This window comes from Nelumbo lutea, chromosome 1 (genome assembly GCF_056320005.1).
Source record: "Nelumbo lutea isolate HS-2025 chromosome 1, American lotus-T2T, whole genome shotgun sequence".
In the NCBI taxonomy this organism is placed as follows: domain Eukaryota; kingdom Viridiplantae; phylum Streptophyta; class Magnoliopsida; order Proteales; family Nelumbonaceae; genus Nelumbo; species Nelumbo lutea.
The window spans coordinates 203812678-203871946 of record NC_142684.1 but is presented as its reverse complement, the minus strand read 5'-3'; the positions used below and the strand labels follow the sequence as shown (position 1 = coordinate 203871946).

The window sequence follows — 59269 nt, the reverse complement described above, 5'->3', positions numbered from 1 at the left end:
ATAGTTTCTTATTGGAAAATGCAATCAATCATTCAATCTGAACGACCAGTTTGGTTGGGCCTGAAACTTGGCAGGCATTCCGGTGACAATTTTTATCAGACACAGCTCCAGAACCATAATTCTGAAAACAGTATTTCATTTAGCTTCTACTTGGATGTCTTTAGCAGCCAAGTACATTATAGACCTTTTACAGTTGAATTGTATGCCTACTCGCTCAAAATTAGGGCCAATTCACTGGGTCTTTTCATGCACAATATGAGACTTCTTGCTAATTCCTAGAGACTACGCAATTCCATCATCAAACAGAGCCACCTACTGCATCTTAAATCACAATCTCATTTAAATTGACAGTGGGTGACTTACACGGCCACTTTGGAAAGAATACAAATACAAATATGATTATATTGTATTGTTAACCTTATATTTGCACTGTCAGCTCTGCTTGGAGAGAGTACAAAACTACAAATACAAAGGTGTAGAGTGCAAAACCTTATATTTTATATAATTTTGTATGTATTTATATTATATATATTTGCACTGTATGTATTTGTATTTATGCTCTTTCCAAGGTACGTTTGGAAGGAGTTCAAATATTTTATGGCTTACACTTAATATAAATATATGCACAGTGCAAATACATGCAAAATACAAGATTTGAACTCTACGTATTTGTATTTGTACTCCTTTCAAACTGAGCCTTATGTATTTGGTTGCAATGTAAATAAATTTGCATCGATGCAAAATTATAGCAATGTAAATGATTTGAATATAAATTCTGACTAGACTTGTTCATGGGCCAGGTGGCCCGACCTATAGTTAAACCTAAATAAAAACCCCATGTGATGTCCATTTGAATAATTTTTTTGACTTAAGAAGGTTGTTGATTCACTTGTAGGCCCATTGTTCATTTAAATAGGGTAAAAAAACATCTGAATTAAAATAGATAACATCCATTTGAATAGGAAAAATTCGAATTTCTTTTATTAGGTCGGGCTTCAGGCTTGGACTCGGGCTTCGGGCTTTTTATTAGGATCGGCTCAGGCCCAAGTTGTAAGCCCGTTGGTTGGGTCGGGCTCAAGCTAACATTTTTCTGTTAATAAAGAATAAAAGCCCGTCCCGGCCCATGAACAAGTCTAATTCTGACCTATTTTTATTTTAAATTTTGCTTATTTGCAGTACAAATAGAGTAAATTAAAACATGAAGCAAAATAAAGTAAAACGCTAAAACCCAAAACAAAATTAAACAAAATTTTGCATTTTTTCATGTACACTCCCATGCATTTGTACTAGTGCAAATAAAATCGCACTGCAATCAAACACATTGAGTACAAGAAACCAATGATATTTTACTATCGCCTCCTTCCATAAGTTAAATCCAAAACAAAAGCCAAAATATCACCCCACTATTCACTTATAAACTCACTCAAGCCGTGGTTTAAAATATCAATCTATATTTTAACTTACAGGTACACCACACGAGTGAAATGGCTTAAACTCATTCTCACTTCACCCATATCCAGAGTATTGGCTGATACACAACACAATGTATCAAACCCAATCTTCAAGCTCATAATTTTCTATAACATAAAAATTGTTGGGCCAGTGAGGCAATGACCATATTGGCTTACAAATAATGAGACAACAAGCAAAGTAAGGTATGAGAGAGCGTGTAGTCAATAATAGAAATTTGAATTTCAATCTTCAAATATAGAAATTATTGAGAACTTGGACATATTAATGGAATGGTAATGAGTCAAGGCCATTCCACTCATGGCCCATGCCCCATGTATAGCTGATATATACAAGGCAGAAATATCCATAACCTTAAATCTCTGATCTTTTACAGAAAGCTTGATGAAATCATTGTAAATGTGTCGCCTGTGGTATCTTCAGGAAAGTTTCAAGTTCCATTTAAAGAAGAAAGTAAAACACAATTTCAGGTGGTCTCAAAGAGAGAGAGAGAGAGGACCAACCAATCATTTTCATAAAAACACAACATCACCAAATTGTCTTCAATGTCCCTCAGTAAATAAACCACCAACAACACAACACCTGTAACAAAAATACAAAATAAAGGCAAAGCAAAACCATGACCTACGGGCGTTCATGGGTTAAGGGTATGCTCATTTATCCTGAACTCGACCTTATGGGCTGACTAAAGCTTATCCAAACAAGGCTAGTTAGTCACTCAACCTGATCCATCACCATCCCCACCATCAAGCGCCATGTTGAAATCCGCTACTTGGAGTCATTTAGAGCCTGTTCGTTTCCTCTTAATTCTTATCTCTTAAGGCTATGTTTGGCTTGAAAGAAAAGGTAGGGAAATGAAGGAAAATGTAGGAAAACCTATACAAGGTTTGTAAAAGTTTCTATACCTTTCCCTTCTTTTCCCTACTTTTTCCTTCAAACCAAACACAACTTAAGAGGAATCTTTTAACTTTAAAAGAAAAATGGTTGTTCGTTTCCTCTTATCTCTTATCTCTTAAAGTGCAATCATACAACTTTTTGTTTTTCAATGATACCTCAAAAAAGACAAACAAAAACTCTCATATATAGGGTCAAAATGAATATTTGATAATTTTCAAAATTCAGAACAACATTCTCTGCATTCAGAGTTTAGAGACAAGAAAAGTTCACCAATACCAATATACCTCTTAATGTAATTATTGCACTTTTAGTTGTCAGACTTCAAAGCAAACGAATAGGCCCTTATTGTCCCAAAACAAAAACCATCGACTCAGGAAAAAAAAGGAAAAAATGAAAACAAACATGCACCCAAACAAGGTCAATACATGTTAAGTTACAAATTTCATCCCCAAATAAATTCCATAAAAAGAATAAGGAAATCATGTATCTAAGTTGAGGAAGTGAAGGGTAAAACCTGCAGCAGCCTTAATGAAATCATATCAACTTCTTAAGTAGAAGTAAATGCCAAAGATAAACCTTCAAAGGAGGTGAGAAATGAAAGTTAGCTGGGGCATGTGACAAATTTTGGCACCATGAAGCCCACATAATCACCAGTAAACTCCATCCATCCGCATCTCAGGGTGGGACATAAGACTCTAGCATCAATTGTGCAGGTGAAGGTGATTTTATCTCTACAATAAGATATGTGAACTTCCACTGCCTGTCAACCTTGTCTTTAAACATCTCACTGGAAACCTTGCCAGCTCCATGGGGCCCACGAATATAAAAGTTAACCTGTGTAGATTTGGTTCACATATAACTATAAAAAAGTGTTGCATCCAAAGGTTCTGAAATTTCAAGTAAGCAGTTACCTCAACATGCTCTATACCATCTTCATCAGTCCATGTCCTATTAGGAATCCGTTGCCGAGCAGACCGGTTTCTGCTTTCTGAACCATAGCCTGTAACAGGGGATCCAATCCTCACTCTAACCTGATAAAATACAGATTGAGACCATGTCAACAAGAAAACTGCACATCCAAAGGTAAAATATGACATCCAATGTGTAATCGCTCATATGTGTCTTAGGAGTTGAAGCCATGTTGTAAATTGCATAGCAATACAAGTATAGCACGCTAGGGTAGAAGGACAAAAGTTACAGCCTTGGCAATTCCGACACATCAAATTGCATAGCCAGCTAAACTAGACTTCTCTTCTCAAACCATTCACCACATCTCTTTCTGAAGACAAAGTAGAATAATTAAAAGTAACTAAACATCCAGTTTAGATGATCCGTTTTCTGAAAATGAAGTAGAGTAATTGATTGCTACTCCTCCCAGCCACGTTTGCTACCAACCTGTAGCATTTTGAGACTCTAATTGCATAAGAAAACATTTTACATATCATAAACACAATGCACAACATGCTAAAAGTACAGAGTACACGTATAGGTGTCACATTTGATAAGATAAAATACAGTCCTTCCATAACATTATATATGTACATGCTCAAATTCAACCATACATTGGTTGAGCCCTAAATGGTACTATCATTTACATTGACTTAGATTCAAAATTCAAGTTTTGTTAAAATCACTCCAGACTTATATTTTTGCAATTAAAACTAAATTAAAATCACAAGTGAAAAAAAATGACTTTAAGAAGAACTGCATGCCTTTCAACAAACATGGCTGTCATTCTGGACCCTTTCTAAAGCCTTCCCAAAAATCTTGTATCTACAATAGATCATGGATTTTATATTTGAATCAAATCAAAACCAAATTTTTTAACAAAGAAAATATAATAGCCAAGGGATCTTTTATCTTACTCTTTGGGCTCAAAAATAAGCTCTTTAAAAACGGCATATGCTGCAAGAGCAGCAACTTAAAGGCCTGCAAGTATGATAATACTGTATGAAGCACCCTCTGCAAAAGTCACTGGTTTTTCTGGGATATTGTATATAGGAGCATCAAAGGGATCTTCAACTGTCGATATGTCTTTTCTAGTTTTCTGGAGGAAGGGCATAAAAGGAAAAGACACTTTAATAAAGGTAAAAGGCCTACGGCTGCTTATAACATAATATAAGAGAATATGAAAATGCAACAGACTGTTAAGGTAATTCAATTGTCTTGATCCTCACATAAATCTTTTAGGTAAGGATGTTTATGTAATAGTTAAATCACAAGACAATTTTTTAAATTGTTGTGTGGAAATAACAAATGAAAAGTGAGTGAATTAAAGGCATGCATATGTTTTTGGTAAAGGAATTAATCACATGTATCATACTGAAATAAAATACAAAGGTCAAGATGTAGTCAATGTAGAAACTATAAAGTTATTTAGCTCCTGTTAAACTTCAAACCTCCTGTGAAGTTTGTCCTGAAGACTGTGAAGCTGTACTGGATGCAAAAGATCTGACATAGCAGCGAAGTTTGCAAGGCTGGCCATAGAATTTGGTAAGTCGATATGGGATATGTGAACTGATTATATGATCTCTGTTCAGCCACTCTCTGAATAAAACTGACAACCCTGCTAAACAGTCCATAAATCCTACAGTCAATTGTCTTTCAGGAAAATTTTCTCCAATAAAAACACAAAGGCTTAGCCCAAAATATCTATCAAAGTTATCTAGACCCACAAGCTAAGATAGACAATACAGGAAAAAAAAGAACAAATTTGATTTTTCTGGTCATCAGAACAATTTAACTCAGTCTTGAGCTCCTTGACTAAAGCAGTATGCAAGCAACAAGATGAGCCACATGCATGGCATTTGGGTATTCCTGCCTCTCCAAGAGTAACCCCATGCTCCATTTCTAAGTTTGACACTACAAACCTGTGTCCACTGCCAGCTCTCAGTATTCATCAAAGCAACATAAAAGTAATTTCTTCTTGTTATTCATGGTATGCTTGCTTATTCTATCACAACAGAAGTACTAATATGGCAACAACTACCATCAACACACATAAATCAAGTTCATTCATAAACATACCATGTCCAAATCTGACCAGTGATAGGAATACATGGTTAGGTCATACAAATAAAGAAGTATATTAAAATAAAAACTAGTCATGAATGTGAAAAGAACAAAGAAAAAGAAATGGGAAAAAAATAAACAAGGGGAAAAACCAATAAAAGTGTTTTAAAAGCACAAGGTGCAAAAAAAAAAGCGAAAGGCACAAGGCGAGGTGCACACCTTTTTGAAACAAGATGCATTTTTTTTAAGGGTAAATTTCTTAAACTACCCTTATGGTTTAGTTAATTGACTAAGTGTACCCTTACTGTTTGAAAATTGACTAACATTACCCTTATTGTTTCTGACAATTGACTAACTCTACCCTTATCATTAACATCCGTTAATATTCCGTTAAAATCCGTATGCACATGATATCACGTGACGTTTAAATTTTTTTAAAAACCAAAGCTACCCTTGTCTCCTTACCCTCGACCCGGCACACCCTTCATCCTCCGACCTCTCTCTCTTCCCTCTATCTTCCTCCCACAGTTTCCGTCAACACCAGATCACTAGAGAAAACTACACTGTATCCGCACCGTAGGACAAAGCCACAGTCTCAGACATTAAACATTGGCTTTCTCCCGTGTATTGAGATGTCGCATACTCGCAATCACTTTGAACATGGGATAAGAAAGACGAATCCCAGCAACCAAAGCCATCTCCACCACCAAAGCTTCCATTACAGAGTAGACCATCCTCTGCACAGCCACAACCTCAGAGCAAAAACTCTCCATCTCCATTGCACCAGAAAATTATTCTTACAAGTGCATGGAAATACATAGAGAGAAGAGAAATAAGAAAGTGAAACAAAACGCTAAGAACCAAAAAGAGAAATATATGAGAGGAGGGGTGAGAGAGAATGCTAAGAGAAGAAGGCAGAGAGAAGTCTAGGAGATTCCATGGGAGCAAGAGAGGAAGAGAGAGTAGGCGATAATATTACACGATGCGTAAAAACAAACAGTGGGGGTGCTCTGAGAAGTAGAGAACGAGTGAGGCGGCAGCGGCGGAAGTCCGATCTTTCTCTCTCTCTCTCTTCTTCCTCTGGGCGACAACGACGGCAACAACCGAAGTGGTATGAGCGAACTGAGGCGATGGCGGCGGCGGCGGCAACCCCTCTGAAGTCCGACTTCTCTCTCTTCTTCCTCTGGGCGACGGCTGCAGTAACTCAAAGTCCGGTCTTTCTCTCTTCTTCCTCTGGATGACGGCGGCGACAACCCCTCTGAAGACCGATCTCTCTTCTCTTCCTTCTTCCTATGGGCGACAACGACAACATTCGCCTCTAAACTCCAATCTCTCTCTCTTCTTCCTCTGGGCGTAAATACTTAACCCATACATAAAATATTGGTTTTGTAATTGTAATTATAGTTTCTTATCTTTTGAAAAGTTTATTATATTAAAAGATGAATTAACCATATTAGCACTACTTAAAAAAAATGCAAAAGGCGCACAATTACACTGAGGTGCACTCTTGGGATGAGGCGCAAGACGCACTAGGTGCAACAGGCATGCACCTTTTGAAAGGGGCTGTGCCTCGCCTAGGCATGCCTTCTAAATCACTGACTAGTAGTAACCAATTACATATAGTTATGATTCATAGAGCTAACAATCATTAAGAATGCCATCACTCTCATTTTTCAGTTATTACTGTCTAAAGCTTTTCCCTCACCACAAGTGCATGTTAAAACCCACTCACGTCAGAGGATCATCCAAGCAAAAAGACCCAATATCAGACCCACTTTTTACCTAGCTGCACATATACTACTTACTGAGCAATTTCAGACTAGGAAATTTGTTGACTCAAAAATGTTACCTAATGGATAGGTCTTAAAAAAAACAAGATACTTTTAGACCCTTTTCAAATTTAGTAGATTGAATCTTTAGGATTGTCCAATCAATGAAACTATTAATTAAATGAACTCCTACACTATTTACACCACAGCTACATCCAGGTGGGTCTTTTCACAGTCCTATGGACATCTTTATCCATGTGTCATTTAATGGAAATGCCACATTAATAACCAACATATCTCTGTGACATTGAATGCCAAGAAAAGTAACAAGTTCCAATCCATTTTGCAACCTTCAATCTTGTAAGGAAATCAAAGTTCTGACAGTCAATGACAAAAAGGAAAACCTATAATTAAAAAGCAGTTATTGCAACTAACCATCAGCTCCAGCCACATCCTGCAGAGAACCAAAAAGAAAGGATCATCAGCCTTCAGTCATTTCAGAAGAAAAGAAGCTGGGTCAATCAGTGGGTGGAGGAAGCAAATAATAACTGTTTTCTTTACCGTATGTATGTTGCCCATATCCACAGTACTTTTACTCACATAACCCAACTTCAGCACTACCTGCAATTGCATTATTATCATCAATTTTTCAAGTATAAAACTATGGATGCATAAATAGGAATTAGTCCACTCATGAATGCATATAACTTAAAACCACCTTCCAGAACTACATACTAAGTAATCCTAATCTAATACATAGTTGTCCTTATAGCAGCACATTTTAGCTTAGAGATTGTTTTTCCTCCAAACCCCCTTCCCCCCTCAAGGAGAAAAAAGGCTAACATGTAAAGGATAGGCACATTTTCCTACCAATGTAACTCATTCAATGCAAATTGCATAAAAGTCTTGAACCTTGCTTTGGCAATGGATTTTGTCTTTCCTGAAGTAAAAATGAAATCACATTGGTCCCAAAAAGAAGTCAACATGAACCATAAATCTTCAAATAAAAAAAAGAATACAATAAAAAGTGTTTTTGAGATGGATGTCATGTTGTACATCTGTATTGACTCTCGCTGGCCTCTTGATGGGCAAACAGCTAATGGCATGACCTCAAAATCATCTGACCCTAGGATGAACAGTTGAATTCAACATAAAAACTTTTGAATCAGATAATAAGCACATAAATTAACACTTCTATAAATATGGACCAATAGTTCAAGGTTGAACTACTGGGACATGTTACAATAGACAGGTTAACAGAGAACAAATAAAAGCAGCCTTCATCCATTTTTGGATGGTATTCATACAGAAAAACACATGAGAGAAAGAGAGAGAGAGAGAGAGATGCACACACAACATATAATCCATTTAAGTAGTATGTAAGGGGCTAAAGCTTTGATGACCTTGTCACATTCAATCTGGATAGCAGTAGAAATGGAATTGGAATAGGGAATGAAGTATTTGTCAATTAAGGCTTGCAGGGATCAGATTGTCCCTAAAATCTGATATAAGTGCCTTTGGGGCTTAGAGAAGATGATGAATCCACTGATGCATGGAGAGGGCTCATCTCAGCAGTGCTTACATTGCCAAGCAATCTTGACTACTCCTGTTGGTAAATGGTATTTGAAAGGAACCCAGCTAATGGTAAGATATGGCCTTTAGCACTAAGAATTGGAAAAACTTTGGCAGCCGTGAGTATTCAGATAAGATGGATTGCCGGAGAGATAAACTACATAGGACAAAGTTGCCATAGTCAGGGGCAGAGATGCCTTTTCTGTACAGTCAAAACTCCACACCTGAGTAAAACTTTTTTGCAGTGAAATGTGGTTTGTCCATTGTGTTGTGTATTTGTGTACATCCTCTCATATACATTAACCTTTTTCTTACATATGATACAATTTTGCTACCTTATCCTAGGAAAAAGAAAAGGAGATAAACCCTCTTGTGTTATGTGATAGACAAATACCACTTACATTGAAAGGAAAATTTTATAAAACAGTTGTAAGCCGGGCTATGGTGTATGGAGCAGAATGTTGGGCAGTCAAGACACAACATGTCCCTAAAACATCTAGTATGAAACACTTCAATTCCCCGATCGAGTCCTGTTGACAGGTGTATTATATGTACTGTACACAGGTTTAGTACCCGCAGGGGTATTTTTGTAATTTTACAGTCCTATTGTGTTGTACGGCCAGTATAGTATAAATACAATGCTTCACTCGACTGAAGCTGAACTTTTGAGGCCTCAACTTTGTTGCCTCTTCTTCTTCTTCTTCTTCTTCTTCTTCTTCTTCTTCTTCTTCCTTCCTCCTTTCTTCTTCTCCTTCTTCTCCTACTCAACATGGTATCAAAGCAGGACCGTCCAGGCCTGGAAAACAACCAGCCGAGGTCTCTCTCCACTGCTGCATAGAAGCTTAGTCCTGATGCTCGAAGACAAGGAAGAGGAAGTATTCTCTAGTGCTGCTGCTAGTCTCCACTGCCGAGTAGGGTTCTGCTACAAGAATGCTGACTGTTCAACTTCCTAGTGCAGAAAAGGGTTCTGCTACAAGTTCTTTCTTCTTCTTCCTTCATCCTTCAGCCTTAGGTGCTGGTAACTGGAGTTGCTCGGCTAAGAAGATTGTAGAAAACCATCCCAGATGTACGAAGGAAGGTTCTAATTTGAAGAGAAGTTCGAGTCCTTGACTGCAATGCCTATTCACAGTTCGGGTGACCTAGGTACTGAACTGTTTTTCTTTTTCCTGTTTATAGTTCTCTTCTTGTACGACTGTCGAAGTCCCAAAATCTGAGTAGGGACTGTCCCCCTTCCTCCGATTGTGTGTTGCTCTATTTTGCTCTCTAAGGGACTGTTGATGAACCCTAGACCCTAAGTGACTGTTCGACTGCCCTGGAAAGTGGATATCAGCCGATTAGGTGTGGTGAACCACCACTCATATTGCTGTTCCTACTGAGTTTTTTTTTTCAGCTGAGAAGCTGTATTAAAGTTGCAAAACTGTAGGTCATTTAGACCTGGTTACACTGCAAGTGCAGTTCGTATATTGTTCAGTGGACTCCTACACAATGTAGGTCATACAACCTAGTACTGGTGCTGCAGTGTTTGTGCTTGGTTCCCTGTGAAACCGAAAATCTGCAAGTGCCTAGCTGTGGACTGTAGCAGCTTTGTAAGGCAGTGTGTCTTTGGTTTTGTGTACTTCTAAACCTAGAATCATGAATAGTGAAGATTCAGCTACATCCGGAATCTCCACAATGCTGAACGGAATGAATGGGAACAATGACCTATCCTTCCCTATGGTTGTTGTTCCTCTTGATGGGTTAAACTATCTAGAGTGGTCAAGGGGGATCAAGCTATACATAACTGCAAGGGGAAAAATAGGCTACACAAATGGAACAATCAAAGAACCAACTTCTGGAAATGCAGAACATGATAGATGGGATCAAGAGAACAGCATGGTTATGTATTGGCTTTTGATCTCCATGCAACTGCAAATAAGGAAGAACTTCATGTGGGCTGAAACTGCAAATGAGATTTGGGAACAAGCAAAATCCACATATTCTAAACTTCGACACTATACCAAGATTTATCAACTGCAAGTAGTTTCATCTACTTGTAAACAGGGGGAGAGGAGTTTATCAATTTATTACTCTGACTTGACAACTGTTTGGAAGGAGTTGGACCATTACCAGAATATTGATTGGAAGTGTGATGAAGATGCAAAATTGTACAAGAAACTTGTCTCACAACAAAGGGTGTTGGACTTTTCACATGGTCTCAATCCTATCCATGAATCCATCAAAGTACAAATTCTAAGTTCTAAGGATCTTCCTTCAATTCAGGAGGTCTATGCTCTTGTCTAGTCTGAAGAGAGCAAAAGAAACTTGATGAACAGCACCGGAGGGGATGCAATTGTGTTGGCGGCAAAGGGAGGTTCCTCTACTAGTGGTGGCCCTTCTTCCAAGAGAGGGGGTCTCCAGAAGAAAGCAAAAGATAAGGAAAAAATGTGATGCACTAATTGTCAGAAGCCCCGGCACACCAAAGATACTTGTTGGGATCTCCATGGGAAACCAAAGTGGGCTCAAGATCTACCTAAGAAGCAAGGTTCAGATATAATTAAAAGACTCGGGCAACAAGGTACCAAGAAACACCACATGGCCAATATGGTTATTCGAGAGAATCAGCCCTCCACTTCTACTGTGACTCAAACACCACATGGCCAACATAGCTACTCTGGATCTGACCCAAGGGAGGATATTGTAAACTCCTTCCATGACCATTTGGACCTTTATGGTAGAGTTATTCGCCAGATGGATGCTCCTCCCACCACCTCTTTTGCATCCACATCAGGTAATCTTGCCACAGCTTTCCATGTTGCTTCTCACGACCTTGACTCTCCATGGATCATTGATTCTGGAGCGTCAAAACACATGACTGGTATGCCTTCTTACTTTCAAACTTATCACCCTCTTTCCGAAAGAGATAAAGTAAGACTAGCTAATGAATCATACACTTCCATAGCTGGTCAAGGAACTTTCTCTCTTCCCCTCGGCCTTACTCTGTCTAATATTCTTCATGTTCTAAAATTCCCTATGAATTTGTTTTCAGTCAGTAGTGTTACAAATTCCTTAAACTATTTTGTGACTTTTTTCCCTTCCTATTGTGTGATTCAGGATCTGGCCTCGGGGAAGACGATTGGTAGGGGACATATGGTTGATGGACTCTATATGCTGGAGAATACGGCTGGCCTTCATGTTACAAAGTCTATGAGTCAGTTCAGAAAGAGTAAAATATATTTGTGGCATCGTCGTCTAGGTCATTTGTCTTTTGAGTCCTTGAAAATTGTTTTCCCATAACTGTGTAAGTCTGTGTTTGTTTCTAATTTCTCTTGTCAAAAGTGTCAGTTAAGCAAGCATTGTAGAACTCAATTTCCTCAAAGAAATAGTAAATCTAAGTTTCCTTTTCACATTGTGCATTCTGATGTGTGAGGCCCTATTACTTTACCTTCTGAGAGTGGCTACAAGTACTTCATTACCTTCATTGACGATTATTCCAGATACACTTGGGTATATCCAATGCAAACCCGTGAGGAAGTACCAAAAATTATCCAAGATTTTTAGCAGATGGTCTTCACCCAATTTCAAACCGAAATCCAAATATTTCAATCAGACAATGCAAAAGAATTTTTTCATAGTGACCTCATGGAGTTCTTTGTTTCACATGGCTCACTTCATCGGAGCTCTTATGCCCGCACGCCACAACAAAATGGTGTGGCTGAACAGAAGAACCGACACCTTCTTGAAGTGGCACAAGGTTTACTACTCCACATGAATGTTCCCAAACGATTTTGGCTTGAGGTTGTCCTTTGTTCTACATACCTCATTAACCAAATGCCCTCTCATTGGTTAGAGTACAAAGCCCCACATCAACTTCTCTTTCCTAAGGCCCCTCTTCTTTCTATTCCTCCTCGTGTTTTTGGTTGTCGGTGCTTTGTCCAAAACCTATCTCCCACCCGAGGGAAATTGGACTCTCGTGCTATCCTGTGCATATTTCTTGGCTACTCATTTTCTCAGAAAGGGTATCGTTGCTTTGATCCTGTTTCTCGAAAATTCTGTCTCTATGGATGTTACCTTTTTTGAGGATGAGCCCTTCTTTCCTATTTCTCCTCAGGGGGAGTGTAGGCATGAGGAGAAACTAGTTCAACTGCCTCTTTTTCCTACTCCTCCCCCTTCTCCTTCTAATCCTCCACCTTTTCGTGTTTTTTCTCGTCGTCGTAAAGGCCAACCAGGTAGAAGTGCTGTGGAGAATTCATAAGCCATACCTCAAATGCCATCGAATTCCTTGGGGGAAGATCATACTCACTCAGGTAACTTGACTCCCAACCTCCCTGTTGCTAATGATCTTGACCTTCCCATTGCCCACAGGAAAGGTGTTAGGTCGTGCACCACTAAACACCCAATTTCCAACTTTGTTTCCTATGAGAAAATCTCACCTTCATTTCGTGCTTTTCTTACCTCCATTGATAGTATCCCCGTTCCCAAGAATGTGGTAGAAGCTCTCTCAGTACCAGAATGGACGAAGGCCATGAAGGAAGAAATTGATGCTCTTCATAAGAATGGCACGTGGGAACTTGTTGATCTCCCTAAGGGAAATGATCCAGTTGGATGTAAATGGGTGTTCACTGTTAAGCATGGGGTTGATGGAACCGTGGAGAGGTATAAAGCTCGTTTAGTGGCAAAGAATTTTACTCAAGTGTATGGGGTTGATTATGCTGAAACCTTTGCCCCTGTTGCCAAAATGAAATCTGTTAGAGTCCTTTTTTCTCTTGCTGCCAATCTGAATTAGGATCTACATCAGCTTGACATCAAGAATGCCTTCTTGAATGGTGACCTTGAAGAGGAAGTTCATATGGTTCAACCCCCTGGTTTTTTGGCTCAAGGAAGTGAACAAAAGGTGCGCAAGTTGAAGAAGTCTTTATATGGGCTGAAGCAATCTCCAAGAGTTTGGTTCAGCAGATTTCATACTGCAGTTCAGCAGAGGGTATACAAGCAATGTCAGTCAGATCACACACTGATTGTAAAAGGAGTAGAAGGTAAAATGGCTGCCCTAATAGTATATGTGGATGACATAATTGTTACTGGTGACTGGAATGATGAAATTCAAAGTTTGAAGGACTTCCTTGCCACTCAGTTCGAAGTGAAAGATCTAGGACCCACAAAATACTTCATTGGAATTGAGGTTGCCCGATCAAAAAAGGGTATCTTCATCTCCCAAAGGAAATATGTCCTAGATTTGCTTAAGGACACTGGAAAGATTGGGGCTAAACCAGCTGACTCTCCCATTGACCCCAACCACAAGTTAAGTGACAGCCAAGGTGAACCTCTTAAGGATGTGAAACAACTTCAGAGGCTTGTAGGGAGACTGTTGTACCTCTCTATGACTCGTCCAAACATAGCATATGTTGTTAGTGTCCTCAGCCAGTTCATGCATGCACCTAGGTCCACTCATCTTGAAGTAGCGGAGAGAATACTGCGGTATCTTAAGAAATTCCCAGGTGTTGGCTTATTATTCTAGAAACATGGACATTTGAGAGTTGAAATTTACACAGATGCGGATTGGGCTGAATCTCAAAGTGACAGAAGGTCTACTAGTGGTTGTTGCACCTTTGTAGGAGGGAACCTTGTTACTTGGAGGAGTAAGAAGCAAACCGTGGTAGCTAGGTCCAGTGCTGAAGCCGAGTACCGTGCAATGGCACACGGAGTAGCCGAAGGTATGTGGATAAGGAATTTATTGGGAGAGTTGGGTTTTCCAGTTGGTAAACCCATGACTGCTCTGTGACAACAAGGCAGCTATAAGTATCGCTGCCAACCCGGTACTATATGATAGAACAAAGCACATTGAAATTGACAAGCACTTTATCAGAGAGAAAATCATCATAGGCGAAGAATGCACTCCATACATCAGCTCTGAAGACCAACTAGCAGACATCTTTACAGAAGGGCTAAACCATTCCAAACACTGTGACAAATTGGGCATGATTGATATCTATGCCCCAACTTGAGGGGGAGTGTCGACAGGTGTATTATATGTACTGTACACAGGCTTAGTACCCGCAGGGGTATTTTTGTAATTTTACAGTTCTATTGTGTTGTATAGCCAATATAGTATAAATACAATGCTTCACTCAACTGAAGCTGAACTTTTAAGGCCTCAACAACATGTGGCTAGAAGTTCCAAACTTTTTGAAAAGGTAAAAGAATGGTGGTCAGAAGGTGGGATAAGGGCTAGAAATAAAGTGGTGAGGTTCTCTAAGAAACTAAAAAGATTGAAGGAAAAGGTCAATGAGTGGAACAAAGAGGAATTTGGAAAATTTGAGGTCATAAAGGAGGAATTAGCCATGAAAATAGAGGAAGTGGACCAAAAGGAGGCCTGGAAAGAATGTGGGGTGGAGGATAGAATAGAAAGATGGAACTTAAAAGTGCAATTGGAAGAGATTCTAAGAAAAGAAGAGATTTTTTGGAGGCAAAAATCTAGATGTAAATGGCTTCTGGAAGGGGATGGAAATACCAATTTTTTCCACTCCCTAGCAAACGGGAGAAGATGGAAAAACCAAATTTTCAGTGTAGAGGTGGATGGAAGAGTGATAACTGCAAAAGAGGAAATTGAAAGATGCTTTGTGGATCATTTTATGTCAATCCTAGCATCCTCTGATGAAAACATGGCAGAATTGGGAGATTTACAGTGGGACAAAGTGCTAGAATCCGAAGTTAACCTCCTAAAAAGAGCCTTCACTATTGAGGAGATACATGAAACAATATTCTCGATGGATAGATCCAAAGCTTTGAGGCCGGATGGATTTTCAATGGCTTTCTATCAGGATGGTTGGGAAATTTTGAAAGATGAATTAATGGATGTATTTGTGGAGTTCTATCAAGAAGGAAAATTATCGCCTAAAGCAAATGCAACTTTTATTGCTTTAGTACCAAAAAAGGAGGCCAAAACCCCTAAGCATTATAGACCGATAAGTCTAGTGGGTAGCTTGTATAAAATCATTGCTAAAGTCCTGGCTAGTAGGTTGAAGGCTATACTGCCCTATGTTATCTCTTAGAACCAAGGAACTTTTGTAGAGGGGAGACAAATTGTGGATCAAATCTTAGTGGCAAATGAGTGTGTAGCAATTAAGAGAAAACAAGGTGGCAAAGGTTTGATTTGTAAATTGGACCCTGAAAAAGCTTATGATATGGTGGATTGGTCCTTCCTGTTGAATTTAATGGAAAAGATGGGGCTAGGTGAAAGATGGAGGATGTGGATTAAAGAATATATTAGCTCAGCACATTTTTCTATTTTGATGAATGGAGTAGCAAAGGATTTCTTCCAGGCTAAAAGAGGACTAAGACAGGTGACCCCTTATCTCCATTCTTATTCACCTTTGTGGCTAAGGTTTTGAGTAGACAAATCACCAAGGCTAATCAAGAAAACCAGTTTAAAGGTTGGAGGATGGGTAGATCAGAAGTAGTGGTGTCTCATTTGCAATTTTCTGATGACATAATCGTTTTCTTTATGACTGAGGTGGATAGATCCACCGAATGAATTTTTAACTTATAGTGTGATTTGGTGTTGCAAAATAAGATGGGGACCCACCAACTCATGACAGTTCACAGCTGTCAATGGTGGAGTCAGATTATATATTTCTTTATGACTAAGGTGGATAGGATCCACCGGTTGAGTCTTAACTAATTCAGGTGGTAGTATAATTTATCTTCTCAAAGTGGATAAGATCCACATCATATAACAATGGGTCCCTCTGTAACAGTTGGCAACAAACTAAAAAACAGTGGGTCCCAAAAAAATTGTCAGTAACAAGTGGCAACATGTGCTGTTATAGGTAGCAACCCAGCACATCTATCCCCCTTCTCAGGTAGATAACAGTGTTGCAACAGGTGGCAAATGTGCTGTTACAGGTGCTAAACCAGCACATCTGTCCCATTTTTAGGTGTATTGACAATGCACTGGGTTAGCCTACTGAAAGTTCCTTGGGGTTGATAGAATCCACCGATCATATCAGAGGCTCCCCAGTATTAATTTTTTGTTATCTTTGTGGTGGATGGGATCCGCCAAATATATATGTATATATAAAATTTGAGATAAGATTTTGAATTCTAACAGAACTCTAGAGAGAGAGAGAGAAGAGAAGAGAAGATAAGGATTGATAATAGATAAAATTTAAAGGGAAAGAAGAAAAAAGATAAGATCTATACCTGTGTACACTTATCCTTAATCACTTCAATCAACTGAAATATAAGTTCTCTCCTCTATTTCCTCTCTTCCTCTCTCTTCTCTCCTTTTTTTTTCTCTTTCTCTTTTTCCTTTTCTCTATCTGTCGCCCATTTTTCCTTTCCTCTCTCCCTTATATAGAGGAGACAATTATGGGTAGGGAGATTAGAGCAGTCTCCCCACTCTTCATACGTAGGGTGGTTGCTTAACTCCCCCCATAACCAGAATAAATTAAATTTTAATTAATGTGAAGTGCCTGGATAAATGTCTGGCCCCTCAAGCCTTATATTTTTTTACATCATATATATTATATATTTTTAATCCTAAACAGAAATGAAAGTGCCTGGATAAATGTCTCAACTCAAAGCAAACTCTAAACCAGTAAAGAAATGGTCCTTTCTGTGTGGTTTAAGATAATCAAACCAGAACCACCACCAACACCACAACAAATGGAAAAAGAAAGAGGGGAGCAATAGCAGCACAAACAACTGGTCAAACTAGGCATATCTCTGGAGAAAAATTCTGGTTCAATCTGGTGAAACATCCAAAACTCCAATGAATCATGAATGGTTTACCTAGAGTTCACATTGCCTCAAATGCTTCAGAAAACATAAGGTGGATTCTGAAGACACTTAAATGCAATCTATAGAACATTTCCCCTTGCAATCCAACTAAATATTCATGCTGATTTGCCTTCACAGCACATAAGACAATTACCTACCATTACATCCAAATGAGCAATTAAAACCTAAATCCCAGACAAACTTTACCATATTTATTCCACTATTTATTGAAGATTTGGGGAAAAATAACATCATTTCAAAACAAGAACCTTGAAACAAACTAAATATTGAGATATTTAGTTCACCACTGTTTCAGAAGCCTGACTAACCAGCTAAACAAGTAAACTAGTTTGACAGGAAAGTCCATTGGAACAAGATGGATCCTTCCCAACATGCCAGTTAGCGTTTACTGTACAAGCCTATTCAAATCTACCCCAAGAAAACTACAACATTCCACCATGTTAAAACATCTACACAACCATAATGTTTAAAAACCCTCAGATTTTCATAATGACCACTGAATCAGATTGCATCCAACACTTGAGTTCAAGACTAAAAAAGCTAGAAGCTGATAAAATCTTCTTAAAATTTTTAAGGAGAAACCACACTCCATTTTAGCATACTGTTTCTCCTTTGAATTCCACTAAAAGTTTTTTTTGTTTTTTTTTTTTAGGGAAAAGGTAAAGCAATGCATTAAATCAACTTCAGAAAAGCATTACAACTCCCTACACAACAAGACACTTTGCTAGGGTCCACATCCATTCATTTTCTATTCTGCGATCATAGATACAAAAGGAGTATTATACACATAAAGCAATGCATTACAAGTGCAAACTGCCACATAAACCTTTCACTAAGGGTCCATTTGGTTTGCAGGAATAGCGGTCCAGAATCGGAATCAGAATGGTCCATTCCGATTCCAACTGTTTGGTTGGGCAGAATCAGAATCCCATTCTCATTCCTGGTGGAATGGCATTCCCCTATTTGAGGGAATGGCCATTCCCAGATTCCCTCCCCCTCTCCTGGGAATGAGAATCCATTCCAGCCAATTCTGATTCCAATTCCAGTATGAACCAAACAGGTGAGGAGAATAGACCATTCTGATTCCAATTCCAACTGTGAACCAAACGGACCCTAAATCAATGCTAGGGGAATCAAATCAATGCTAGCGCTAGTAATCAGATAGAATCCAGACCCTTCTCGCGGTTTCAGCATTCCCCTTGTTGAATGCATTCTTTCCTGTTGTTGTGGATGAAAACCCAATTGTTTCTACAGCGCAGAGTAACCTTTCCGGCAGAGACTCCACTTGGGAATATGGCCCTTTCTGGGAATTCAGGACACTTAAGCATCTATTCTTAACCAAAACCCCCGATTGAACCACTTTGTACTTAATGCGGAGCATCTTTGCTGATACAATCACACAAGTTAAACTACTAGATGTCAAGCTTCCTTATAATCTAAGCCCAGAGAAATTGGAGAAAACCCAACAGATAAAATAAGGTGAATTGAAAACCCAAAAAGTAAAAAATCAATTATAGCATGAATTCCTTTCGCTGCAAGTATATAAATTTTATACGAAGGTTTTCAAAACCCAGAGCGGCGGAACACGATATTAGGTGAGAAATGATGCGAGAGAGCAGATATTATTAAAGAAGAAGATTGATGAATTTAAAAGTGAAAAAGAAACACAGAATAGGTCTTTCAGTTTCGGATATAGAGATGGGCAGAGATGCCTGCTAAATTGCTAATTGGTAAATGGTAATGAAGCCGGGAGAGGGCTTCAATGAAACAAAACCCAAAACCCCGGTGGCCAGTGGCCTGCCACTGGCTGAGTGACTGTGGCTAGGGGACCTTTTATGAATCCCGGCGTAAAATATTAAATATTCGGGTACAAAATGAAAGAAAATAAAATAAATTAAAGGAAATTTTCCATAATATTAATACCGTGTATTTTAGTTGTAAGGGTAGTTTCACTTTAGAAACAAACTTCAAAATGTGTTAAAGTAGTGTTTGATAAATCTGAAATTGAAAACTTAAAAAGATATTAAAATTGTATGGAATCTGAAAAGATGTATAAATGTTTTTTCTACTTTTTAGAGGATCAGAATAGATAATGTTGTTTGTATTCCATCAATTCTGCAACATTTCAAATTTATTTGTTTTACAATTTTATCCATAAAACAAACTATTTTGTAATTTTGTATGTATTTAACACTATTTCATATAAAATAATTTATCAAATTCAAAATAATATTGAAAAACAATACAAATTACCAAAAACAATTAATAATTAATAAATAACGTGATTAAATTAATAAAAATAATTATTCACTAATAAAAAATATTAAAATTATTAAATTTTAATAAAAAATAAAATAATGAATAAAAATTAATAAAATTAATACAAATAAACAATTAATTATTGAATTATTAATAATATTAAAATAACACAAATAAAAATAATAAAATAATTAATAATTACTAAAAATAATTAATAAATATAAATAACACAATAAAAATAATTAATAACTAATAAAAAATAATAATAATATTTTCACTTAAAATTTCAAATAATCAATAAAAAATAATAATTAAAATTTATAATTACTTCAAATGATGATATTTATTAAAATTAATAAAAATAAATAATTAATAATTACTTCAAATAAAATTTATACAAAATTAGAAAATTAAAAATCAAATAACATTAAAAATTATGAATAAATTCCATGTTTAATTAATAAAAATAATATATTTAATAATTAATTTAATTAAAAATATAAATTAAATTATTAAAATATAAAATAATACTTAATAATTAATTAAAAAATCTTCAATTATTAATACAAATAAAAAAATTAAAAGTTATAGAACATTTAATACAAAACATAAGTTTACACATAATAAAGCAATGGTCATCACCTATATGTCCGTATGTCATACATATAATTATCCTACCACTGTCATTTGTTCATATGTCCCATAACTATCCTATGCAATTGCAACAACAAATATAAACAAAAAAATAATAATAAAATGACAATAATAAAAAAATAGATGACACTACATGCACGTTGCATCCAAGTGCCATCTCTTCCTTGAGAAGATGCGATATTCGAATTTTCTACAAGCCATGAAGTGGGTTGATTAAACTCTTTGAGCTCTGCCACTAGGTCGACAATCGTTTCATCGACCCAAATAAAAAGAGTGTATGCTTTTTCCACATTGGACAACGCAGGAAAACTCTTCCCCGATTTTCATTTGTCCTAGCCTTGTAAAGTTTCATAAAGCCAACCTTGCATACACACATTATTGGAGACACATGATAACCATTTTCCCTACATAAAATAAAGTTTGTTCACATACATAACCATAATAGTACACTACAAACAAACAAGCAATTCTACATTGTTCAAGAACATAACTAGGATCAAAGATAAGTAATTCAATGCATGTTCCTATTTAATAATTCTTGTGCAATTCTCCCTAGCAACAAGGCCATGAACTGTGCATTAGCTTGACCGTGAGGTGTCTCTCCATTGCCGTGCTCTTCTGTCTCTACTTCCACTACATTTTCATTAGGCACTTGCATATTATATCCATCATAGTTATTGAAAAGGGTATCAACTATTGATTCCCTTCTCAAATAATTGTGGATAGTGAAGCATGCAATGACTATGTCCCATTGGACATGGAGATTGAAAGGTGTCATCCATTTAAGAATTGGAAATCGAGCTTTTAGAACACCAAACGATCTCTCAATTACATTTCTCAACTTTGCAAGTGCCTGGTTGAATCGTTTTTCTTTCGTCCTAGCACGCTAACGACGAAAGTATGCTACCCAAAATCGCACATTTCAATAGGGTGCCATAAAGTGTCTTGTATTTGCGTATGCAACATCACAAAGATAGTATTTGTATGTGTCAATCAAACTTATCTATCAAAAAAATGAATTTATCAAAAAAAAATGAACACCCCTACAACACCATTCTTAAAAGCATGTGGAAATGAGAAGTTATTGGCAGGGTTGTATGTAGCCTCATGTAGAACCCTGGTGTCATGTGTTTGTTCCTCCCCAACCGGCATAAACATAATGTTAATACCATGTTAAAATCACAAACAACTAGCACATTTTGGATACATTCTTTCCCTCCTCTTCCTTTGTATGCTAATTGTTTTTCTGGTGGCACTACAAGAAAAATGGTAAAATTGCCACTAGAGACTTTACTGGCAATCAGCAAACTACCGCTAAACTACTGTCGCTTAAACGTTCTAGTGGCAGCTTTCGCGATTGCCGGTATAAATTGTAAGCTGCCGCTAGAAGTCTTTTTAGCGGTAGTCGGGAACTTCTTTAGCGGCAGTCGACTGCCGCTAAAAGTATATATATATATATATATTTAAATAACCTTTTTTTTTCTAATTTTCTTCAAATTCCTGTTCTCTTCTCTGTATTCCTTTAAATAGAAATAAAATATGGAAATAAATAAACATCAATTACAAATAAAATTAAAAAAAAAAACATTCTCCATTCAAAATGATTGAATCACAAATACATTTTAATTTCAATTTGATAAATTCTTGGTCTTTAAAAGAATTTGCAAGGTAATTTCAATTACAAATAATGACACCTAATCAGACTTGAAATGATTTCATAGATTGGAAAGGTAATTGATAAATTTTCATGAAGGATTTCGCCAAGGATCACATTTCTGTAGCTTTACAAGGTCAAGCTCGGAGCCTGATCACTAGCAACACCAATTAGAGGTGCCTGATCACTAGCAACACCAGAATGTCAAGTTTGCAAAGCTCATCAACTTCATGGTTGAGCTTATCTCTATCTGCACAGAGATCCTGAACCTTCTCCAGTGTCAGGGTTCCAATTGCCATTGACAGAAGATACTCATAATCGCTGGCTCGTACACCTTTGCTGCTGACAACTTATGAGTTTTCTTCATTTTCCTCTGCATCTTCAGTAGCACCAGCCACTGCCACCTCAACTGTCTTGGTTTTCTTTGGAAATGGAGTGAAACCTTTCTGCTGCAATTCGAGGAATAGATCGGCTCTCTTCCTGTTGTTGGCAATAATCTCTCCTTTCACAACCCCGAGGATGAACCTGACCTTGTTTTCCAGTTTCATTAAATCCAATTCAAGATTGTCCAATAGCAATTTCTGCAGGAATTTTCTTTTTCAACATGAGATCAATAATCTTTTGATGTGTGGCTCATTGTGACACTAGCAAGTGCACTAGCCGTTCAAGTAATAAAGTAGTGAGTGAAGTATCGTTCCCACGAGGATTTAGGAAACAATTACCAATACTAAATTGAACATTTCTTATCTGATCAACAAATAAATCAAAACTCTAATGAAAGCTAAGAAATCCTAAATTAAAATCTATCTAAATCATTGGTCCAATTGCCTTCAATTCAGGTTAGAAGAGTAAGCAGTAAATGTCAATCTCAGAATTCAGCAATCTATCAATTTGGATCATTCGAATGAATCATGATTGAGCCTTGGTTTGATGAAACCCCAAGGTCATGAACAGCCTCTCTCAAGCGCATGTTCATCCTATGCATGAGTGACGGTTCTTCTATCTCTAGCAAGAATCTAATCCCCATGCATGCATTTCTTCAAACACTTCTAAGGCATCAATTCAAATCTGAATTGATCACCAACTGAATTGTGCAAGTTATCTCTAACCTTGCACTCAATTCAGTTCTTGAATAGTAGATCTGAATTCCTAGAGTCTCTCTCAAGCACTCTAGGAATTCCAAGCTGTAGATTAATTCGCCCAATCTGAAATTTGCAGATCTGAATTCTCTTTCAAGCAATTCAGATCTTGCAATCTCAGATCTGAGAATTCAGATCTGAGTTTTGAAGGTTAGTTGGCCGAATTGATCTGCAATCACACCCTTATTCAAGAAACTTCAAGTACAATGCATGATCATTTGAATGAATCAAAAAGAATTAGATTGCTGAACTGAAATTTTACAAGCTGAAATACATCAAGGAAGAATGGAAACAAGGAGAAAGAAGAAAGAACATATAACTAAGAAACTGAATTCAAATCAAAAGAGAATGAAACTACAAATGATTTATTACAAAAAATCTTTGAATCACAATCCCTCAATTCGAACTCACCTTCTTCTTCTAGCTTGCTTGTCTTGAACTTCCTTCAGCCCTTCTTCTTCTTCTTCCTTGCGCCTAGCCTTCTTCTCTTCTCTTCTCTCAAGGTGGCTGAACCTCTAAGAGTGGGAGAGCCTTTCTCTCAAGCAATTGAACAACTTTCTCCCCTCCTAGAGGCCTCCTTATATAGTTTTTCAAGGGGGCTCTTGCCCCTTCTTGAAGCCTCTAGAATGGGGTGTATTACACCCCTCATGAACCTTCTAGAGTGCTCCCTCCTTCTCTTCAAGAAACTCCTAGAAGTTGCCGCCCCTAGCTCCCTTTGGGCTGCTATTTGGGCTACAACTTAGCTTGCTTTTGAGCTCATGTGGGCTACACTCTAGGCTGTTATTTGGGCTAAAAATGGGCCTTCCTTGCTGGGCCGAATTCTCCTCATAGCTAGGCTTCTTCCCTTGGATTTTCCAAAGAGTTTCACTTGCTCTTCTTGGGCCGAATGAAATTCTCTTGCTCTCATGGCTGGGCCGGGCTGAACTTGATAAATTTTTGGGTTTTCTTTTCTTGCTTTTGCCTTCTTTTTGTTGATTTGGCTCCCCCTGAAATCTTTCTTGCAATCAAGCTAAAATACGGCAAAAATTTAATTAAACCATTATAAAATTTCATGCAAAAACCTCATAAAATATAGATAAATTGTAAGTTCATCAAATACCCCCACACTTAAGCTTTTGCTTGTCCTCAAGCAAAGACATCAGCCATAAACTTAACATTCCCCCCTTCTGTTCTCACCATTTACCTGGTGAACTTTTTAAGATAGAAATGCATTGAGTAGTCGGGGAACTTTTGTAAGTGCTTAACTCTTATTCTTGTAAATTACCATTTAAGATATGTATCAGATCCGAGGAAAGGAGAATATGAATTTCATCATAGTCTAGCCTTCACTCCTAATTCATATATAAATCAGCTCTTTAATTGTCAAGGTTAATAATCAAATTTCACTGAGTTTCACATCTGTAACTAAATCTCAATGAGAGTTCAACTTTAGAGTGCCCCTTTGAACCTCGATTGTCACCACAATTACTTATTTCTAAGGGTGAGTGCATTTTATGCTCCATCTCACCTTTTTTTTTTTTCTTTTTTTTCTTTTCGGTGTGAGTGCATTTTATGCTCCATCTCACACTTTTCTCTCTCTTTTTTTTTTTTTTTTTTTTTTTTTTTTTTTTCTTTTTTTTTTTTGGTGTGAGTGCATCTTATGCTCCATCTCACACTGGTCACTTGTTTGAGGTAGGTAAATAGGACTCATGTTCTAAGCTGCTAGTTTTACTATTCAGCTCAGAATAGCGGAGTCAATTTGGGCTTTTGTCCTTCTTTGCAATTATTGAACCTCAAGAATTAGCACTTCAGATGTGCACTAGCTCTCTTGACCATTAACAATGAAATCAAGGGCTTCCATACACATGAAGGAAGTTAGGGCTAGTCATGCTGAAAGGCATATTCAGCTCCCCTTTTCTCCTGCATAAATCAAATTGGGTCATTTACAAGAATAAAAACTTAACAAGTACATCAGTCTCCCTCAACTCATTGAATTCCTTCTTAAAAAAAATCATCAAATAAATAGTAATGAACTTGAGGGGTTCCAGTCTTTTTTTTTTTTTTTTTTTTTTTTTTTTTTGTGATGTCATTGCTTGCATATGTGTGTTGGGGTGCATGAGGTGCATGGTTTCAACCCCCATACCCTAGCCTCGGGCTCACTCCCCCACACTTGAGATGAACATTGTCCTCAATGTTCGTAGTGTTAGGGAGTCACACTTGCTAGAGCAAACTGAAGAAAAGAAAATGATGAACTGAGTCCTTAAAGAATTGGAATTTTGAGAAAAAGATCTTTATTTTACTAACTAATATTCTAAAAAGATAAATGACAAAAAGATTCCTTAACTTGTTCATGAGCAAGCATAAGAGATTATTGGTTATCTAGATAAACAGTGGATGGAGGGGGTACAGTACTGCCCATTAAATATGGTTTCAGGCGCTGACCATTTACTTTAAACGTGCCCTGAACTGGGTGGGTGAGTTCTATAGCCCCATGGGGAAAAACCTGTGAAATGGTAAAGGGTCCAGACCACCTGGATCTCAGCTTACCTGGAAACAAGCGGAGACGGGAATTATATAACAATACCTGTTGGCCCACATAAAAGTCCCGTCTCAGCAAGTTCTTATCATGCCAGTTTTTTATTCTTTCTTTATAAACTTTGGCATTCTCATAGGTGGTAAGTCTGAATTCATCCAATTCATTCAATTGCAACCGCCTTTTAGCCCCTGTGGCCTGAATGTCAAAATTTAAGAATTTAAGAGCCCAATAGGCCTTGTGTTCCAATTCAACTGGTAAATGGCATGCTTTACCAAAGACCAATCTGTAGGGGGACATGCCAATAGGTGTCTTAAATGCAGTTCTGTATGCCCATAATGCATCATCTAATTTGATGGACCAATCTTTTCTGGTGGATGCTACAGTCTTTTCCAGAATTCTTTTGAGTTCCCTGTTAGCCAACTCCACTTGGCCATTGGTTTGAGGGTGATAAGGGGTAGCTAATTTATGTGTAATTCCATATTTCTGCATTAACCTCTCAAATTGGCTATTGCAGAAGTGAGTTCCCCTATCACTAATTATAGCTCGCGGAGTGCCAAATCGGGAGAATAGCTTCTTTAGGAAGTGTACTACCCTTCTTGAGTCATTTGTGGGTAAAGCCATGGCTTCTACCCATTTGGATACATAATCAACTGCAACGAGGATGTACTTATTCCCAAAAGAATTCGGGAAAGGTCCCATGAAATCTATACCCCAAACATCAAAGATTTCACAGATTAAAATATTGGAAAGGGGCATTTCATTCCGTCGGGAAATGTTTCCCGATCTTTGGCATTTGTCACATGTGGACACATACCGATGGGCATCTTTGAAGAGTGTGGGCCAATAAAAACCTGATTGCAAAACCTTGGCTGCCGTGCGACTAGCTCCAAAATGACCTCCTGCTTCTTTATCATGGCAAAATTGGAGTACCGACTCCATCTCCTCCTCGGGGACACATCTCCTTATGATCTGATCTGCACACAATTTATACAAAAAGGGTTCCTCCCACAGATAGTATTTTACATCAGAAAAGAATTTCTTTTTCTGTTGATATGAAAGGTTAGGAGGAAGGACTTGTGCAGCTAGATAATTAGCAAAATCAGCATACCAAGGATATGAGTATTTCTGTATTGAGTACAACTGCTCATCCGGAAATTCTTCTCGAATGTTGCTGGTTATCTCCTCTTTTGAGCTTACCGTGTCCAACCGGGAGAGATGGTCAGCAGCCAGGTTTGCAGCACCCTTCAGGTCTCTAATCTCAATGTCAAACTCTTGCAATAAAAGGATCCACCTGATCAGTCTTGGTTTTGAGTTTTGCTTGGTAAGCAAGTGCCTTAATGCCGAGTGATCTGTGTGGACAACAACCTTGGATAATATCAGATATGAACGAAACTTATCAAGTGCAAATATTACTGCTAACAGCTCCTTTTCTGTGGTGGTGTAATTGAGTTGGGGTCCAGTCAAGGTTCTGCTAGCATAGTAAATTGGCTGAAAATGTTTGTTCATTCTTTGTCCTAAAACAGCTCCTATAGCAAAATCACTCGCATCACACATCAATTCAAATGGGAGGGTCCAATCTGGTGCTATCATGATAGGTGCATGGATCAATTTGTCTTTCAAGATGTTGAAAGCATGAAGACATTCAGTTGAAAATTCAAAAGGCACTTCTTTCTGAAGCAAGGTAGATAATGGCTTGGAAATTTTTGAGAAATCTTTAATAAACCTTCTATAGAATCCGACATGTCCTAAGAAACTTCTCAAAGAACGAATAGATGTTGGGGTTGGTAATTTTTCAATTGCCTCCACCTTGGCCTTGTCGACTTCTATACCTCTTTGAGAGATCTTGTGTCCAAGCACTATGCCTTCTTGCACCATAAAATGACATTTCTCCCAATTCAACACAAGATGTGTTTCTTTACATCTAGTAAGCACCTGTTCCAGATTATTCAAACATGCATCAAATGAAGAGCCAAAAACTGAAAAATCATCCATGAAGATCTCAATAAATTTTTCAACCATATCAGAAAATATAGACATCATACATCGCTGAAAGGTTGCTGGGGCATTGCATAACCCAAAGGGCATCCTTCGGTATGCAAAGGTTCCATATGGGCAAGTAAAAGTGGTCTTTTCTTGATCTTCTGGTGCAATTGGTATCTGGTTATACCCTGAATATCCATCCAAGAAACAATAATACTCATGCCCGGCTAGCCTCTCCAACATTTGATCCATAAATGGGAGAGGGAAATGGTCCTTCCGGGTGGCTTCATTTAATTTTCTATAGTCAATACACACACGCCATCCGGTAATGGTTCTAGTAGGGATGAGTTCATTTTTCTCATTTGGAACAACAGTCGTACCCCCTTTTTTGGGCACAACTTGCACAGGGCTTACCCAAGAACTATCAGAAATAGGATAAATGATCCCAGCATCTAACAACTTAATTATTTCAGCCTTTACCACTTCTTTCATGTTGGGATTCAGGCGCCTTTGGGGCTGAACGGAAGGCTTGCTGTCCTCTTCCATCAAAATTCTGTGAGTGCAGATTGATGGATTAATGCCTTTGATATCTTCTACCTTCCAAGCTATAGCATTTTTGTGTTCCCGCAGCACTCTTAATAATTTTTCTCTTTGTAAGGGATTCAGTGCTGCGGAAATTATCACGGGGAGATCTGATGGTTCCTCAAGGAAAGCATACTCTAAATGGGATGGTAATTGCTTCAGTTCAAGGGTGGGGGGTTCTTGGGGTGATGGCTTACCTGATGGTCCGGGCAATTTGCCTAAGTTCTCTAATTTAAGAAACCCCTTTCCCTTGAATTGAGGCTTATCATTCAGGTATGCTATCATGAGGTTTATTTTTTTATTTTCTGTTTCTTCAAGTTCTCCCTGCTGGAGGCAGAGTTCAAGAGGATCAGTTATTCTACTTACCTGGAAGCATTCATCAATTGTCAATTCAATGGCATCAATCATAAAACAAGAATCATCACTAGAGGGTGCATGTTTCATAGCATCAGACATTTTAAAAATTATCTCCTCATCTTGTATCCTAAGGCTGAGTTGTCCTTGTTGGACATCAATCATTGCTTTCCCGGTAGCCAGGAAAGGTCTCCCTAGGATAAGCGGGACCTCCACATCTTCTTGCATGTCTAACACAATGAAATCAACTGGAAAAATGAATTTGTCAACTTTAACTAACACATCTTCTATGATCCCCCTAGGATGTCTAATGGATCTATCAGCCAATTGTAATGCCACTCTAGTGGGTTGGGGTTCATTCAACCCCAATTTCTTGAAGATAGAATATGGCATTAAATTGATGCTAGCTCCCAGGTCACATAAAGCTTTTTCAATTTTTAAACTGCCAATGGTACAAGGAATAGTGAAACTCCCTGGATCTTTGAGTTTCTGAGGCAGCTTGTTCAGAAGGATAGCAGAACATTCCTCATTTAATGCAACTGTAGCCACATCTCCCAGTTTCCTTTTGTTTGCCAATAATTCCTTCAAAAACCTTGCATAGTGTGGCATCTGGGCTAAAGCATCAGCAAAAGGAATATTAATATGTAAACTTTTAAATATTTCAAGAAACTTACCAAATTCCTTCTCCAATTTTTGTTGCTTCAGCCTGTTAGGGAATGGAACTTGTGGTTGTTGGTGCATCCCTTGTTGTGCTTCTGGTTGTTCCGTCTTCTGTTGTCTGGTTCCAAGGCTTGTTTCTGCCTTGGGTTCAGCCCAATTCTTCTTTTCTACCTCAGGCAACTCTTTTCCACTTCTTAAGGTAATAGCTTGCACCTGCTCTCGTGGATTCACTTCAGTGTTGCTTGGAAGAGTTCCCGGCAGTCTGGAAGAGATTAATTGTGCCAATTGCCCCACTTGGTTTTCCAGGTTTTTGATTGAGGCTTCCTGGTTCTGGAACCTAGTTTCTGCACCTGCTATAAATTTTGTCATCAGTTCCTCCAAATTGGATTTCGGTTCAGGCTGATGATAAGTCTGGTGGAACGGCTTGGAAATATGCTGATTTGGCCAGGACTGGTTTGAATGTCCCCTCCATCCTGGATGAAAAGTATGGTAACTCTGGTAACCCTGCTGTCTTGACGAATTGCTGACATAGTCAACTTGTTCAGTAGATGGTCTGAACTGATTGCCAACTTGGCAGTCTGTACTGATGTGGCCTCCCCCACACAATTCACAATTAAGAGGCTGCACATGCATGGCAGCTATCTGCATTTCATCTATTTTTTTACTGAGTGCTCCTATTTGTGCAGCTAGTGCTGTATAAGTGTCAACATTATGCAAGCCTTGCTGCTTCCTAGTTTGAGTCCTTTCCGAATGCCATTGATAATTGTTGGCTGCCATTTCCTCAATAAGTGCATGGGCAACCTCAGGAGTTTTATTATTTATGGATCCTCCGGCTGCAGCATCTAATATGGTCTTATTTGAGTCAGTAAGACCATTATAGAAAGTCTGCACTTGCAGCCAAATGGGGAGGCCATGGTGAGGAACTCTCCTTAACAGCTCCTTGTATCGTTCCCATGACTCATATAAAGATTCCCCCTCATGCTGGAAAAAAGTAGTGATGTCATTCCTCATTTTAGCAGTTTTAGAAGGGGGAAAATATTTAGAGAGAAAACGGCTGGCCATTTCGTCCCATGTGGCTATAGATCCTGCCGGTAATGAGTTCAACCAAGCTTTGGCTTTATCCTTCAAAGAAAATGGGAATAACCTCAGCCGGATGGCATCATCACTTACCCCATTGTGTTTGAAGGTGTCACAGATTTCCAAGAAGTTAGCAATATGGGCATTCGGATCCTCATGGGCCATACCACAAAACTGAACCGTATTTTGTATCATTTGGATTATGGCCGGTTTAATTTCGAAGTTATTGGCAGCAATAGTTGGCCTGATAATGCTGGAGACAGTCCCGGTGAGGGTAGGCTTGGCATAATCCATCATAGTTCTTTGTTCAGCCATTTCTTGTGCTTCTTGTCTGACTTGCTTAGCAACTCTCAAACGGACACGGAGAGTCCGTTCAATCTCTGGGTCGTAAAGGATCTCTTCCAGTTCAGGTCTGCTTGTCATAAACTGTTAAAGTCAAAGCAATAAAAATGCCAATATTCACAAAAGAAAATAAATAACTAATCCTATCACCTTAGCCTTTCTACAGCCCTAGAACCCCTCCTGACAAGAACCGAGTGTCCATCCTTTCTACAGCCCTAGAACCCCTCTAGACACCTTAGCCTTGAACCCAGCGAATTCAGATATGCAAAACAAAGAAATGAACAAGAATTAAATATAAAATATTACAAAAATAAAAATAACAAAAAAGAAAAAAAGGTAAAAGAAAAGAATGGTTGATCAGATCTAGTGGTGGTAGTTGCAGAATGGTTAAATAGCTTGCAGGAACCCCTCCTGACAAGAATTAGGCATCCTCCCCTTCTACAACCCTTGAACTCCTCAAAAACCTTAGCCTTATTAACTGGGTGAATAACCCCTTCTCCAGGGCCGCTAGGGTCCTTTTTATAGACAATGGTGGATATAACTGGAATTAGAGAGAAAGAGGGGGTGGCAACTGAGTTTTAGCAAAAATATGGGTGCCCTAGGGTTTAAAATGAAGGGTTGTGATGGTTATATGGTGATCCTAAGGCTGAGAAAAAAATGAAAGGGTGGTCAATTTTATGTAGGGATGAGATTTAATGGCTAAAAGCTGAATGGTGAGGATTAGAAGTTAGGTGGCTCCTAGGGTTAGAACGCTAAAAAGAGAGTGCCCTATAATGGATGGTGGAGATTAGAAGAGATGAAAGGTGATGATTTAGCAGTTAGGGAGGGCTAGGGTCTACTAAGAGTGAAAAAACTAGGTTAAAAGGCGCCCTAGGGTTTGCTAAGGCATGGGGAGCATGCTAATACAGTAGGAGGGGCTTCAAATTGGGTTTGGTAGTTAGGAAGCGCCCTCCAGATTTTAGTTTTTCACAAAAACACCCCCTCTCTCAGCTAGATTTCACACCAGCTTCCCAACATCTGCATTTTAGCCTAGAAAGTTTCCCGATTTTTTACATAATTTGCACAGAGACCCTTAGATGTCACATAATTGATTTTAACTGGGAAAATGATACACTTTGACTAATCTAAGGCCGAAAATACCCTGAATTGATGCCCTTAAGGCATCAAAATGCAAGGTTATCACACCTCAAACTTAAACATTGCTAGTCCCTTAGCAATGCAGCCTTAAAATTACACTAAGTATATAGATCTTTCCCTTACAAGGTAATCCCTAATAGAATTAAATAGCATCATGATTCCAGCATTCACAAACTCTGTATAGATCAGTATTGGCCTTTAGGTGTAAAACTATCTTATTTTGAATATTAACGAAACATGGCTTAAAAATCTTATTTACCATTCCATTTGCAAACTGTCTTGTTAAGATGCGATTGATTTTAAAATCAAACAGGTATTCTTCTTATTATTTCTAACAACGGATTTCTACCCCTGAACTTATTTTTATTGTTACATTTCACCGTTTTACGTGAATCTCGACACTTGATTTAGGTGAAGAGACTCGGTTACTAAGTCTAGGGTGTCCATTGACCTTTTGTTCTCTCTTTTCTTCTTTTTTTCTCTTTCTTCTATATATATATTTTTTGCAATACTGTTCAAAGTAGTCCATTGTCTCTTAACAATTTGAAGAATTTTGTCTAATTTCTCAATCTTTCTCTTCCTATCTTGATAGGGGCAAACTTGGGAGTATTTTCTAATTTCTAAATGGTTTTTGACGATATTCAAATAAGACCAATTTTGGACTCCTATCACTTGCTACCAATTTCTACAGAACTTAATATTCTTTTATCAGTTTCCTTAACTTTTTCTGTTTGGGAATCTCTTCTAATAGAAAATTTTAAAAATTTTAGTGAAATTTTAATTCTCCATCTTTAAAGGCTTAGCTTTACAATTTTTTTTTCAAATTTTCTCACTCTTTCCTCACCCCCAACTTAAATGTCGTTGCCCCCAATGGCATAACTAGACTGATGTAAAAAGGGCTTGGGCCAAAGGGAATAATTAATAGTTTTCTTGAGGGGTTCAAGGTCTGCCACCTGGTATTGAATCAAGGAAAAAAAATCTAATCCTAAAATTAACTAAAAAAAATTAAATTGGGTTGCCTCCCAACCAGTGCTAAGTTTAACGTCTTCAACCGAACACAACTGGAAATACCTAGACTAAAGGTCTCAACTCCTCTACTCTTAGATACTCTTTCTGTGTATGGTTTAAGCCTTTGGTCATTGACCTTGAACATGGTTCCATTCTTGGGATCAACTATTCTAACCGCACCATGCTCGAACACTTTATCAATAACAAACAACCCATCCCGTCCGGTTTTTAATTTCCCAAGAAGCAACCGCAGCCTAGAGTTAAAGAGCCAAACTTTTTGACCAGGTTCAAATGTTTTTTGAGACATGTTTTTATCATGAAACGCTTTCATTTTGGCTTTATAAATGCGAGAGTTTTCATAGGCTTCATTGTGAAGTTCTTCCATCTCACTTAATTGTAGAGCTCGGTGGGGTTTAGCTTGGGTTAGATCAAAGTTGAACTTTTTGATGGCCTAATAGGCCTGATACTCTAATTCTACAGGAAGATGAAAAGCTTTTCCGAAGACTAGCCTATAAGGAGACATTCCAATGGGAGTTTTATATGTCATTTGATAAGGGGTTGGAAACTTCCACTTATCCATTTGTTTGGGGATGGTAAGGGGTTGCTATCTTATGAGTGATTCCGTATTTGCAGAGCAAAGCACGGAATTGTACATTAGTAAAATGTGACCCCCCATCACTAATGATTGCTCGTGAGCATCCAAACCTAGAGAAAATGTTCTTTTGAACAAATTTCATTAGAACTTTGTGGTCATTGGTCCGGGTTGCCACCACCTCAATCCATTTTGACACATAATCAATAGCCACCAGGATGTATTCGTAACCGGATGATGGCAAAAATGGTCCCATGAAATCAATACGCCAAACATCGAAGATTTCTACAGTTAGAATGGGATTAAGTGGCATTATATCCCTACAGGACATATTCCCAATAGCCTGGCATCTTAGGCAATTTTTACTAAAAGCATGGGCATCCTTAAATAAACTTGGCCAATAAAAGCCACTTTGTAGTACTTAGGCCATTGTTTTCTTCCTCAAAAAATGCCCCCCACAAGCAAGAGTGTGAAAAAAATTAAGGATACTTTGGTGTTTAGACTCAGGGATGCATCTTTGGATTACTTGATCCGAACAGAGATGGAATAGCTCAGGGTCTTCCCAGAAATAGTATTTAAGCTGTGAGAAGAATCTATCATTCTCATTCTTGGACAACCCCTCGAGAATTTTACCCACTACTAAATACTTGACAATATGAGCAAATCATGGATGTGTGCTATGGGAGACCGCCAAGAGGTGTTCATTTAGAAAAGAGTAGTCATGCATAGATTCACCCTTCTCAATTTTGATTCTGGACAGATGATTAGCTACTACATTTTCAGAGCCCTTTTTATCCCGAATCTCAAGGTTAAATTCTTAGAAAAGAATGATCCATCTATTGAGCCTAGGTTTGGCCTCTTTCTTAGACAACAAATGTCTTAAGGCTAAGTGATCAGAATAGACAACCACTTTGGTGCCTAATAGGTATGGGCGGAATTTTTTCAGAGTAAACACTACGGCTAACAATTCTTTCTCTGTGGTGGTATAATTCAATTGGGCTTCTGAGAGGGTACACCATGCATAATAGATCACCATAGGACGTTTATCCACCCTTTGTCCCAAAACAACTCCAATGGCGTGGTCGGAGGCATCACACATGATTTCAAAGGGCAAACACCAGTCGGGGGGTTGCAGAATTGGAGCCTTGGTCAGTGCCCCTTTCAAGTACTCGAAGGCCTTAAGACATGCATCATCAAATCTGAATGGGACATCTTTTGCTAGAAGGTTGCACAATGGTATGGAAATTTGGGTGAAGTCCTTAATAAATCGTTGGTAGAAGCCGGCATGTCCAAGAAAAGAACGGATTTTCTTGACAGAAGTGGGAGGTGGAAGTTTAGAGATTATGTCAATTTTTGCTTTATCCACCTCGATACCCCGTTCAGAAACTATGTGGCCTAAAATAATGCCTCTTTGACCATAAAATGACTCTTCTCCCAATTGAGGACCAAGTTTATCTCGATACATAATTGAAGAATATCTCGTAAGTGTTCAAGACATGATTCGAAGGAATCCCAAAGACCGAGAAGTCGTCCATAAATATTTCTAGGAAATCACCCACCATTTCTGAAAAAATTGCCGTCATGCACCTCTGAAAGGTTGTTGGTGCATTACATAATCTAAACGGCATTCGTCAGAAGGAGAATGCTCCATAAGGGCAGGTAAAAATTGTTTTCTATTGGTCTTGGGGTAAACGACCACTTGGTTGTACCCAGAATACCCATCTAAGAAGTAGAAATATTTTTGCCTAGTGAGTTTTTTCTAGAATTAGGTCAATGAAGGGAAAAGGGAAGTGGTCTTTTTTTGTGACTGCATTGAGTTTCCTAAAGTCGATGCGCACTTGCCATCCCATGGTAAGTCGGCTCGGGATTACTTCACCTTGATCATTAGTGACCACGGTGAGTCTAGCTTTCTTAGGCACCACTTGCATAAGACTTACCCAACTGCTATCTGAGATCGAGTAGATAATACCCGCATCTAACCACTTAACTACTTCTTGTTTGACCACCTCTCTCATATTTGGGTTCAACCTTCTTTTTATCTCCCTACTAGGTTTGACACCTTCTATTTTCTTATTTTCTGCAATTCTCGAGTGCATTCTCTTGCCTGGATCTAAGTATATATTAATTTTTCACTTGTTTCCCTGTGGATACGACCCGTTCTCACCCATTTACTACATTAGTAGTTGTTTGATAAACGGTAAAAATTATAAATATTTAAATAGGTATTTTGGGGTGTTTAACGATGCGCTTCCGGACACACCAAGTTTTCGACGCTGTTGCTGGGGAAGCACGGAGATAATTTTTATTTACTTTTTCCGGGTCTGTTTCATTATTTTTTCTTCTTCGTTTTATTACTTGATCCGTTATCTCAATTTATTTCTTGTTTCTCTTTGATTCTGTAGGATGGAATAGTGAAAGGAGGGGTACCAGAGCATTGCGGAACTACGAGGCGGAAGAGAAGAGAAGAGAAATTGGATTACGTTTCAAGAGTAGCCATTCCATTTTATTTTTAATTTAGTTTTTTATAGTTATTTTTGAATTTTTTTAATTAATTTTCTTTTCTAGATCCAAATTTTTAGTATTATTTTGCTTCCATGTCGTTTCTAGATCTATTATTCTTTCTTTATTTTAATTTATTGTTCAATTTTATTGCTTTATTAGTGATGGAGATTTGACCCGACCTCCTAAGAAGGTAACACATGGACGTGACTCAGCATAAGTAATAGCTCAGCGTGACAGCCTGGCTACAACTGAGTAACGAGCTCATTAAAGTTCTCACAGGTGAGCTCGCTACATTACATCTCGCCATGAAACGAGCTCGCTACAGCGCGAGCTCAAGGACCCCAGTATGCTGGAAGGGAACACTCCAAGCTAAGTCTATCCTAGCTCGCGAGCTTGGGCAATCAGCTCACTCCAATACTTAGGCAAGAGGACCGCCTCAAAGGCAACCTCAAGCGGAATCACCTTGGAATACCTCCAGGAGCTCACTACAAGGCAGCTCGTTATGGAATAGCTCGCTACTGAGTGACGTGGCATTTTCAAGAAGCTTCTTATCTGACAAGGCCGTACCCGTCAGACTACACCACGTCTCCTGACTAACGGCGCAATTCCTGCCAACCCAGCGGACTCCACCCACATCTCTCGATAGATGGCGGCGTGCCCGTCCTTTCTGGGTCATGTCGCTCATTTGATTGGGAAGTACTCTGCAATGGTTACCTGCGCAACCTTGGCAAATAACGACTGTGACAGAAGGCCAGTGGCAGTTATGCCCGATTTGACAAGAACATTTGTATTTAAAGGCCCCGGTTTCCAAGGGGAGAAGGTAATTGAACTGATCTAGCGCTATCTGCACTCTTAGCTCTCTTTGCATTTCTTACATCTCTCCCAGAGTTCTAACTTAAGCATTGGAGTATTCCCACCGGGTGAGCTCCTCGGGAACCCTTCACCTTCCTCTTCTCAGGTACCGTTCATCGCCAGCTAGGAGTGTCCAGATCGCGCTGCATCATTTGGCGTCTTCTGTGGGAACGCTTCAAAAAGACCTCCTCCAATCTCTGCAACTCTCAGAACTCAGCATCCATGGCTTCCTCTAGCAATGCCGAACGTGGTTCCGACCAGAACACTTCTGAGGAGTGACCTCAACTCCCTACTGTCTGCATTGGACAGTTCACCATCCCCCTCTCCGTGGATGGAGTTCCCAGCCTGAATGTGTCTCAGACAGTGGCACCTGTGAGCACTCCGCTCCCTTCCATGGTTGGAACAACCTTCAATGAACCTTCTGTCGTTCCTCCAGTGATCAACCAAAACCAACTTGAAGACCTAGTGCAGTGCATGCGAGCTATGCAAGCTCAAATGCAACAGTTCCAACAATTTCAACTCTATTAGCAGCAAGTGCTGCATCAAGTTTCTCAGTACCAGTATCAATAGCAATTCCCTTCACTGCCCCAGGCCCAGCAGTCGCTTCCCCCTCAATATCCGGTCGCGAAGCAAACCAAGCCCCCCCATCGGAGCGAACGTCCTTGTCGGGGAGAGGCCTCTCAAACCTAGAATCATTCCAAGAGCCAAGCCTCATCCCATAGAAGAAAGGAGAGACCAGTCACCCCTTGCCTCACAGACTACAGGCAGGTCGGGGGCCTTCTAGCCAGTTAGGCCCGCATCACCTCAGCACTCTCAGTTCGAGCTCCCGCTCACCGAAAACCAGTTTGAGGTCCTAGCCGCGGATTACAGGCAAGGCCCTTCGGTTCACAGCTATCATTAGTAGATCGAGCCCCTCTCTGGGCCCATCGAGCTCGATAATTCTGAAGCAAGCAGCACCAACGTTGAGCCGATGAAGTAGTAGCGAAGGCGTTGACAGGCTCGCTGAACTGCCACTTGCGACCTGCCCGAGCTCAAGGGTAAGGAGGAGGTAAGCTCAGGTGAAGTAAAAGCTACTCCTCACTCCACTCCTTTTAGTTCCCTCCCCCTGTCTTCAGAGCATCTTGTTGTTCCTATGCCAAAGGACTTCAAGCTTCCTCCCCTGGATAAGTATGACAGATCCTTCGATCCGAATGACCGTGTTGATGCCTTCCAGTCCAAGATGCACCTGGCAAGGGCCAATGAATCATGTATGTGTGTGGCTTTCTCCACCACCTTCAAAGGAGTGACCCACACATGGTACCGGAATCTCGCACCCGGATCAATAAAAAGCTGGGCACAGTTCGCGCAAGTCTTCACTTCTCATTTCGTACCAGCAAGAGGTGCCCAAGAACTCAGGAGAGCCTCCTTGGCATAGTCCAGAAGGAAGGGGAGTCCATTCAGAGTTATATCATGTGGTTCAATGACGCTTGTTTGCAAATACCCGACTTGGACCCCACAGTTCGGTTCACCGCGGCCAAGCGAGGCGTTACCCACAAAGAATTCAAGTGGCACGTGGTTGTTAATCTACCCAAGACTATGATCGAGTTCCTCAAGCTCATGGATCAGTTTATAGGGACGGAGGAGGAGATCAACTAGAAAGGTGAACATGCCCTTGAGAAAAGAAAAAGGGAAACAGAGTCCTCAACTCAGGGTGACAGCAAGAAGAAGAATGACCAAGCTCGAGGGAGAAGGCTAGGTCAGCCTTTCCGAGCTCCAGTAGCAGAGATAACGAATTTGAAGTTAGGTGTGTCCTCGTCGACTCTGGTAGATCGATAGATATCCTTTTCAAAGCAGCATTTGACAAACTCCAGCTCCAAGAAAGCGACCTGAAGCCCGCAAATACTCCCCTGGTAGGCTTCAACGGAGAAGAAATCAGGTCCCTGGGGAGGATTACAGTACCTGTGGAAGTCGGCACCTAGCCTAGCATAGTGAGGCTCAACCATGACTTCTTAGTGATCGCAACCCCCTCCCCGTACAATGCCATAGTAGGATGGATGATCACCCATGCCTTACGTGTAGTGGTCTCCACTTACTATTTGGCAATGAAGTTCCCCACGGACTTCGGAATTGGGATAGCGTGAGGTGACCAGTTTGAGTCTTGCAAGTGCTATGTTGCCACCCTCAAAGGGAAAGCCAAGGTGGCCGATGACCTCGAGCTAGAGTGACCTATGGAGTAATGCGAGGAGCGACCTACACCCACGGAAGAGACTGCCTCCATCCCGACATCGACAGAGGACCTAGCTCGAACATTTCAAATCAACGTTAGGCCCGTTAGACAAAAGAAACACAACTTAGCCCCAGAGCGATGGAGGGTAGTCGACGAGGAGGTTGGGAAGCTCATCGCAACCGATTTTATAAGAGAAGTCCATTACCCGAGTTGGGTGGCCAACCCCGTTCTGGTAAAAAAGGCCAACGGTAAATGGCGCATGTGCGACGATTATACCGACCTGAACCGAGCTTGCCTAAAGGACTACTTCCCACTCCCCAAGATCGACCGTCTGGTGGACGCTACCTCAGGGCATGAGTTGTTGAGTTTCCTAGATGTCTATTCAGGCTACAACTATATCAGGATGAACCTAGTTGACAAAGAAAAGTCTTCCTTCATAACCGAGCTCGGCTTGTACTGTTACAAGGTCCTACCCTTTGGATTGAAAAATGTCAGGGCAACCTTTCAGAAGACTTGTAAATAAATTATTTGAGCCATTGATTGGCAGAAAAATAGAATGTTATGGAGATGACATGGTCATCAAAACTCAATTTTCGCATGATTTAATACATGACTTGCATTCAACCTTTGAAATTTTGCGCAAGTTTAATATGAAGTTAAATCCGAGCAAGTGTGTCTTTGGTATCACCTCGGGTAAATTCCTAGGGTATATCATCAACCAGCGTAGCATTGAGGCCAACCCGGATAAAATTAAGGCCATCCTAGATATGAGACCACCCCGGAAACTAAAGGAGGTTCAAAGGCTAAATGGCCGAATAGCTGCTCTGAGCCGCTTCATGTCCAACTCAGCAGACCGTTGCCTACCTTTCTTCAAGGAAATTAAAAGCAAAGGTCTTGAATGGACCGAAGTGTGTCAGTTCGCATTCAACGAGCTCAAAAAGTACCTCGCTAGTATACTGATCTTAACCCGGCCCAAGGAGGGCGATGTTTTAGAGCTGTACCTCTTGGCAAGTGACGAGGTGGTCAGCTTGGTACTGATAAAAGTAGATCGGGTCCAACGGCCTATCTACTATGTTAATAAAGTGTCGCAGGGAGCAGAGACAAGATATCCAGAGATAGAAAAGCTAGCCTATTCACTAGTTATTGCAGCCCGAAAGCTTCGTCCGTACTTCCAAGCTCACACTTTCATTGTCCTCACCAACAAACTTCTGAGGCAAGTTCTGCTCAAGCCTAAGGTCTCCGATAGACTAACGAAGTGGGCCATTGAGCTCAGCGAGTATGACCTCCAATACAAGCCACAAACTGCTATTAAGGCCCAAGCCTTAGCAGACTTCGTCATGGAATGCACTTTCAGCTCTGAAGTCTTCAGGCTGATCGAACACGAGGCCCCCCAGCTCGGGCAAGCCCGAAGTTCCCAGGCCAGTTGAGCTCGAGCATCGTGAAGTAGCAACCAGTGTTGCATCTCTCCTAGTTAGGCCGAGCGAGAACTAGGATGAGCAGCCTTGGATCCTTTACGTAGATGGCTCGACAAACTAGCAGGGCAGCCGAGCCGGAATTGTTCTATACGGCCCAAGCGACACCAAACTGGAGTATGAACTATGCTTCGAGTTTGCGGCATCCAACAATGAAGCGGAGTACGAGGCATTAATAGCTGGGCTGGCTCTAGCCAAGGAAGTGAAAGCCAAGCATATTGTCATCTACAGTGATTCCCAGCTCGTGGTCAATTAAGTCATAGGCGAATACGAAGCTCGCAAACCAACCATGATCGCCTACTTAGCCAAAGTAAGAGAGGCTCTGGTTAACTTCTAGTCACACTTCATCAACCAAATCCCGAGATCGGAAAACACTAAGGCTGACGCCCTGTCCCAGTTAGCCAGCACCAATGATAATACCATGAGAACCGTGTACATAGAGAACCTGCCTCGACTTAGCATTCTTGGGGGATAGAGGAATCCGCTCCTATCGTGCAAGTAGAGCCGAGCTGGATCGATCCGCTTGCGAGCTTCCTACTGCATGGGACCTTCCCTGCGGACTGTAATGCCGCTAGAAGGGTGAAGCGTCAGGTGGCCAAATACGTCATAATAGACAGACGACTGTACCAGAGGTCGTACATGCTCCCCTACCTGCGCTACTTGCGACCTTTCGAGGCCAACCATTCAAGGTCGTACCAGAGGGCTTGTGCGGTGGACACTTGGGGGGCATGGCTCTTGCCTAGAAAGCACTACGACAGGGATACTACTGGCCAACAATGAAAGTAGATGCGATTAAGCTCGTCAGAAAGTGTGACAAGTGCCAGAAGCACCCCAATATCCACCACCAACCTGCCGCTGACCTGAAGTACCTCACCAGCTTGTGGCCTTTCGCATAGAGGGGGATCAATTTACTTAGACCATTCTCGCCAGTGACAGGACAGAGAAGGTTCTTAGTGGTGGGTAGAAGTTGAACCCCTCGTAACGATCACATCTCGGAATGTGCAGAACTTCTTCTGGAAAAATATAGTGTGCCACTTCGAGTTACTTCGAGTACCGATCTCTAACAATGGTAAGCAGTTCGAGGACATTAAATTCTAGAACTGGTGCCAAGACATGGGAATTCAATAGAACTTTACCTTAGTGGCACACCCTCAAGCAAATGGCCAAGCAGAAGTCACAAACAGAGCTTTCCTCCGCGGACTGAAGGCACGCCTGGACCGAGCTAAAGGACTATGGGCAGATGAGCTACCCAGTGTTCTATGGGCTTATCGGACCACAGTGAAGACAACTACAAGCGAGACCCCCTTCAACCTCACCTACGGCACTGAAGCAATCATCCCAGCCTTGATTGAGGTTCCCTCGCTATGTCTAGAAGCGTATGATGACAAGGAAAATGAAGATGAGCTATGCACCAACCTCGACCTACTTGACGAAGTACGGGACCTCGCATATATTAGGACCGCGGCCTACCAGCAGAGAGTAGTTCAGTACTATAACGCCAGGGTCAAGAAGCGGAACCTCCATGTCGGTGACCTGTTTCTTAGTAAAGTTATGGTGTCTGAGACCGGTGTTGGTAAGCTCGGGCCAAATTGGGAAGGACCCTATCAAGTAAAGCGGGTGCTCGAGAAAGGAACATACGAACTCGAAACCCTAGAAGGGAAACAAGTACCTCAGGCATGGAATATTGTCAACTTAAGGCAATATTACCTATAAAGTATTGAGTAGACCACGAGTCACTCCCAGAGCCTAAGGGCCAAAATGCCGAGCTAACGAAGACCTCGGCATGATAAGACCCAGTCGCCTCCATGGCATGGGCGAACTCCAGAAGGAGCTAGACCGTAGTCACCCCCCCAAAGCCTAAGGGCCAAAACGCCAAGCTAACAAAGACATCGGTAGCATATGACCCAGTCGCCTCTATGGCATGGGTAAACTCTAAGAGTGGACTATAAGTCACTCCCCCAGCCTACGGGCTAAAACGTCAAGCTAACGAGAACCTCAGCACCAAATAAAACCTAGTCGCCTCATCAGCATAGGCTAAGTATTAGTACTAAAAGTATAGGCAGCTTGGGTGTGAACCCTATGATGCGTAGCTCACCTCGGTATATTAGTTGAACTCGATAAGGGACAACCTACGTCAACTTAACCCAGGTGCATATAGGTTGGGCATATGCTTACTATGATAACCCCCTCGGGGTATACCATAAACTCTCCTCGAGTACCAGGAAATAGTTCGAAGTAACAATGTCTGAGAAACCGCACTTCGGGCATTTAGCTCTAATAGTTTGAGTGATAAAGTCACTATGGCAAAAAGTGAAGAGCACACAACACTTAGCAGAAGAAAGAAACATCTCGTTACTAGTTCTTATAAATAAAACAAAAAACAAAAAACTGGGCCTAACAGCCTGAGAGAAGTTCATAAAAAAAACAAAGAAAAAGCAGGGCCTAACAGCTCGAGATAGTTCATAAAAAAAAGAAAGAAATTCTTAAAACCGAGTTCAGACACCCGGGAACAACCACTTCAGAATTCAGTCAAGAAGAAAAAACAAGAACTATCGACCTCAAGGTTCCACCGCCACCATGTCCTCGTCGTCCTCCGGAGAGTCGGGCTCCTCCTCCTCCGCCATGTCCACCGTTTCTGGGTCCAGACCCTTCATTGTTATGCCTTCAAGGTTGAGCCCGGAGAACTTCTTCCGGACCAGCCATCGATAGAGTTTGAACTTCGAACGGTAGGAGCTCGAGCCGTACTCCACTTGGAGGTCGTGGTACTCCTGGGAGTCTTTGAAGTCCCACACTGCCTTAGCTCGCTCTGCCTCCACCATGGCGTCAAAGTTCCGAGTTCGATGTTGGAGCGTGGACTCCAAGTTCTGGACCTGCGGGCAAAGGAGCTCCCTCTCCGCTATCACCCTCGATGACTCCTCCCTATAGCGAGCGCTCTCCTCAGACGACCGGGAGATCTATGCTTCCTGGTCCTGGACGAGCAGCTCCTGAGCCTCGCTCCCCTTCCAAGCCCGGAGGGTCTCACCTCGGGCTTGGTTGTGCTCGCCCCGGAGATTCTGCACATTCGACCTCTGAGTGAGGGCATCCTTGGAGTGAATGTTAGTCTAGAGGGCCATGGAATGGATGACAGAGTTCACCTGACAGCAAAAGGCCGAGGTAAAAAAAAAAAGAAGGGAAGAAGAAGAAGGGAAGGAAAAGAGCAACTACTTACCACCATGCAGTGAGCTGAGGCCAGCCTGGCGAGCTGCCTAGGGTCCATCCCTCCCTAGTCAGCGACCTCCTCGTGGGTGACCGCCTGTCGACTCCTTTGCGAGGCCACGATGATGTTGGTGATGCTTTCCTCCTTCCTCTCAGTAGGGAACCACAGGAAGGCGATGGGGTGGGACTGCACAAATGGAGGGTATGCCCTTGGGGTGGGACCTCCCTTTCTTCTGCGGCACCTTCCGTGGCTACTCCCTCGAATAGAATTGACGAAACCTTTGGCGGAGATGAAACAAAGGTTTGATCCATAGGAGCCTCGAACTCAGCACCCCCAGAAGTGGATGCTTGGTCAGGGCGTGACCTCTTGGCCCAACGCTTCTGGTTGCTCAACAGAAGGCGACATGCATCTACACCAGACATGTTGGCTACCAAAAATCGCAAGGCATTAGTCCATCAAAAAAAAAAAGAGCGTGACCTAAAGGCGACCTACCAGGGCTTAGGCCAGCCTGCGCGAGCTTGTCCTCAGCCAAATAGTCCGAGCAATGGAAACCAATCGCTGCCCAAGATTGCAACGTCTCTCGAACTTTTGGATCCAAGTCAACACTTAAATCCTAGATGGCGGCCCTACAAAATAATCCCGCTTCCAAGTCGGGATCCTATTCGACAGCTCATGAAGGAGTTTGAAGCCGGGACAGGGAGAGAAGTAATAAGAACGCCTTTCCAGAGGGGTTCTGGGGGAGGCATTTTTGATAGATAGAATGGAGGAAAAGATGTCAAGGTCGAGAGGAAGACAATACTCATAAAACAAAGAAATTGTCCCTACCACATTTCGGATTAAGTTGGGGTGAAGTTGGTCTATAGTAACATTAAAAGGTTTAAAACCTCCACTATCAAAGGATGTAGAGGAAGATGAAGGCCAGCAATGAGATGTTCTTGGAAGATCACGATTTTGTCGTGACCGTGTTCCCAAGGATAGTCGTCGGATGTGAGACTGTAGATGGGATTTCTGAGGAGGTCAAATTGAAGGACTAAGGTCCTGAGTCTCTCCATCGACATGGAGGAAGGATCGGAGCTGTCTGGCTCCCTACCCCGGGAAGTGGAAGCCGTTTCGCCGGAGGCCACCCGAGCCTCCGGAGCCTACCCCCAAGCTCCCCCTGAGCTCAAAGGGGCGTCATCTTGGTTACCGCCCCGGGGAAAGATATTGTATGGTAGACATTGCTGACAAAGCAAGAGGACTCACCAGGAAAAAGCTGAACCAGAAGGACGATGTGAACAGGAGAAGAGCTCGAGCAACTGGGTAAAGGTAAGACCTCACATCCGAAAGCAAGGCATCTTGGCGTAAAAGAAATGAGGCCTGGGGCCCTCCTATTTATAGCCACAGTGCCCACAATCGACGGCTCAGACTAAGGCGAATCCGACGGTTCGTAATCAAACTAAATGCATGTCTTTTAAAACTGAAATGTGACTAGTTGCATGTCTTCCATGATTAAGGTAATGCTGGCTGCACGTCTTTCGAAACTGAGAGCCGTTTTGGCATTTAAAAAGTCTAGAAATTACCCAACATCCGCGTGTGTATTTATTGCGATCAGTTAATCCAGTTTGAATTTCGGGTCAAATCCACCTGTCACACTCCATGAACTCCTCGCACTAAGGTAGAACCCTTAGCCCGAGGAGTGGGGGGCAATTGATGGAGGGTGATTTGGCCCGACCTCCTAAGAAGGTGACACGTGGACGTGACTCAGCATAAGTAACAGCTCAGCATGACAGACTGGCTACAACTGAGTAATGAGCTCATTAAAGTCCTCGCAGGTCAGCTCGCTAGAGCGCGAGCTCAAGGACCCTAGTATGCTGGAAGGGAACACTCCAAGCTAAGTCTATCCCAGCACGCGAGCTCAGACAATCAGCTCGCTCCAATACTTAGGCAAGAGGACCGCCTCAAAGGCAACCTCAGGTGGAATCACCTCGGAATACCTCCAGGAGCTCACTACAAGGCAGCTCGCTATGGGATAGTTCGCTACAAAGCAACTTGCTATTGAGCGATGTAGCGTTTTCATGAAGTTTCTTATCTGACAAGACCATACCCGTCAGATTGCACCACGTCTTCTGACTGATGGTGCAGTTCCTACCAGCCTAGCGGACTAAACCCACATTTCTCGACACGTGATTGGGCAGTACTCTGCAATGGGTACCTGCTCAGCCCAGGCAAATAACGGTTGCGACAGAGGGCCAGTGGCGGTTACGCCCAATTTGACAAGAACATCTATATTTAAAGGCCCCAGTTTCCTAGGGGCGAAGGTAGTTGAACTGATCTAGCGCTATCTGCACTCTTAGCTCTCTTTGCATTTCTTACAATTCTCTTAGAGTTCTAACTTAAGCATCGGAGTATTCCCACCAGGCGAGCTCCTTGGGAGTCTTTCACCTTCCTCTTCTCAGGTACTGGCCATCGCCAGTTAGGAGCCAGGTGTCCGCCAGCTAGGAGTGCCCGAATCGCGCTACATCAATTAGGTTTGTGTTTTTCTTTTATTTCAGATTAAAACAAACAAACAATTTGTTTTCTCTTATTTTATTTTATTTTATTCCTTACAACATAATTTTCTTTTGTTTATTTTATTTTATTTTATTTGTTATTTAAATTTTAGATTCATTTTTTCTTTTATTTCAGATTAAAAAACAAAAATAAAAAGAAATAAAAAAGAATTCATTTCCTTTATTTTATTTATTTTTGCAATGTATTTTTCTTTCGTTAATTTTATTTTCGTATTAATTTTTTAATTTGTGTTTTTCTTTTATTAAAAAAATGAAAAAAATTAGCATATTTTTTCTTTTGTTTATTTTATTTTTGGTTTATTTTTTTTAGATTTGTATTTTTATCTTTTATTTTGTCTATTTCTTGCATAATTTTCTTTTTGATCATTTTATTTTCAGTTTAATTTTTAGATTAGCAATTGGTTTGTTAGAATTTATTTTTGGTAGTTGTTAATTCTGTTTAGCACAATTAACTGTTGTTTTATTTTCTGTTTGCAATTATTGTTTGTAGTTAGTTGCATTTGCTTTGTTTATTTTGTTTCTTTCCATTAATCCACTTAAGGGCCATCCAACTTAAATAAAAAAAGGTGGGTATTTCATCACCCTCCCTTGGCTTAGCCTAAGCGATTAGGTCCTTGCGTGAGCAAGGGGAGCCTCCCACATCCCCACCTCTTACCTGGCTAACCATAGGAAGTGGTGTAATTCCAAGTGAACATAAAAGGATTCACATTGGTTGAACCACTAGTTTAGGAAACCCTTGGTCAGCCCCTAGGTTGTGTGGTTGATTTGTTTGCCTTTGAAAAAAAAAAAACAGAAAAAGAAGATTTTTTTTTTAATTCTAACTTGAATTTAGATTTTAGGAATTTAAATTTCAAAGGCTGAACTTGAATTTGAATTTAAATTTCAAAAATTTTAATTTTAGAAAAAAAAAGAGAGTTTCAAAAGCGGAGTTTAAATTTCAGAATTCAAGTTGTAAAATCCACATTTGAAATTAAACTCAAAATTTTAAATTCAAATAAGAAGAAAATAGACTTCTGTGTTGTATGTTGGGAAGGAAATCTTTAAGGAGTGGAACTGTAGAACCTATACCTAAAATAGAGAAATACCTACATCATCAACACCGAAATCAAATGGTCGGAATCAATGATGCCCAACCTAGAAAGTTGAAGGAATACTTCACTCCAACACAATATAACCCTTCATCTTGCATCCAGTTACCTGATACTCAGGCCTTACAGTATGAAATTAAGTCAAGTACAATCCAGATGCTCCCATCCTTCATTGGGAACCCAAGTGAGGACCCATACAAGCACATAGATGAGTTCCTGGAAATATGTTCAACTGTAAGGATTCAGAGTTTCAATGATGATGCCCTTAGATTGACTCTTTTCCCCTTCTCCTTTAAGGATGCCAAGTATTGGTTAGGGATTATAGGGAGACCCATTAGACTTGGGCAGAAATGAAACAAGAATTCCTTAGGAAGTTCTATCCTATAGGCAGAACCAATACCATGAGGAGAGTTATCACGGATTCACCCAAACACTAGGTGAACAAATTCATGAGGCTTGGGAGAGGATGAAAGATTTAATGAGAAAATGCCCACACCATGGTCTGTCCTAGTGGCAAATTGTCCAAGCCTTATATGAAGGCCTGATAGATCAATACAGGCAGATGGTATATGCATTGTGTGTGTGGGGGGGGGGGGGGCATTTATGAGCAAGAGCGATGATGAAGCTTATAATCTTTTCGAAACCCTGAGTGAGAATTCTACCAATAATGTGTTGTTGTATTCCTATGAATGGTCGGTGGGACCCTCAAAGATGACAGGGCTCTATGAGGTCAGAAATAATATAGAGCCCAAGGCAAAAATGGACTTGAATGCCATTTCTAGAAAGTTGGATAGGGTAGACCTTCTAGCCTAGAAACTTGATCAGTTTTTCACTCTTAACCAACAATCGGGCCCATCTACCTCTTATCTCAAAGTATGTCCCATTTGTGCCAACTCGGCCCACTAGGTTGATGACTGTCATACTGCAGCCCAATTTTTACCTTTTATCCAAGAACAAGTTCAGGCAGCCCAGAGTTTATCAAGGCCCAATAATGATCCATATTCTAATACTTATAACCCTGGGTGGAGAAACCATCCTAACTTTTCTTGGAGGACACATCAACCCAATGTATAGTCCTATCAACATCCATCCAACTCCATGGCCCAACAGTTTCAGAGGCCATTAGTACAAAACTAGTTCCAGCAGGTGTACCCTAGGAGTTGATCGGCCTAACCATATCAGGGCTACCCATAACCCTCTCAATCCCGACTAGTAGACGATCAATTTATGCAACTACAGCAGTTGATCCTAAATCAACAGCAGTTCATTGCTAGGTTAGAAAGCCAAATAGGAAAGCTAGCTGAAGCTAATGCAAGGAGGGCAGTGGGGCAACTACCGAGTCAACTAGTTACAAACCCTAGGAATCAGCCACTGGGTTTCTCTCAACAAATTCAACCACCTCTTCAAAATCCCCAATTCGAAAATGCTAAAGCTATAACAACTTTAAGGAGTGGGAGAATTTTCGAAGACCCATATGACAAAGAAAGTAAAGAAGAAGAAAAGGAGTCAGAAAACCCTAAGTTGGGGGGGGTGGGGAGAAGAAGAAAGGGAAAACTTAGAAAAAGAGCCTAAAGTAAACCAATCTGTAGTCCCCTTTCCTATCGTATTCACAGTCGAGCCATCACGGAAAAAGAAAGAGATTTGCAATGAGGAGATCGGGGAACTTTTCAAACAAGTATACACTAACATCCTGCTCCTCGATGCGATTCAACATGTCCCGACTTATGCAAAGTTTCTGAAAGAGCTATGCACACAAAAGAGGGAGCCATGATCGGCCCCACAAAAAGTGATGCTCTCAGCAAATGTGGTCCTCTTGAACCAACTTCTCCAGAAAATTAAAGAACTGGGTGCTCTTCTTATTAGCTATATAATTTCTGGAATCACCTTTGATAGGGCCCTATTAGATCTAGGAACTAGTGTGGACCTGCTTCTGTCCATTATTTGTAAAAGGTTCAGGGTCAGTGAGTTGAAACCTACCCCAGTAATTCTGCAACTAACTGATCGGTTGGTCAAGACTCCTAAAGGTGTCATCGAGGATGTCATTGTCAGAATAGAAAATTGTTATTTCCCTGTAGATTTTGTTGTCCTAAACATGACCCCAATCGAAAAACTGAACCACAACCCGATAATCTTAGGATGGCCATTTTTAGCAATGACTAATGCAAATATCAATTGTAAATCGGGGAAATGGACATCTCATTTGAGGAGTAGAAGGTCCAATTGAATGTTTTTTATTGCTTCTAAGCATCCAAACCTAGGGGTAGATGAAGGCAATGTGGACATAGTGGACAATCTCGTGAATGACCTACCTACCCCTTGGTTAGCTCGATCTAGTCCTAGTTGGTATGAAAACGAAAGTGAGTATGAGAGTTTGGATGAGAGAGGTGAATAGTTGCATCTAGTTGAAGATGTTATACTTAGCAATGGTTGGGAGGCAACCCAAAGTAAGTTAATTTTAGGATTAGAGTTTACTTTTTTTTTTCTTGATTCAAGACCAGGTGGCATACCTTGAACCCCTCAGCAGAACCATACCCGTTGTTCCCTTTGGCCCAAATCTTCTTTGCGTCATTCTAATCATGCCATGAGGGACAATTTGGAGGTGAGGAAAGAGAAAAAAAAATTGTGAAGCTAAGCCTTTAAAGATGGAGAATTAAAGTTTCACTGAAATTTTTTAAATTTTCCGTTAAGAGGGATTCCCAAACATAAAAAGCTAAGGAAACTGATAAAAGAATATTGAATTCTTTAGAAATTGGTAACAAGTGATAGGAGTAAAAAATTGGTCTTGTTTGAATATTGTCGAAACCATTTAGAAATTAGAAAATACTCCCAAATTTACCCCTATCAAGATAGGAAGAGAAAGATTGAGAAATTAGACAAAATTCTTCAAATTGTTAAGAGATAGTGGACTACCCTAAACAATGTTGCAAAAAAAGAAATAAAAAATAAAAAATAAAAAATAAAAGAGAGAGAATAAAAGGTTAATGGACACCCTAGACTAGACTTAGTAATCGGGTCACTTCACCTAAGTCAAGTGTCGAGATTCGCGTCAAACGGAAAAGTGAATGCCAAAGACACTTACCTAACACTTAGTAATCGAGTCTCTTCACCTAAGTCAAGTGTCAAGATTCACGTAAAACGGTGAAAGGTAACAATAAAAATAAGTTCAAGCGTAGAAATCCGCTGTCATAAATAATAAGAAGAATACATGTTTGATTTTAAAATCAATCTCATCTTATCAAGATAGTTTGCAAATGGAAGGGTAAATAAGATTTTTAAACCATGTTTCGGTAATATTCAAAATAAAACAGTTTTCTCCCTAAAGACCAATAGCGATCTATACAGAATTTGAGAATGTTGGAATCAAGATGCTTGATTAATTCTGTTAGGGATGGCCTTGTAATGGGAAAGATCTATATACTTAGTGTAATTTTAAGACTACATTGCTAAGGAGCTAAAAATGATTAAGTTGCAGGGTGTGATAACCCTACATTTTGATGCCTCCGGTTTCGGGTCGATAGTTTGTTTGTTCGATTCGAATGGACTGCCTGTTCTGAAAACAAAAATTATAGGAAAAATTTGAGTGTGTGAGGTCGATTAAGTAATATCATACGTGTTATGTCATTCAAGTGTGTGACTCATACAACCCAAAAAGGGAACCTTTCTATCCACTGGTTTTTGGGTCGACGGTTCGACTGTCTGGCTCAAACGGGTTGATGGTTTGACTGCTTGGATCAATAGGTTGTTGACCAATTCAATGATTTTTGGCTAGGGACCATGATTGGGGTAAAACAGAACCAGTTGTCTGGACGGTTCCCAATTAAAAAAATGATGGTTTGACTGTTCGGTTCGAACGGAAGACCTGTTCTAACAACAAAAATTATAGACAAAAAACTGAGTGTGTGATGTCCATTAAGCATTATCATATGTGTTATGTCATTCAATCTATGATTCATACGACTTGAAAATGGAACCGTTTTGGTCACCGGTTTTTGGGTTGATGGTTTGACCACCCGGTTCGAACAGATGGCCTGTTTTGACTATAAAAATAAAAAATAAAAATAAAAATGGCATAAAATGATTGAACGGGTTGACGGTTCAACCGCCCATGTTAATGGATCGTTGACCGATTTAACAATTTTTTGCCAAGGACTGGGATTGGGATAAAATAGAACCAGTTGCCTAGATGGTTCCTAATTAGAAAATGAAAAAAATTGTCAAAAACAATTGAACGGGTCAATAGTTCAACCACCAGGGTCAATGGGTCGTTGATTGATTCAATGGTTTTTGTCGAGGGACCGTGATTAGGGTAAAATGAAACCAGTTGCCTAGATAGATCATAGGCCGAAATGCCTATCCGTCTGAGTCAATGACAATTCGAAAACCATGATTTTTTTTGCTTTTGGATTTTAACTATTCAAAGGTTTCTTCTACTGTTGGCTTTATTTAAGCGTGTGCGGTATCCTTTTTTTCATTTTCTGCTTTTTTTTGTGTTTGGTCTTCTTCTCCAAGATCCTCCAAAACAGGGGTTTACCACCATTTTATTTCTTTTCTTTTTGTTTTTTTTCTTTGGGTTGTCTTGTGCAATGTTTTTTTTTTCTTACAAGACGATATGTTTTGTCTCTTTCTTTGATTGCATGTATGTCTAGCTCCATATCAAAGCAGAACTTTGGACTCAATTTTCTAATATTTTTTCCTTGGTTTTTCTAGTTTGGTGGATTTACCGCCAATTTTTTTCTGTGTTTATAGTCACTTTGGATTTATCTTTCAAGGTTTTGGAATCCCTTGCAATGTCCACCCTTCTCATGACTATGACTACAAAGTTATTTCGTTTAATTATTGACTCTAGAAAGAATGACTAGAAACAAAATAGTTCTGGCCATCGGTTTCTAAAATGGATGGCCCATTCTGACAACAAAAAAATAAAAATAAAAATGGCCAAATACCGTTGAACAGGTCGACAAGTCAATTGGTCATTGACTAATTCAACGATTTTTGGCCAAGGACTAGGTTTGGGGTAAAACGGAACTGGTTGCCTGGATGGTTCTCGGGCCGAACGATCCTACTGTCGGAGTCAACTGGGAGTTCTCAATGCGAAACAAAGGTTAGCTATGAAGTAGAGCTTAGAACAATCACTATATGATCATATTCTTTTATATGAGATGCTTTGTTGAAGCAATATTTAAAAAACAAGCACATGATGATCTTTTTTAAGTTTTTATATAAGTTTCAACACTTGAGTACTTATAATTACAAGTTTCTTATTAATAAACTATTGTCTTTTTTAATGTAGCAATTAACAATATTGTGATTCCATTCCAGCCCCTACAAAGTAGGGCCCTCCACTAGTATAGCAATTATTGTGATACCACGACATTCATTTAAAATACTATCCTATCACCACCCTCAAAATAGTACTCCATTACCCCCTGCCCCTATTGTATACACTATACAGAACTCCAAATGGTCAAAAAGAGTGGTGGAAAGTGGAAACATCTAACTAGCATGCTTAGAACTCCACACTAGGGAGCAACATTGTGGATTGTTATTCTATGGAGATCTTTCTTTGAAAGAAAGACTAACACATGATAAACGGGTGGTATATATGATTCTAAAGTTATACCAATCTTTTTCCTTTGAAAATGACATTTTGGCTCAGTTTGGGAGGAATATAAATACAAATATGTATACCAAGGTTCAAAATATCGATACACCCAATATGTTGGTAGGGGTATATTGGGCTATACCGGTATTGTTTTTTTACTTTGTTTTATTTTTTTTTTCAAAATCGGTTTAGGGGGGCGTGTAAGGCTCTTCCACCCCTGAACCGGTTAGAACTCCGATACACTCTCTGTAGGGGCATATTAGGGAGCTCCCAAAACGATATGTATCGACCGATACGGGTCAATATGTATTGATACTTTGAACCTTGATGTATACTACAAATACATACAAAATATAAAGTTTTACACTCTACATATTTGTATTTGTACTCCTTCCAAGTGGAGCCTTTCTTTCAACTACACAATGCAAAATAGAGATGTTATGACTGAAGTCATATTGGCATCTGAGAAACCTCATATTTTTGTCATGTCTTGCTTTGATCAACCAATCAACCTCTATGTGTCTCTCTAGAACAAGTACCAGTTTGAACAGACATCTATGTGTCTATTCAGGTGATTGAAAACACTCTATAAATAAAATGTTGATTGACCCAGTAACATATGCCAATACACAACACAGTTTTTTTTCTCTGTCAATCGTCCATTTCTGAGCATCACTCTTGGTAGTTCGCGAAGGTCTACTAAGTGAATGCCCGCCTATCAGTAGCTTGTGGACTGTTTTATCTTGACAACCGATTTGCATTCTGATGAACCTACAATTTATCTATATTTTATGAGGTTTTTGCATGAAATTTTATGTTGGTTTAATTAGATTTTGCCCTATTTTAGATTGATTGCAAGAAAGATTTCAGGGGGAGCCAAATCAACAAAAAAAAGGCAAAAGCAAGAAAAAAAAGCCCAAAATTTATCAAGTTCAGCCCGGCCCAGCCATGAGAGCAAGGGAGTTTCATTCGGCCCAAGTAGTGCAAGCTAACTCTTTGGAAAACCCAAGGGAAGAAGCATAGCAAGAAGGAAATTTTGGCCCAGCCCATTTTTAGCCCAAATAACAGCCTAGAGTGTAGCCCACATGAGCTCAAAAGCAAGCTAAGTTTTAGCCCAAATAGCAGCCCAAAGGGAGCTAGGGGCGGCAACTCCTAGAAGTTTCTTGAAGAGAAGGAGGGAGCACTCTAGAAGGTTCATGAGGGGTGTATTACACCCAATTCTAGAGACTTCAAGAAGGGGCAAGAGCCCCCTTGAAAAACTATATAAGGAGGCCTCTAGGAAGGGGGAGAGGTGTTCAATTGCTTGAGAGGAAGGCTCTCCCACTCTTAGAGGTTCGGCCACCTTGAGAGAAGAGAGGAGAAGAAGGCTAGGCGCAAGGAAGAAGAAGAAGAAGGGCTGAAGGAAGTTCAAGACAAGCAAGCTAGAAGAGAAGGTGAGTTCGAATTGAGGGTTTGTGATTCAAAGATCTTTTGTAATAAATCAATTGTATTTCATTCTCTTTTGATTCGAATTCAGTTTTCTTTGTTATATTTTCTTTCTTCTTTCTCCTTGTTAAAATTCTTCCTTGATGTATTTCAACTTGTAAAATTTCAGTTCAGCAATCCAATTCTTTTTTATTCATTCAAATGGTCATGAATTGTACTTGAAGTTTCTTGAATAAGGGTGTTATTGTAGATTAATTCGGCCAACTAACCTTCAAAACTCAGATCTGAATTTGCAAGATCTGAATTGCTTGAAAGAGAATTCAGATCTGCAATTTTTAGATTGGCCGAATTAATCTACAGCTTGGAATTCCTAGAGTGCTTGAGAGAGACTCTAGGAATTCAGATCTACTATTCAAGAACTGAATTGAGCGCAAGGTTAGAGATAACTTGCACAATTCAGTTGGTGATCAATTCATATTTGAATTGATGCCTTAGAAGTGTTTGAAGAAATGCATGCATGGGGATTAGATTCTTGCTAGACATAGAAGAACCGTCACTCATGCATAGGATGAACATGCGCTTGAGAGAGGCTGTTCATGACCTTGGGGTTTCACCAAACCAAGGCTCAATCATGATTTATTCGAATGATCCAAATTGATAGATTGCTGAATTCTGATATTGACATTTACTGCTTACTCTTCTAACCTGATTTGAAGGCAATTGGGCCAATGATTTAGATAGATTTTAATTTAGGATTTTTTTAGCTTTCATTAAAGTTTTGATTTATTTGTTGATCAGATAAGAAGTGCTCAATTTAGTATTGGTAATTGTTTCCTAAATCCTCGTGGGAACGATACTTCACTCACTACTTTATTACTTGAACGGCTAGTGCACTTGCTAGTGTCACAATGAGCCACACATCAAGTTTTTGGCGCCGTTGCCGGGGATTTATAGAAGCAATATTAGGAAACATTGAGCATTCTTAATCTGGTATCATTCAGCATTGCATTCATAGTTGGTTTAATTTGCTTAACTTTACATTTTAGCTTTGAATGCAACTGCTGTACTACTGTAGTTATGTTTCTTCTTTCTTAAGTAGATTACTTTCTTTTTCTGATTCAGTTTCATTTTAATAAAGGCATATTTGATTTCTATTCAATCTTGGTGTTGTTCCCTTCAAAAAGAAAAAAAAAAGAAAAAATTCACAAAAACATGAGTGTTGCAGATCTGAGTTGCATTCGGCACTCAGATCAGCAGATTTCAGATCTGCAGCACTCAACCGAAAAGAATTGCTTGTGTTTCAGACTTTTATTTCTTTTTTCATTACAAAAAGAAAAATATATATATAAAATGAAAAAAAATGGAGATCTTTTGAACAACAAGAGGAGCAATTGAGAATTTGGATCAGAATTCAGATTTGAGTTCAGATCTGAGTTCTGCTATTGCAGATCTACAACAGTTCAGATCTGAGTTCCTCTGAATTCAGACCTGAACTGACTCAATTTTGAGGGGAATTTGGTGTCATCACCATCCCAATTCACCCTAGGGCACTTCTGCTATTCCCCAAAAACAATTTGGTAGCAATAACTGAAGGTAAGGCAATTGAGAATTCAGATCCGAACTCAGACTTGAGTTCAAACCTGAATTCTGCTATTGCAGAACTGCTCAGTTCAGATCTGAGTTCAGATGAACTCAGACCTGAACTGATACAAGTTTAAGGTGAATTGGGTGCCATCATCACCCCAATTCACCCTATGATAAATCCGACATACCCCAAAGGTAATTGGATAGCAAAGAATGAAAAAGAAAATTCAGATCTGAACTATAGTTGAGGACTGAGCTGATACAGAGCACATTTTGGATTTTGGGTGAACTGAACATTTGCTTTATCCACTTGTAACCGAGCTACATTAGCTAAGGAGGTGTATGTTTGGATTGAATAATTGTTATGGCTCAGATATTTAATAAAAATTAGCACTTTCCAAGTATTTCTATTAGCATTCAGATCTGTAGTAGGGCTGCTACAGTACAACAGTTAGCAGACCTGATTTCAGGTCAGGTTTGTGCTTTCGAACACCCACACATTCTTGGATGCTCTTTGCAAAAGAAAAAAAAAAGAAAAAAAAAATTATGATGACCAGCTTTGATCTCTTTTGAGAATGAACTGAACTTGAACTCAGATCTGTTCTACAACCTGCTAATTTGCAGCAGTAGCAATGCCAATAATGCAGACCTGATTTCAGATTTCTACAAAAGTTGTGTGGACCAAATAGCTTGCAATACCAAACATTGTAGACCCGATTTTTAGGTCTTAGCAAGTGTTTGATATGCATCAGCTATACAGGTTTGGGCTTCAATTGTAGAGCTTAAAATCCTTAAACCATGCCTAACTCAGGACTGGATTTAGTTTATTTCAGATCCTTTTAATATATTTTTCAGATCAGATCTGATTTCAGCCCTAAAGCATCACAGATTTGATTCCAACCTTAATGGATGTATATTGTAGTGTATACCAATGAGTGTATGAATATACAGCTCAGATCTGAATTATTATTTGTTAATTACTCTGGACTAACAATGCCAAAGACTTGTAGATCTGAACTCAACTAATTTGGGTCTGAATTCAGATGTTGCAATCGATGGATGTAGATAAAGGAACCTTGAATAAGATGATTGGTTTAAATCTGCTTTTAGTATAATCAGCTTCATTTATTCATGATAGGATGTAGGTTTTTGTATTCCAATAATTCACTTTAGATTTTCAGTGTGATAGGATTAGTTATTTATTTTCTTGTGTGAATATTGGCCTTTTTATTGCTTTGACTTTAACAGTTTATGACAAGCAGACCTGAACTGGAAGAGATCCTTTACGACCCGGAGATTGAACGGACTCTCCGTGTCCATTTAAGAGCTGCTAGGCAAGTCAGACAAGAAGCACAAGAAGCTCAAGAAGCTCAAGAAATGGCTGAGCAGAGGACTATGATGGACTATGCCAAACCCACTCTCACTGGAGCTGCCTCCAGCATTATCAGGCCCAATATTGCTGCTAACAACTTTGAGATCAAACCTGCCATCATACAAATGATTCAAAACACGGTGCAATTCTGTGGATTGGCCCATGAAGATCCCAATGCACACATTTCTAACTTTTTAGAAATTTGTGACACCTTCAAACACAATGGGGTAAGTGATGACGCCATTAGGTTGAGGTTATTCCCATTTTCTTTGAAGGATAAAGCCAAAGCATGGCTGAATTTGTTACCGGCAGGATCAATAGCTACGTGGGACGAAATGGCCAGCCGTTTTCTCTCTAAATATTTTCCCCCTTCTAAAACTGCTAAAATGAGGAATGACATCACTACTTTTTTCCAGCAAGAGGGGGAATCTTTATATGAGTCATGGGAACGATACAAGGAGCTGTTAAGGAGAGTTCCTCACCATGGCCTCCCCATTTGGCTGCAAGTGCAGACTTTCTATAATGGTCTTACTGACTCAAATAAGACCATATTAGATATTGCAGTCGGAGGATCCATAAATAATAAAACTCCTGAGGTTGCCCATGCACTTATTGAGGAAATGGCAGCCAACAACTATCAATGGCATTCGGAAAGAACTCAAACTAGGAAGCAGCAAGGCTTGCATAATGTTGACACTTATACAGCACTATCTGCACAAATAGGAGCACTCAGTAAGAAAATAGATGAAATGCAGATAGCTGCCATGCATGTGCAGCCTCTTAATTGTGAATTGTGTGGGGGAGGCCACATCAGTACAGACTGCCAAGTTGGAAATCAGTTCAGACCATCTACTGAACAAGTTGACTAAGTCAGCAATTCGTCAAGACAACAGGGTTACCAGAGTCACCATACTTTTCATCCAGGATGGAGGGGACTTTCAAGCCAACCCTGGCCAAATCAGCATACTTCCAAGCCGTTCCACCAGACTTATCATCAGCCTGAACCAAAATCCAATTTGGAAGAACTGATGACAAAATTTATAGCAGGTGCAGAAACTAGGTTCCAGAACCAGGAAGCCTCAATCAAAAACCTGGAAAACCAAGTGGGGCAATTGGCACAATTAATCTCTTCCAGACTGCCGGGAACTCTTCCAAGCAACACTGAAGTGAATCCACGAGAGCAGGTGCAAGCTATTACCTTAAGGAGTGGAAAAGAGTTGCCTGAGGTAGAAAATAAGAATTGGGCTGAACCCAAGGCAGAAACAAACCTTGGGACCAGACAATAGAAGACGGAACAACCAGAAGCACAACAAGGAATGCACCAACAACCACAAGTTCCATTCCCTAACAGGCTGAAGCAACAAAAATTGGAGAAGGAATTTGGTAAGTTTCTTGAAATATTTAAAAGTTTACATATTAATATTCCTTTTGCTGATGCTTTAGCCCAGATGCCACACTATGCAAGGTTTTTGAAGGAATTATTGGCAAACAAAAGGAAACTGAGAGATGTGGCTACAGTTGCATTAAATGAGGAATGTTCTGCTATCCTTCTGAACAAGCTGCCTTAGAAACTCAAAGATCCAGGGAGTTTCACTATTCCTTGTACCATTGGCAGTTTAAAAGTTGAAAAATCTTTATGTGACCTGGGAGCTAGCATCAATTTAATGCCATATTCTATCTTCAAGAAATTGGGGTTGAATGAACCCCAACCCACTAGAGTGGCATTACAATTGGCTGATAGATCCATTAGACATCCTAGGGGGATCATAGAAGATGTGTTAGTTAAAGTTGACAAATTCATTTTTCCAGTTGATTTCATTGTGTTAGACATGCAAGAAGATGTGGAGGTCCCGCTTATCCTAGGGAGACCTTTCCTGGCTACCGGGAAAGCAATGACTGATGTCCAACAAGGACAACTCAGCCTTAGGATACAAGATGAGGAGATAATTTTTAAAATGTCTAATGCTATGAAA

General features: G+C 39.9%; 2 protein-coding genes and 3 non-coding genes across 7 annotated transcripts; 1 reads left to right on the top strand and 4 right to left on the bottom strand.

Annotated features, from left to right (window-relative positions):
* Window positions 1–2615: 2615 nt before the first annotated feature.
* Window positions 2616–19339, bottom strand: LOC148880488 (uncharacterized). Of its 3 annotated transcripts, none has more exons than XM_088962389.1 (6): window positions 18670–19339; window positions 7710–7769; window positions 7584–7602; window positions 4767–4936; window positions 3279–3398; window positions 2616–3201 (listed from the first exon to the last, which is right to left on the bottom strand). In XM_088962389.1, the coding sequence occupies exons 1-6, from the start codon at window positions 18874–18876 to the stop codon at window positions 3043–3045; spliced, it is 735 nt and encodes a 244-aa protein (XP_088818515.1). In that variant the 5' UTR covers window positions 18877–19339; the 3' UTR covers window positions 2616–3042. The 3 variants fall into 3 exon arrangements, with proteins under 3 accessions (XP_088818515.1, XP_088818516.1, XP_088818517.1); XM_088962390.1 differs by having other exon boundaries at window positions 4767–4933; XM_088962391.1 differs by having other exon boundaries at window positions 3089–3226.
* Window positions 19340–22412: 3073 nt separating this feature from the next.
* On the bottom strand, window positions 22413–34913 carry LOC148880486 (uncharacterized). The gene is made up of 5 exons (XM_088976513.1): window positions 34414–34913; window positions 32920–33110; window positions 28178–28880; window positions 26740–28084; window positions 22413–22643 (listed from the first exon to the last, which is right to left on the bottom strand). The coding sequence occupies exons 1-5, from the start codon at window positions 34911–34913 to the stop codon at window positions 22413–22415; spliced, it is 2970 nt and encodes a 989-aa protein (XP_088832639.1).
* On the top strand, window positions 30200–30306 carry LOC148880487 (small nucleolar RNA R71). Its single transcript, XR_016106178.1, has one exon. It is a non-coding gene; the product is annotated as a small nucleolar RNA R71 (small nucleolar RNA).
* A 12796-nt stretch (window positions 34914–47709) lies between the features above and the next one.
* On the bottom strand, window positions 47710–47817 carry LOC148880485 (small nucleolar RNA R71). Its single transcript, XR_016106289.1, has one exon. It is a non-coding gene; the product is annotated as a small nucleolar RNA R71 (small nucleolar RNA).
* A 9862-nt stretch (window positions 47818–57679) lies between these two features.
* On the bottom strand, window positions 57680–57786 carry LOC148880484 (small nucleolar RNA R71). The gene has a single exon (XR_016106157.1). It is a non-coding gene; the product is annotated as a small nucleolar RNA R71 (small nucleolar RNA).
* Between the last annotated feature and the right edge of the window lie 1483 nt (window positions 57787–59269).

Bases quoted from the DNA above. Each gene is read 5' to 3' on its own strand.
- LOC148880488 (XM_088962389.1), bottom strand. From the start codon at position 18,876: ATGCTCCGCATTAAGTACAAAGTGGTTCAATCGGGGGTTTTGGTTAAG. The intron at 3,399-4,766 runs GTTTGAAGTTTA...GTATTTTATCAG, and splicing joins CAGGACAAACTTCACAGGAG to GTTAGAGTGAGGATTGGATC. The intron at 3,202-3,278 runs GTAACTGCTTAC...AAATCTACACAG, and splicing joins ATGGTATAGAGCATGTTGAG to GTTAACTTTTATATTCGTGG.
- LOC148880486 (XM_088976513.1), bottom strand. From the start codon at position 34,913: ATGTATCGAGATAAACTTGGTCCTCAATTGGGAGAAGAGTCATTTTAT. The intron at 33,111-34,413 runs GTTAGCCGTAGT...CTTTAACTCTAG, and splicing joins ACCACCACAGAGAAAGAATT to GCTGCGGTTGCTTCTTGGGA. The intron at 28,881-32,919 runs GTATTTCCAGTT...TCATTTTTCCAG, and splicing joins AGTTGAGACCTTTAGTCTAG to TTGATTTCATTGTGTTAGAC.